General features: G+C 45.9%; 2 protein-coding genes across 2 annotated transcripts; one reads left to right on the top strand and one right to left on the bottom strand.

Moving 5' to 3' along the window:
* Window positions 1-22,888: 22,888 nt before the first annotated feature.
* Window positions 22,889-41,923, top strand: LOC135057737 (putative nuclease HARBI1). Its single transcript, XM_063963510.1, has 4 exons — window positions 22,889-23,112; window positions 38,609-38,704; window positions 38,816-39,006; window positions 41,444-41,923. Exons 2-4 carry the CDS (start codon window positions 38,683-38,685, stop codon window positions 41,582-41,584), a joined length of 354 nt encoding a protein of 117 aa, XP_063819580.1. The 5' UTR covers window positions 22,889-23,112; window positions 38,609-38,682; the 3' UTR covers window positions 41,585-41,923.
* An 18,685-nt stretch (window positions 41,924-60,608) lies between these two features.
* RPRML (reprimo like) lies at window positions 60,609-62,770 on the bottom strand. Its single transcript, XM_063963509.1, has one exon. It carries the CDS (start codon window positions 62,547-62,549, stop codon window positions 62,214-62,216), a length of 336 nt encoding a protein of 111 aa, XP_063819579.1. The 5' UTR covers window positions 62,550-62,770; the 3' UTR covers window positions 60,609-62,213.
* Window positions 62,771-72,089: the final 9,319 nt, after the last annotated feature.

The following is a 72,089-nucleotide window of genomic DNA, read 5'->3' as shown; positions in this document are numbered from 1 at the left end:
ACTATTTCCACTATCCAAGGATCCAGGTCCGAGTGCACCCAGACCTGACTGAAGAGTTGGAGACGTGCCCCCACTGGTGCGGACACCCGCAGAGGAGCCCCAGTGTCATGTGGCGGATTTGGTAGAAACCGGAGAGGACTTCTGCTCTTGGGAACTTGCCACAGCCTGTGACCTTTTTCCCCGACCTCTCCCCCTTGCAGCAAGGAAGGAAGACCCACGTCCTTTTTTGAATTTATTGGGCCGAAAGGACTGCATCTGATAGTGAGGCGATTTCTTCTGCTGTGCAGGAACATAAGGTAAAAATGAAGACTTACCCGCGGTAGCCGTAGACACCAGGTCAGTGAGGCCGTCACCAAACAAGATCCTACCGTTAAATGGTAGAGACTCCATCGCCTTCTTAGAGTCAGCGTCAGCATTCCATTGATGAATCCACAATGCTCTCCTTGCTGAGACTGCCATGGCATTGGCCCTTGATCCCAAAAGGCCAATATCCCTCACAGCTTCTTTTAAATATGCTGCAGCGTCCCTGATATGACCCAGAGTCAAAAGCACACTATCCCTGTCTAGGGTATCTACCTCAGATGACAAGTTATCTGCCCACTTTTCAATAGCGCTACTCACCCATGCCGCAGCAACGGCAGGCCTGAGTAGCGACCCTGTAGTGACATAAATGGATTTTAGTGTATTTTCCTGCTTACGATCCGCAGGATCCTTTAGGGCTGCCGTGTCAGGGGACGGAAGCTCCACCTTTTTGGGTAGACGCGATAAAGATTTGTCTACCGTGGGGATTGACTCCCACCTTTCCCTGTCCCCAGAGGGGAACGGATATGCCACTGGAATTCTTTTGGGAACCTGTATCTTCTTGTCAGGATTTTCCCAAGCCTTTTCAAAACACTCGTTCAGTTCATGAGAGGGAGGAAACGTTACCTCAGGTTTCTTTCCTTTAAACATACAGACCCTTGTATCAGGAACAGCAGGGTCCTCTGTTATATGCATCACTTCTTTTATCGCCACAATCATGTACTGAATGCTCTTAGCCAGTTTTGGATTTAATCTGGCATCACTATAGTCGACACTGGATTCAGAGTCCGTGTCGGTATCTGTATCATCTATCTGGGTAAATGCATGTTTCTGTGACCCCGAGGGGGTTTGGGCTTGTGACAAAGCCTCCTCCATGGATTTCCTCCATGTCTGGTTCTTAGACTCAGATTTATCAAATCTCTTAGTCAACCGAGTCACATTTGCATTTAAAACACTCAACATGTTTACCCAATCATCCGTCGGCGGTGCCGACACAGCCACTCTCACAGTATTTTCTGTCCCCACACCAGCCTCCTCCTGGGAAGAGCACTCAGCCTCAGATATATCGACACACACAACCACACTGGGGCTATAGGAGACAGACCCACAACAAAGCCTGTAAGAGAGACACAGAGAGAGTTCTGCCAGCTCACAACCCAGCGCCTATCCCGGTACTGAAGCAAGTAAAAAGACTGCCCAGACCTGTTAGCGCTTTATATATATATCAATTAGCACCAAATCACTTGTGCCCCCCCCAGTTTAGCATCCTGTTACTTGTACAGCAGTCTTGAGGTCAGGGCCAGCGTCTCTGCAGCTTCTGTGAAGAGAAAATGGCGCTGGTCAGAGCTGTGTGGGCTAAGCCCCACCCACTACATGGCGCACTTCAGTCCCACTTAAATTTATATTTATACTGGCGGGGGTCCCTTAACTTAACTTAACATAGAGGGAGGAGCCAGTTCACACCCATTCAAAGTCTTATAGTGTGCCCATGTCTCCTGCGGATCCCGTCTATACCCCATGGTTCTTGAAGCATCCCCAGCATCCTCTAGGACGTATGAGAAATATATATATATATATATATATATATAAAATCTAAGGAGGCTGACAAGACCCTCAGGATTCTGAGGGCCTCTGTCTTACAAGAGGTACACATGAAAACTATCTTTAGGGAGTATATGACTCAACGGCAGAGACAACATTTCGTACCAGAGGAATCTGGCTGGTGTCCAAAATGTAATGCATCCTCAGCAACACTAATCCATAACCTTTGGACCTGCGGAAAAATCTAAAATTTTTGGCATAAGCTGATTTATTATATACTTTATACCTTTGCTTTGCAGGTGTCTCTAGATCCCATTCCCCTACTATTCGCAAATTTTGACAACTGGACTCTAGGTACATCTCACTCTCGTTTGATTCCCTTTTTGATGAATCTTGTGACTGTGGCAAAAAAAGTAATTATGAATTCTTGGATTTCTAGTCACGCCCCATCACTGAGGGAAGTTGATGCTCTCCTTATGGGATATATGTATTTCGATCGCTATGAGGCAACTCAAGATGCCTCGAATAGGGGTTCAGGTTTCCATAATAAATGGGATATATATCCTCAAAATCAGAGGCAATACAAAACCAAATTTACGCCTCCCTAGATATATACAGATAATCCTGAAATTTGGTATAGCTAAAAATACGTTTTATGTGAAGTCCTGTAATAGTGTGGCTGCCCCCCACCTCTTTCTTCCCCCACCTTTTTATATTAAATACGAGAACTGGCTATTTGACAAGGTGGATGGAATATGTCAACGTGGATAAGAGTCTATCCTGTTCCATTTACTAGATATTAGTAGATGCAGGAGATGATTTCCAATTTTTTTATTGTTTTCTGTGGGAGGCAATGTGTTGGGTTTTTATTAGTTGCACCACGCATGTGTCCTGATGGTGTTCGTACGAAGCTGCAGGACAGGTTTAGATGCACGCACCAAGAAGTGTATTAGAAATGTGTTGGGGGGGGGGTTGGCTAATCAGATGTAGATGTATAGTAGTATGGGCATGTTGTTGAAAGTGGTTGCATGTACAGTGCATCCGGAAAGTATTCACAGCGCTTCACTGTTTTCACATTTTGTTATGTTACAGCCTTATTCCAGAATGGAATAAATAAATTTTTTCCTCAAAATCACTTGTACATAAGTATTCACAGCCTTTGCCATGAAGCTTAAAATTGAGCTCAGGTGCATTCTGTTTCCACTGATCATCCTTGAGATGTTCCTACAGCTTAATTGGAGTCCACCTGTGGTAAATTCAGTTGATAGGATGTGATTTGGAAAGGCACACACCTCCCTATATAAAGTCCCACACTTGACAGTGCATGTCTGAGCACAAACCAAGCATGAAGTCAAAGGAATTGTCTGTAGACCTCCGAGACAGGATTGTCTCGAGGCACAAATCTAGGGAAGGGTACAGAAAAATATCTGCTGCTTTGAAGGTTCCAATGAGCACAGTGGCCTCCATCATCCGTAAATGGAAGAAGTTCGGAACCACCAGGACTCTTCCTAGAGCTGGCCGGCCATCTAAACTGAGCGGTTGGGGGAGAAGGGAACTTCAAGGTGTTTGATAAAAGCTCCTGTGGCAGCAGAAACGCGTTGGTGAGCTGATCGGGGAGACTGCGGCAGACCAGGTTATTAAGAGACTGGACACTGCAGGTCTAGGGATGAACATGGCACCAAAGAGAACTGGGAGGTACCCGTGTAATATAACTATGCTTGTTTGAGTGGGCATTAAATGACACCCCTATAAATCTGGTACGCTTCTCTGCCTGATTAATGGTGGATTTATGTGTGTTATTATCCTGATTTAAGATTACACTTTTTGGAATAAAAAATTGTGCTTCACTATATACCTTCTCTCTTTGAATTTTGGGTTGACACGGAGCTATTACCCGCCCAAGGAGAGAGACAGGTTCTACGAACAAGAAAGGATATGGACGGAGAATATATTCCTGAGTGGAGTTTGTGAGGATTTGAGACTCCAAAAAACTGTTATTTTGGATAAAGAAATAGTGACGTATTGAACTCTATATTGTATAATTTTCACCTATATCTAAGAGGGTGCGCACAGCTACTAAGTTGTGTCAAAGTCGAAAAATATTGCAGAACACACATCACGTACAAACTGCACACACATGCCCACTGCATGTGCACTTGTTCTGCCGTGCGTGCACATATCCGCAATTTGCGTATGGTCCTGCGCATCGGTGCGTGGTATGGGTATTTACGGCAGAGTTTGTGTACGCATGGAGAGCCACCAAAACACATTACATATTTAATCCAAATAGTGCACAATGTACACATGGTCTCCTTGCACCACATCAGAAAGTTATAGCTGTTTAAATGGTTGCAGAACAAAGGGATTCACCTTTAAAGGATAAGAGGGGACAGACTAAGGTTATAAGGTGGTATTTGGTATCCAGCTGTAGGGTATTTTAAGGGTAACATTCCGGTGTTGGTCTGCGGAAGATCGCATGTTCCTGCGGATAGTTATGTGCAGAAGCAGAATATAGATATAAACTGTATTTACTGTATATTATGTATGCAGCGGGAATCCAGAGGAGACCACCCACAAGGGCAGTTGAGAAAGACATCGCCTACCTTTTCAAATCAACCTATGACCTCTCCTGTACTGTAAAAGTGCATTCCTGTGTCCAATGGACAAAGGGATTACAGTATCCATTGTATTGCTTTTGGAAGAATTGTATAAATAAAGCCTGCCGCAGCCTGGCCTGACACAAGACTCACAAAGTTATCTATCAGATGACCGGGGACCGGCCGGGTAGCGCAAGCGATTCCAATCACGTATGTACATTGACTGTAGCCATTATTCTGTTATATTATATTATATTGTATTGTGTTGATTGTATTGTAACCGCCTTTCAGCAATATTACGCTGTGGTGTCGGAACCCAGTGATTTAACTACAAATCTGGTGTTGTGTCCCACGGCCGTAACTACGGGCGGGAGCTAGGGGGGCATGTGACCTGGGCGCAGGATAGGAGGGGGCGCAGAGAGGATCAGTTTAATCCCCCTAACATCCCCTCCCTATGCGCTGCGGTTCCTTAGAGCCGACGGAGCACAAGCTCCAGACTCTACTAGCTGCCGCTGAGAAAATTAGGAATAGTTTGTGCGCAATGACTTTAGCAGCTGGTAATGTCTCAAAGACTCCTAGAGGTTTCCTTCACCCCTCACCAACACAGTGCACAACAGAAAGAATATGGAGACTGAGACTTAACTAGCGCTTCTTATTCCTGATGGTGCTTGTTTTCCACAGGCTTCCGTCACTCACATATGAGTGTAGCCCTGTAAATAAATAAAGGCTCAGCAGGAGATACAAGAGGGTAACTGTTATCTGAGGACTACATTAAATATATATATATATATATATATATTTCTTTATCATCCACTAGGGGTCACTGGAGTACTCTTGGGATATGGTCGGGCTTCCGTAGGAACAGCACTGAATATTTAAATTTAGAACACTCCACCCCTCCATATCCCCGAGTACCTCCCAGTGTTTTTTCTGTGCTAGACGTAGCAACAGCTCTGTGACTGAAGTCAAGATTACTTTGAAGAATTTTTTTTTTTTTTTTTATTTTATTTTTATTTTTTCTATTTTACATCCCTTTCCCCCTTCCAAAAGGCAGGGTCAGGGATAGTACAGCTGCTGAAAGCAGCAGGGGCGTGTCGGGCCTCTCTGAAAGAGCTCCCTCACAGCCACACACACAGCCTCCTGCACAGGCTGGCCGGCGCTTGTTCAGAAGCCCCGTCGGAGCCTCCTCACAAACTGCAGGATACAGGTATGTGAACGGGGCGGTCAGCTCCCGCTGCCGCCCCGAGGTGTGGGGACATTGTAGCGCTTAGCGCCCGCTGCTGCTCGCTCCACTTGGCCGCCCGTCCCGCCGCTGCTCTCCCCACTCAGCGCCCTCCCCACACGGCCACAGTCTTCAGCACAAGACCTCCGTGCAGGCCGCCGGCCGCTGCAGCTCTCTCGCTCACGGGGCCGGCCGCCGCTACTGCTCCGGGTCCCACCGCTGGGTGACGCGCGGCTCACCCGGGCTCAGCACAGCGCTCGGCGATACCCGCTGGGGCCCCACACGCTGCGCTGCCGCTGCTCTGATTCGAAAAGAGCAGGCAGCCATTACACAGGAGCAGGGGGGACAAGCAATAAGTTAAGGGGGCAATAAGCGGCATACGAAATACTGCAGCAGCAGATGATAGACTGCAGGGATTTTTTGCAGGGTTATAATCAGTGAATGTTGTAACCAGCATTAGGATTATATGTATAAGCATAGCATGGCAGCCATGTTTAACCATGCTTCCTGTGTTTTCCTGCTGTGATTCCAGAACGTTCCAGTACTACATCTCTACTCCACCGGAGGCGCAGGGGTGTTAGTGGGAATTTGGGATCACATTTCACAGTACTGGCCACGTGTACTGCACTTGGCCAGATTTATATACAGAGACACCTTACTGCTATTTTACTGAGTCGTGCAGGTGTCTGTTTTTTGTGTATTGTATTGTCTGTCGCCATAATGAGTAAGGCACCAGCAAAAACTAAAAAGCATAATTGCAAAGTCTGTGGCAGTGTGTTACCGGATGGATCTACCACATGTACAATATGTTTTGTGGATTCGGTTCAGAATACTATTTCTGCTCCAGTTTTACAACCAATGTCCTCACCGGACCCTCCGTGGGGTATGTTAGTAAATGTACTGGATAGATTACAATCAGAATTGACCGCCGCTCGTCAGGAGCGGGAAACGGTAAGGTCTGAGTCTAGGGTGAGACCGTCAGAACTACCGGAGGCGTCTCAGCCTTGCGTAAGGTCCAAATCCATTTTGGGTAAATGGGATAAATTTCATATGTCTTATGATTTTCCCGTTTCTGCTATGTTGCATTCTGACGATTCCATGCCAGACCTCACGGAACAAGATGAGGGTGAGGAGGGCGAAGTGGAGTCAGATCAGGATTTTAACAGTTCCGGCATTGATGATCTCATCAGAGCGGTACGTCAGTCTCTGAGGTTTCCTGAAACTGAGGAGCCTCTCACAAATAATCAGGTCGTATTTACGAAACGGCGGAAGACGCCAATAAGTTTTCCTGTGTCGGATTCTCTAAATCAGATGTTAGTAGAAACACGACAGAATCCAGATAAACGGTTTTCTATACCTCGCAGATTTAAGTCTAGTTATCCGTTTCCAGACTCGGTAACGTGTACATGGGAGAATCCACCAATAGTTGATTCGTCAGTGTCCAAGCTTACCAAGAAATTAACCATACCAGTGCCAGCAGCTACTACGCTTAAAGATCCTTCAGATCGCAAGATAGAAACTATGTTAAAATCCATGTATGTAGCAGCAGGTGTGATGCTAAGACCTGGATTGGTTGGCATTTGGGTCACTAAGGCGCTCATAATATGGCTTACAGAACTCAAATCTGCTTTACATGACGAAAACCTGATAATTCTTGTAAATCAAATGATTGAGGCTGTAGAGTATCTCTGTACAGCGTCTACTGACGTCTGTCAGCTCACTTCTCGTATTTCATCGTCGCTAGTTACGGCACGAAGAGCACTCTGGCTGCGTGCTTATCATGCGGAGGCAGAGGTCAAACGAAGTATAGAGGCGTTGCCTTACGATGGCAAGAAGTTGTTTGGTCCTGAATTGGACGCATGGATTGCGGAGGCGACGGGAGGTAAGTCTGTTTTCTTACCATTGCCTCCACCGGTTTCAAGAAGAAGGTACGCTGGACCTTCGTTCAAATCCTTTAGACCTCAGCCCTTTCGAGGACGTGGTAGAGGATCAGCCACGCCTGCTAGACGTGGTCGTGGACGTGGTTTCCAACAAACCAACACAACTCGCCAGGACGCTAAGGTTACCGACAAGCCAGTGGCATGACAGGCTTCCAGCCCATCTCGGTTCTCCAATTGTGGGAGCACGCCTTCAGACGTTCCATGTGGCGTGGTTCCACACATCCGCGGATGGGTGGATCCGCAATTTAGTGTTAAAAGGTTACAAAATAGAGTTCGACTGTCTTCCGCCTCTGCGGTTTTTCAAGACAGGATTGCCTCTGTCGGACGACAAGAGGACGGTTCTGCAAATTGCCATTCAGTCCCTACTGGATTCGGCAGTTTTGATTCCGGTCCCTGTACACCAACAGGGCCAGGGTTATTATTCAAGTATGTTTGTGGTACCGTAGCCGGATGGCTCAGTCAGACCAATATTGAACTTAAAGGGGCTCAATCAGTACGTAACTTACTACAGATTCAAGATGGAGTCTCTGCGTTCGGTGATTGCGGGCTTAGAGGCAAAGGAATTTATGATTGCGCTAGACCTCAAGGATGCGTACTTACACATTCCAATTTGGCAGCCTCATCAGAAATTCTTACGGTTTGCAATACGCCAGAACCATTACCAGTTTCAGGCTCTACCGTTTGGCCTGTCATCAGCGCCGCGGGTATTCACCAAAGTGATGTCTGTGATGATAGCTCACCTCAGATCCCTGGGAGTGACAATAGTTCCGTATTTAGACGATCTGCTCATCAAAGCTCCGTCTCAACAGATACTTCTCCAACATGCGCTGCTAACATACAATGTACTGGTTCACCACGGTTGGATTGTCAACTTCAAGAAATCACATCTAATTCCGTCTCAAAGCCTTCAGTTCCTAGGTATGATTCTCGATACGGTCAATCAAAGAATTTACCTACCACAGCAGAAAGTACAAATGCTACGCCATCTAGTACAATTAGTGCTCAAGCCACGCACAGTGTCGGTACACTTGTGCATTCGCCTCTTAGGCACAATGGTGGCAGCTTTCGAGGCGCTTCAGTTCGGAAGATTTCACTCTCGTCCATTTCAACTGAATGTGCTTGCCCAGTGGTCGGGCTCGCATCTGCAGATTCACCACAGGGTGAGGTTGTCGCCAACAGCAAGAGTATCTCTGCTCTGGTGGCTCAAGGAACACAATTTAACCGCAGGAAGACGGTTCGGAGGTTGGAATTGGATAATTCTAACTACGGACGCCAGTCTCAGAGGCTGGGGAGCGGTAATTCAAAATTGTCAGCTCCAGGGTCTCTGGGCGGATCACGAGAAATTGCTGTCTATAAATGTTCTAGAACTCCGCGCAATTTACAATGCGCTACGACAAGCAGTGCACATGCTTCGCTCTCAGCCTGTCCAAGTGCAGTCGGACAATGCGACGGCAGTCGCATACATCAACAAACAAGGAGGAACGAGAAGCCGCATGGCAATGCGGGAAGTAGCTCGAATCCTCAATTGGGCGGAATGCCACCAGGTGATATTGTCGGCCGTGTTCATTCCGGGAGTGGACAACTGGGAGGCGGATTATCTCAGTCGTCGGGATTTTCATCCAGGCGAATGGGCATTAAATCCAGAAGTGTTTCACATGTTGGTTCAGCGATGGGGTTATCCTCAGGTGGACCTGATGGCGTCTCGACACAATCACCAAACGTTCCAGTATGTGTCCAGAACAAGAGATCCAAAGGCAGTGGTGGTGGATGCTCTCACTGTCGCGTGGCCGTACAGTCTTGTGTATCTGTTTCCACCGTTTCCGCTGCTCCCTCTGGTGCTAAAACAGATCAAAAGAGAGTCGGTCACAGTCATACTAGTGGCGCCTCATTGGCCTCGGAGAGCTTGGTTCTCGGATCTCCGAGGATTACTCGCAGACGATCCTTGGCCGCTCCCGCTACATCCAGACCTGTTACAACAGGGTCCGTTCCTTTACCCCGATTTAGCGCGGCTGCGTTTGACGGGGTGGCTGTTGAGACCGCCCTCTTAAGAAGAGAGGGCATTCCAGATTCAGTTATACCAACCATGTTACGAGCTAGGAAGCCGGTTACGGCAGATCATTATTACAGAATATGGCGTGCCTATATAGGTTGGTGTGAAGCTCGGAAATTTCCGACATCAGCTTTCAAGTTATGCCGCCTGTTGTTGTTTCTACAAACAGGGTTAGATGGAGGATTGCGTTTATCTACACTAAAGGTGCAGGTATCTGCTTTGTCAATTTACTTTCAAAGACGATTGGCTCTATTGCCGTCTATACGCACTTTTCTCCAAGGTGTACTCAGGGTACAGCCTCCATTCATTCCACCTACAGCGCCATGGGACTTGAATCTGGTTTTGGAGTTCTTACAGTCTTCATATTTTGAACCCTTACAGCAAGTGGATATAAAGTTTCTCACTTGGAAAACAATTTTTCTCCTAGCCTTAGCTTCGGCAAGGCGTGTTTCGGATTTGGGTGCCTTGTCATGCAAGGCACCGTATTTGGTATTTCATGATGACAGAGCGGAACTTCGGACGAATCCCGCTTTCTTACCAAAGGTAGTGTCATCTTTTCACATCAATCAACCAATAGTAGTTCCTGTGTTGACAGCACATTCTGGAATGCTGGATGTGGTACGCGCTTTACGCGTTTATGTATCCCGAACGTCTTCAGTTCGTAAGACGGATACGTTGTTTGTTCTCTATGATGCTGCCAAGATAGGTTGGCCAGCGTCTAAACAAACCTTATCCAGATGGATAAAACTGACCATACGTCAGGCTTACCTTCATGCTAGGTTACAACCGCCTACGTCAGTAACCGCTCATTCCACACGTTCTGTGGGAACTTCATGGGCAGCGGGTCGTGGGGCTTCTACGACGCAGCTTTGCCGTGCGGCTACATGGTCTTCAGTGCACACGTTTGTGCGCTTTTACAAGTTTGATACGTTTGCGGCATCAGCATCTAGCTTTGGCCGCCTAGTGTTACAAGTGCCAAACAGCTCTCCCGCCCACGGGGGAAGCTTTGGTACGTCCCAAGAGTACTCCAGTGACCCCTAGTGGATGATAAAGAAAATAGGATTTTGGTACTTACCAGGTAAATCCTTTTCTTTGAATCCATAGGGGGCACTGGACGCCCACCCAGAGCAGTTTTACCTAGTTGTGGTTAGTTCTGAGGATCTTATGGTAACACACTTTCACCGACTGGTTCAAGTTACAAGTGCTGGTTAGGGTGTCAACTGTTTAGTTGTCAGTAACGTTATGTGTTAACTTCGTTATTGTCAGTTATGTTATATGTAATACTCCATTGTCAACATCTCTATAGTTCCTGTTCGGCTCAGTAAAAAACACTGAGAGGTACTCGGGGATATGGAGGGGTGGAGTGTTCTAAATTTAAATATTCAGTGCTGTTCCTACGGAAGCCCGACCATATCCCAAGAGTACTCCAGTGCCCCCTATGGATTCAAAGAAAAGGATTTACCTGGTAAGTACCAAAATCCTATTATATATGTACCAATCTATAAGAGGAATTTAATGCATGTATAAATATATAAAATATATTTCATCTGTGTAAATGTCTGTGTAAATATATGAACTATAATCTAGCTGTCTAATGTAATAATTGTACCATGTATAGAGTTACTGATGGGGAATATGTACAGTAAATAGTAAATATGGTTCTGGGTAACGGGGCCCATTGTCATGAGCAGGGCTAAAGAGACTTTTCCATAAGCCCTCGTGCTGACTATGGGGTGCCCGGATGGAGAGCTCAGTTGAGGGGAGCGCGAGGGAGAAGCGGGAGAACTGGTGGTCGCTGAGGAGGAGACGGAGGGAGAGGAACGACGCTGGGGCGGTGAACTGTGCATGGAAGGACTGACGCACCTGAATTGAGCCTGCGTTCTGAGCGAAGGACTCCGGTGTGCGTTGTGGTGGCTCCGGTGGAGTGGGGAGCGAGGGCCGAGTGGCAATAACCGTGGTGAGCAGCAGTGGGACTTGGAGCGGCTGTTCCCGCTAGGCGGAGCGGAGGAGGTGGCTTGTGACGGACGGAGACGTGGGCGGCGTCATCGACGAGGTCTCAGGAGTAGACTTCCTCCCTGCTGGGCGGATCAAAGGCGGCACCATCCAAGATACCATCCCAAAGCAGGCGGTCTGAATCGGTGAGTGACAGCGGAGGGCAGAACCGGAGCCCCAAATATAGTACTCATGATCCCGCAGCAGCCAGTCACCTGTAGTGTTCTCTTCAGCCATTCAGCCCAGACTCAGCCTTGTCAGTGACAAGTAGTACAGTACTCATATGTGCCTCAGCCCGCCTCAGCCTTATCAGAGATAAGCAATATAGTACACCTATAAGACCCTCAGTGTACTCAACTCAGTGTTGATGTCAGAGACTTTTAACGCACCTTGTTCTGAGGCAGTCAGCACAGTGTATGCACACATTTCTCAGCCCTGCCTTACATTGCCAGTGACAGCTAGCTCAGCGCTACCCACATAGTGTTATCAAAGGTTACCCAACACTGCAATAGTTCGGTCAGAACTAGTCGGACTAGTCACTCAGTATGTCAGTAGTTTCGCCAGTTTCATAGCACCATTGTAATTCCTCTGTGATCTTCGAAAGCAGCTCATTCTCTGGAATTTATTACCTGATTCGCAGCTTAAGTAATAATTGACTACAGGGAAGCAGTTACATATAATTCGCATCAACTACTAAAACACTGATTATATGAGTTCCAGTGCCAAGTACCCTGTAATTCTACACTACCCCATTGATTATATTGTATGCTCTGAACTGTCTACTAATTGAATATCCCTTTCAGTTGAAGGATTGGACTACAATATGGGTGAAAGGATCCTACATGCTTGTCTCTAACTAAAGTAATTGGGGGAGAAAGATCCTAGAGTCGTTCTTTATCACTTCCAAGGGATATAGATATCTATTGAGAAATTCCCAGTCACAAGTTGTGTTGGCCAGTGTGGAATAAAGAGTAGAAGATTTTCGAGTAATCACACTGACTATTATAATGAAGGTGGTAAAAACAAAATAATCACATTGCACGGTGATAACGAGGATTATTCTAGAAGTACCTAGGTATCTAACTATAGGGACGCCTGTAACTGTACTATCAACCTGCCGATACCTAATCCTTGGGCTCTCAATAGGCCCTTGATACTTCCCGAACAGTATCCTAGTATAACCCTGACAAAGACTATCCTGGAAAAGGTACAAAATGGGGTTCACTTATATGTAACTCTAGTATTAAGGTACAATAATCACAAGTCCAGTTATCATTGAGTGAAGAATACCTCAGGAGTACAAAAGGTAAAACTGGGCCCCAACAGTGCACCAACGATAACCAACTGGTATACCCAACACATAAGCTTGATACTGCAGTGTGACTGATAAGATTATAGTAAGTGTATTGATAATCTATCTGATAACCCTAGTTAAACTAAGTTGTTGTATGGTATAACAGGTAATAATTCATGTATATGAATATATGTTGTTAAATTATATCTTTGTTTTGCGAGTAATGATTCCAATTGCCCATAAAAATTGGTAAGGTAACCTGAAACTAAAGTTAGGAAGTGTTTATTCTGTGAAGAAAAGAACATGAGAAGGTATTAAAGTTCTATTAATAAATACTTACCGTTTAAGGGGACTGGTTGTCTCATTCATCTGAAGATCCGAACCTGAAACACACACGAAGATACAACAGGTAAATTAAACATATTAACCAACCCACACGAGACAGTAAATATATCTCTACTTGCCTCAGCTTTCCCAAGCAAGCCTGGGTTGGAACTATCACTGCTTGGGTGGAGGCACTCCGTCATATGTATTAAGTACCCCCGTGAGGTGAAATAGGGGTTACATTTGGAGGCACTGCTGAGATCCTAAAATAGCCAAGATTCAGTGGTTGATACCGAAACTATACATCATGGAAGAAGTTACCAACACCGATATCTATAGGTGGTGTAAAGAAAAGGGCGTGGAACCCTTATGCAGCTTTGGGCTAGTTGGAAAACTTTCATTAGCCAGTGATGATGCAGTCATTCGGGCTGTTGTGCAACTTTATGGTATTAGTCAACCATTTACTGTTGATCGATGGAAAGGACAAGAGGGAGAAACTTTCGCTATCTTACTTAGTAATAGACTTCCTTTGGATAACACATTACTACCCCGTATGGTGGTGGTTGAAGATGTCCCTGGGCGAAAAGTTCAACTAGTGTGGCCTGAAAGTATGGAAGAAGCAGCCACCCCAGGAGAAGAGATGGGAAATGATACCACTGCTGCAGGAGACTGTTTTCATATCAATAGTGGGGAGGATCTGACAGAGAATGTGGAAGAATCTCCTGGGAAAGGGGTGGAAACAATGATGAATAAAATGGTTAGTCAGATGGAGAGATTGCATTATGAAGGGGCATATAGAAGACTCAGGATTTTCTCGGGTATTTCCCCTGTGCCTGCTGGTGAAGAAACCTACGATACTTGGAGAGAGGCAGCCATTCAACACTCTGAAGAGTGGCAATGTCCCGAGCATATCAAACGACAGCGTATAGTGGAAAGTCTCAGGGGACCCGCTATGAGGGTGATTCAAGCCACGAGGAGGAGTAAATCTACAGCTACTCTGAAGGATTATCTAGAGGCTTTGGATTTTTCTTATGGCACCATGGAGGATGTAGGGGATTTGATGTCAAGATTACATCGCACCTATCAGGAACCGGGGGAGACTCTAACTCAATATATTTATAGAGTGGATAGATTGATTTATCAAATTGTAGAGAAAGGGGGGATAGATAAGGAGGCGGTAGATGAAAACAGAATGCGACAGGTTCTGAAAGGAGCTCTCACTCTTAATCCAGTTGCACAGAGACTACAAAGTACCCGGCGGTCAGGACCAGCACCAAGTCTCACGGAACTTGTGAAGGAGGTCAAGTTAGAGGAAGTACAAATCGAGAATCGAGACAAGACTATTAAGAGAGTCAAAGCTATTATACCTGCTATACCTGCCCCCACCTCCACTGTTATGGATGATCGATTGATTAAGTTGTTGGAAGATCAAAATAAAAAAAATAGACCAATTGATTGCTTTACAGAGTACAGCGTCATCAAGGCCCTACTGGTCGTCGGACTCAAACAGAGGAAGGACAAGGGGAAGTGGTAGTCGTGGGACTATACTTTGTTATAATTGTGGACAACCAGGGCATAGATCCTTTGAATGCTCAGTGAGTGGTATGGAGAGGAATGGAAGAATGCCGTTTTACCACCGGTCCAGAAATGAGCAGATGGAAAACCCCAACGGGAGTACTGTGAACCCCTCACAGGCTCCCCAACAATAAATGTTCATGCTATGGGGAGTGCCCAGTGGTCCGATGCTATTCCAGACAGTCTCATGGGACATGCACCATTAGTGAAAGCCTTGATAAATGGACAGGAATGTATGGTGTTGTTGGACAGTGGGTCACAAGTGTCCATTGTATTTGAAACATGGTACCGGGAGAATCTGTCAACTGTTCCCATTCAAGCTCTTAGCGGTCTTACAGTATGGGGCCTCAGTGAACAGAAGTACCCGTATTTGGGGTACATAGTTACACAACTTACTTTGGAACCTGGACTAATTACCCCTAATGAGTCTATTCCATTGGTTGCCCTAATTTGCCCTGATTCCCCTGGGGATAATGCCCACTTGTCCGCTATAGTGGGTACTAATACCAATATGTTTAGAAATCTAAAGCGATGGTGTGATAAACAAGACAGAGGAAATAATGAAGGGATGAGACCATCGGTAGAACCAGAAATAGTTCACTGTAAATTCTTGGAAAGTCATCCTGATCGAATGGTTACCCATTCGTCTACTGGGTCTCCGTGCAATTACAACCAATTGAATCTGGAAGAGTGTTTTCATGGGAGTGATATTGATCAGACACGAAAAGACCTGCTAATGGAACAGCTCATGTTAAGGGAAGATGTTTTTTCCAAAAGTGATTGGGACCTAGGGACTGCCACGGGTGTTGAACATCATATCAAATTGACAAATAATACTCCATTCCGAGAGAGATCCAGGAGATTGGCTCTGGCTGATTTCGAAGATGTCAGGAGTCACCTTAGGAATTTGTTGGAAAATAATGTCATCGCTGATTCCGAGAGTCAGTATGCTTCACCTATTGTGGTTGCTCGGAAAAAGACCAGAGAAATTCGTCTATGTATAGACTATCGTACTCTGAACAATAGAACCGTGCCTGATCAGTACACCGTACCTAAAGTAGACGAAGCATTGGATTGCCTTCAAGGGAGCCAGTGGTTCTCCGTTCTTGATCTACGATGCGGGTACTATCAGATCCCCATGAGTAAGGAGGATAGGGCCAAAACCGCTTTCATCTGCCCTATTGGGTTCTATGAGTTCTTAAAGATGCCCCAAGGAATCAAGGGAGCACCGGCTACTTTCCAACGAACCATGGAACAAACTGTAGGTGACATGTGTTACCGGGAAGTATTAGTGTACCTAGACGATATCATCGTGTTTGGGAAAGATCTAGATGAACACAATGCCCGGTTACTGAAAGTGTTAGACCGTCTACGAGCCCGAGGGTTAAAGTTGTCAGCCGAAAAATGTAAATTGTGTAGATCTTCAGTTAAATATTTGGGTGGTGAGTCGGAACGGGATAGCCACCGACCCAGAGAAAGTGGCCACGGTGAAGAAATGGCCCCGACCCACCAACCTTAAAGAATTGAGGTCTTTTCTGGGTTTCTGCGGCTACTACAGGAAATTTGTAGAGCACTATTCCAAAATCGCTAAACCCTTGACAGATTTATCAAGAGGATATCCACCAGTCAATAAAGACCGAAGGAAGAAATCGGATGTAGACATGTCTTACCATAATCCCAGAGAATTGTTTGGAAACAGGTGGACTGAACAGTGTGAGGAAGCCTTTGTTACTCTGAAAGATCGCCTCACTAAATCGCCTGTGTTGGCATATGCTATACCTGATTTGCCTTACGAAGTACACATAGATGCCTCATTAGACGGGCTTGGAGGGATGTTGTACCAAAAACAAGCACAACTGTTGAGACCCATTGCCTATGTTAGTAGAGGAATTTCCAGTAGTGAAAGAAATTATCCAGTCCACAAGTTGGAATTTCTCGCATTAAAATGGGTGGTTAGCGAAAAACTGCACGACTATCTTTATGGAGCTCAATTCATTGTACAGACGGATAACAATCCACTTACTTATGTACAGACCTCCGCTAAACTTGATGCCACTGGACACCGATGGCTTGCAGCCCTTACCAACTATGACTTCACTATCAAATATAGGCCAGGTATTAATAACCAGGATGCAGATGCTCTATCTAGGATGCCTCACCCGGAAGCTCCAGGAGGTGACTCTGATTGGATTGAAGTACCTGCTGGGGTAGTGAAAGGACTGTGCCAACATATTAGTATCACCAAAAATCAAGAAGTGGCTGCTGTATATGATATAGGAGCTTCTGAAATAGCTATTCCACCTTCTTATTGTAGGTTAGGACGGGTTGAACTGCAGGGGTTAGGAATAATAACCTCCGACCAACTTGCTCAAGAACAACGAAATGACCCCAATATTCTTCCTATAGTTCGGATTATCGAAGATCATACTTATCAGTTACATCGCTCTCAATTACCAAGGAAGGCACAAGTATTGATGCGACAGTACAGGAAGTTAACTATTCTGAATGGGGTATTATTTCGGAAAGTAATTAAGAAGGACGGAGGTACTAAAATGCAGATAGTATTACCAACAAAGTATAAACAGATGGTGCTAGAAGCATTGCATGATCAACATGGTCACCTTGGATATGAGAAAACACAGGGGTTGGTGTCCGATCGTTTTTTCTGGGCTTATATGAATCAGGATATAGAACGATTCTGTAGAACATGCGGGAATTGTATTCTCCGAAAAACGTTACCTATATCTACCGTTCCATTAGTTAATATCACCAGCACTGGACCTATGGAGTTAGTATGCATCGATTTTCTCACCTTAGATGGCCCTGGCAGATCGGACTGTCATATTCTTGTAGTAACTGATCATTTCACCAGGTATGCCCAAGCCTACTTAACTGTGAACCAGACTGCGATAACTGTAGCAAGAACTTTGTGGGAGAAATTCTTCATACATTATGGATTACCAGCAAGGATTCATTCCGATCAAGGTCGGGAATTTGAGAGTAAAGTAATTCACGAACTGTGTCATTGCTGCGGTATAACTAAATCACGCACTACCCCTTATCATCCCCAAGGAGACCCTCAGCCTGAGCGATTTAACAGAACTTTATTAAACATGTTGGGTACATTGGACTCTAAAAGAAAATCCAACTGGCGGAAGTATATTGCTCCTTTAGTGCATGCATATAATTGCACACGGAACGATGCTACGGGATACACACCGTATTACCTCATGTTCGGTCGAGAGGCAAGATTACCCATAGATATTTGTTTAGGAACTAACACTAATTCTGGTTCAAAAATATCTCACAGCCAATATGTTAAGCAACTTCGTCAACAATTGCGAGAAGCCTATCAACTAGCTGAGGATGCTGCCAGAAAACTGGGTGACAGAAACAAAGAGTACGTCGATAGGCACATTAAAGAACACCTCTTAGAGCCTGGAGATCGAGTGCTGATTAAAGCTCTGGGGGTACCTCGAAAGCAAAAGTTACAGTATAAATGGAAACCCACTCCTTACATAGTATTGAGACAGCTCCCTAACATTCCGGTATACCAACTTGTACCGGCCAATGGAAAGGGAAGGATGGTAACCTACCATAGACAACATTTACTCCCTATTGCCCAGGACATTAGGTGGGAGAATACTGTATCTTGTCCTATGGAAAATAATAAAACTAAAAACTTTGGTACACCTGAAAGTAAACTTCAGAGCCAAAGAACGGAAGCTGATTAGATTGAGGATGACTCTAATGCGGGATATTACTATTGGGATAGTGAACCGTGGGAATCAGGAATCAAAGTATTGGAGTCATATCCTGGGAGACAAGCAAAAATACCCTCTTACTACAATGGGGAAGAACAGGAGAATGTTGGAAGCACTGATGGTAATGGAAATGAAGTCAACGGTGAAATAACTGAAGTTCCTGAACCAATCCATATGGGTGATATGGGAGAGGGAGTTATTTTTGAACAAACCCCTTTGTCACCTAGGCCTCAACGAGTCAGGAGGGCCCCTAGAATACTCACCTACGACCAGTTAGGAACCCCTAATGAAATTCCTTTGGTATTGCACCCTAGCATGGTGATGTCATGGCCATATTTTGGATGGAATGTACCCTATAATAATTCAATGGAACCATGGAAAGTACCTGTAGGTGGTGAGATACAATTAACAACAAAATTGTGTAAATGTGCTCACCAGGGGGAGAGTGTAGCCCTGTAAATAAATAAAGGCTCAGCAGGAGATGCAAGAGGGTAACTGTTATCTGAGGACTACATTAAATATATATATATATATATATATGTACCAATCTATAAGAGGAATTTAATGCATGTGTAAATATATAAAATATATTTCATCTGTGTAAATGTCTGTGTAAATATATGAACTATAATCTAGCTGTCTAATGTAATAATTGTACCATGTATAGCGTTACTGATGGGGAATATGTACAGTAAATAGTAAATATGGTTCTGGGTAACGGGGCCCATTGTCATGAGCAGGGCTAAAGAGACTTTTCCAGAAGCCCTCGTGCTGACTATCGGGTGCCCAGATGGAGAGCTCAGTTGAGGGGAGCGCGAGGGAGAAGCGGGAGAACTGGTGGTCGCTGAGGAGGAGACGGAGGGAGAGGAACGACGCTGGGGCGGTGAACTGTGCATGGAAGGACTGACGCACCTGAATTGAGCCTGCGTTCTGAGCGAAGGACTCCGGTGTGCGTTGTGGTGGCTCCGGTGGAGTGGGGAGCGAGGGCCGAGTGGCAATAACCGTGGTGAGCAGCAGTGGGACTTGGAGCGGCTGTTCCCGCTAGGCGGAGCGGAGGAGGCGGCTTGTGACGGACGGAGATGTGGGCGGCGTCATCGACGAGGTCTCAGGAGTAGACTTCCTCCCTGCTGGGCGGATCAAAGGCGGCACCGTCCAAGATACCATCCCAAAGCAGGCGGTCTGAATCGGTGAGTGACAGCGGAGGGCAGAACCGGAGCCCCAAATATAGTACTCATGATCCCGCAGCAGCCAGTCACCTGTAGTGTTCTCTTCAGCCATTCAGCCCAGACTCAGCCTTGTCAGTGACAATTAGTACAGTACTCATATGTGCCTCAGCCCGCCTCAGCCTTATCAGAGATAAGCAGTATAGTACACCTATAAGACCCTCAGTGTACTCAACTCAGTGTTGATGTCAGAGACTTTTAACGCACCTTGTTCTGAGGCAGTCAGCACAGTGTATGCACACATTTCTCAGCCCTGCCTTACATTGCCAGTGACAGCTAGCTCAGCGCTACCCACATAGTGTTATCAAAGGTTACCCAACACTGCAATAGTTCGGTCAGAACTAGTCGGACTAGTCACTCAGTATGTCAGTAGTTTCGCCAGTTTCATAGCACCATTGTAATTCCTCGGTGATCTTCGAAAGCAGCTCATTCTCTGGAATTTATTACCTGATTCGCAGCTTAAGTAATAATTGACTACAGGGAAGCAGTTACATATAATTCGCATCAACTACTAAAACACTGATTATATGAGTTCCAGTGCCAAGTACCCTGTAATTCTACACGACCCCATTGATTATATTGTATGCTCTGAACTGTCTACTAATTGAATATCCCTTTCAGTTGAAGGATTGGACTACAATATGGGTGAAAGGATCCTACGTGCTTGTCTCTAACTAAAGTAATTGGGGGAGAAAGATCCTAGAGTCGTTCTTTATCACTTCCAAGGGATATAGATATCTATAGAGAAATTCCCAGTCACAAGTTGTGTTGGCCAGTGTGGAATAAAGAGTAGAAGATTTTCGAGTAATCACACTGACTATTATAATGAAGGTGGTAAAAACAAAATAATCACATTGCACGGTGATAACGAGGATTATTCTAGAAGTACCTAGGTATCTAACTATAGGGACGCCTGTAACTGTACTATCAACCTGCCGATACCTAATCCTTGGGCTCTCAATAGGCCCTTGATACTTCCCGAACAGTATCCTAGTATAACCCTGACAAAGACTATCCTGGAAAAGGTACAAAATGGGGTTCACTTATATGTAACTCTAGTATTAAGGTACAATAATCACAAGTCCAGTTATCATTGAGTGAAGAATACCTCAGGAGTACAAAAGGTAAAACTGGGCCCCAACAGTGCACCAACGATAACCAACTGGTATACCCAACACATAAGCTTGATACTGCAGTGTGACTGATAAGATTATAGTAAGTGTATTGATAATCTATCTGATAACCCTAGTTAAACTAAGTTGTTGTATGGTATAACAGGTAATAATTCATGTATATGAATATATGTTGTTAAATTATATCTTTGTTTTGCGAGTAATGATTCCAATTGCCCATAAAAATTGGTAAGGTAACCTGAAACTAAAGTTAGGAAGTGTTTATTCTGTGAAGAAAAGAACATGAGAAGGTATTAAAGTTCTATTAATAAATACTTACCGTTTAAGGGGACCGGTTGTCTCATTCATCTGAAGATCCGAACCTGAAACACACACGAAGATACAACAGGTAAATTAAACATATTAACCAACCCACACGAGACAGTAAATATATCTCTACTTGCCTCAGCTTTCCCAAGCAAGCCTGGGTTGGAACTATCACTGCTTGGGTGGAGGCACTCCGTCATATGTATTAAGTACCCCCGTGAGGTGAAATAGGGGTTACATGAGTATCATAGAAATATAAATATAAAGTGCATATAGTGAAATACCATTTTAATAGCATACATATATGACACATCTTTAAAATACAAAAAGGTCAGATATTGCACAAATCCCTTCAAGCAGCAAAAGAAAGACGGGCTAATTACCAGATCACTCAGAACTGTGGTTAAACAGTTCTAAAAGCGCATGGAAGATGGTATAGGGATTTCCGGATAGTCCCACCACACACACGTTAGGTCTTACTGGATACTGGTCCTTAAGTCCGTCCTTAGGCTTGTCAGGAGGTAACCTACGCGTTTCCACCCCGGGCTGGGGTCTTTGTCAAGGTTCAAAAGTCTGAATGCTGACCTCTCCATTCAGACTGCTATTTAAATATACACAGCACCAATAGGAATCCTAATCGCCCAGCTGGACCCTATACAAAACAAGAACTACCAGTCCCATGGTCCTCTGCTGTAGGCGTCCCTATCATCATGGAGACTCCAATCCTAATCTAAAAATCTTCTAGTAGAGGAGAAGCAGCTGAGAGGTACCTGGGAGTACCCACAGGACTGATGACTTCAGGAAGATGGTGAGTGTAGTCTCCAGGGGTGACAAACTCAGCCTTCCAGCGGGTCTGAGATGTGGGAGACAGGAGGTGACACACAGCAGGGCAGTAGCTGCAGATCCACAGTGCCGTTGACAAGCCTAAGGACGGACTTAAGGACTAGTATCCAGTAAGACCTAACGTCAGGCTTACCTACTTTGCTGCCTCCTCCTCCGGGAGGAGGCAGCGTTGTAGGTGAATGGGGGGCGTGGCTGGCAGCAGGACGGGTGGTTCGGGGGCGTGGCCGGCAGCAGGATGGGCGGTCCGGGGGCGTTGCATCAGGGTCGCGTCATCGTGACTCCACCCCCCGCTGTTCTGTGCCGAGAAACGAGGCGCTGCATAGCGGGGGGCGGAGCTACGATGACGCGATTCAGCGCGAATCGCGTCATCGGACCCCCTCGGCCCGCCTACTTGTTCACTGCTGAGGGCGGCGAGGGGGAAAGCGGGAGGCTTGCCCATCTTTCCGGGGGGCCGGGAGGGTCACCCGATTTTCGTGAGCCTCCAGACCAAACCGGGAGGGTAGGCAAGTATGCCTAACGTGTGTGTGGTGGGACTCTCCGGAAATCCCTATACCATCTTCCATGCGCTTTTAGAACTGTTTAACCACAGTTCTGAGTGATCTGGTAATTAGCCTGTCTTTCTTTTGCTGCTTGAAGGGATTTGTGCAATATCTGACCTTTTTCTACTAGCTGCCGCGGCCGCATTGCTGTGATTAAACTGAAAATAAACTACAGCTCCCAGCAGCCCTTGCTGCTGGAGCTGTAGTTTACTTTCAGTTTCTTCTTGTCACGTGTAGTGCCTGCAGGGCACAGGGAACAAGATGACTCCCCAGCCTCCCCCCCGCTGCCATTACTCATCGCAGCAGTGCACTACTATAGTGCACTGCTGAGCTGGAAAAGAAGAGGCAGCCGTAGGTCCGAAAAGGGGGCGGGGCTACACGGCACTGTCCTGTACACAGTGCCAGGCCAGCCAGCAGCATCATTGGGAGAGCTCACTATCCAGGACAAGGAGCAGAAGAGCCTAAGTAGTGAGTGTAAGGGAAGGGGCACTGTGTGTGTGTGACTACCAGTACCATATACAGTATGTGTGTCTCTATGAGTGTGTGCATGTGTGTGACTGTATGTGAAAAGGTGTATGACTGACTACATATCTGTATGTGTGCTTGTGTCTCACTATATGTAAGTATGTATATATGTTTGACTCTATATATGCATACCTCCCAAGTTTATGTTTTTGCAAAGAGGGACACACGCGCGGCGAAGCCACGCGCGCTCCCGAAAAAAAGGCGTGACCTAAGAAAAAGGGGTGTGGCTTCGTGGGGGACCCGCGATCGCGAGCCACGCCCCCGTTTTCATCACTGAGGGGGCATGCCCAGCGCTCTGTGAGCCGCTGGCATGCCCCCTCTCCCTCTGACTCCCCTGAATAGACGCTGTGCGCATGCGCACAGCGTCTATTCAACGCTGCTCTGCTAAGCAGGGCAGCGACAGACAGAGACTCCCAACTGCCCCCCCACCGCGGGACACTGCGGCCCGCGGGTGGGACAGCGGGACAGTCCCCAAAAAACGGGACTGTCCCGCGAAAATCGGGACAGTTGGGAGGTATGTATATGTATGTATACAGGTGTGTGACTATGTGTATATATATATGAGCGAGTGAGTGAATGTATGCATGCATGTATATATTCAGGTGTGTGACAGTATGCATGTGTATAGGTGTGTGATTTTATGTATGTTTCAAGGTATGAGTATTTATTTCCCTTTTTTTATTTATCCCTAGGCCAAATAAATTTCTAGCCATCCCCTCGATAAAAATCTTTACAGCAGCTACCAGCCCTTATGGAGTTCACACACACAGACACACACACACTCAAAGTGTTCACAGAAGGATGTGTCCTGCTCAGGTACCTTCCCCAGGGAGGTCACCCCGCCACGATATGATTGGAGGCTGTCAATCACAGAAAACGTGTAATGGTGCAATCAACGTTTCGGGGACCACCTCCCCTTCATCAGGATGATTGCATCATTACACGCTTTATGTGATTGACAGCCTCTGAGTGCCACCTCGTTTTTCCAAGCACAATATATATATATATATATATATATATATACACTCACTCACTCACTCACACTCTTACAATGAAGGGGAGGGGGGGCGCCAACTTTCTGTCTTGCCCCAGGTGTCAAAGATCCTAGTTTCGGCCCTGCGTGTCCTCATTGCCCTGCTAAGGTTTAAAGTGTATTATTATTGCATTGCATTGCTGTAGAAGGTTTAAAGTGTATCTCTGGGTGTGTACGCGCTGTGAGTACTTTGTACCGTCAGCACGGCGTGTGTACGCAAAGTCCGTACACTGTACGGGACTCTGTATGCTAATGCTAATAGCGTAAAAGGTGCGTAGAGTGTGAATTAAGTATAGCGACCGCAGCGGCTAAAGGTTTAAAGTGTATTTAAGGTATGTTTAAGGTATAGCTTTCATTCCTGTAAAGATAATCAGCTTTATCAGTTGTATATTGTATAGCTTATGTGTACTGGTGGCTAGGCTTGGATTTAGCCATAGACTCAATTTATGGGTCATGAGAGAAGGTTTATATTGTAATATGTTTGAACTTCCACAGTTCAGGGAGATATGGCTTTTCTCTCAGGTGATTCTTCTCTCTAATCCTTCCCCCCCTATACCACACCCCAGGCCTAGGCTATCCAGTTTTAGCTTTGGGGTCGGCAGGAGCCGTATGCACCATTTATCAGTGGGCAGCCCCCAAGCTTTTATTTTATGATTATTTTTTTTTCTGTACAGAATAAGCAGCGCTAGGCTGTCTGGGGACACCAGCGCTGCTGCTCCTTCAACTTCCTGCCAGCGCCGGTAACTGGTCTGGTGATTCCGGTGGGCACTTCAGAACTACAGCTAGCAGGCTCCTTGGGGACCCACAGGCTGCAGTCGAAGAACGGGAAGACAGGTAAGGCTTGCAGGGACCTGCATCTACATTGCAGTCTTTACTCTGGTCGCAGAGGTGGACCTGAGGCACTGATGTGGGCGCCGGTCCTTCCACAACACCACTAGTCCACCAGGGCAATGTTATACTTGTGCTGGGGCTTTTTGTGAGTCCAGTGGCCACTGGAGGATAACATTAGCTAAGGGGAGGTCAGCTCTCCCCCCGGAAGTCCCTCCGCCTGCTCAGAGTGGTTCTCCACTGCGGCTTCCCGCCTCTGAGCTGCTCCTCGCTCCACCTCCTCCCACTCAGAGACGCTCAGCGGTCATTTTCAGATACGAGGATTATACTGCAGGTCTCCTGGAATGCTGGGTCCAGTCTTCCTGTATACCTCTTCCAAGTGCCAGGTTATACAGCGCTAAATCCTACCAGCCACTATGGTCTGAGTAGTTGATCTTAGTGCCCATTGCAATTGTGTATATATACACAATTGCACATTATATGTGACTTGTGCTAGCTCTGCAGTCTGAATTCCTCTGTCAATTATAACTATCCCTTCTCTTCTATAACCCTGGATACCAGTGTATAGGGGTTCACAGTACCTCACATTTACACAGTATTTGTGAAGGGTGTCACATTGCTATACTTGCTACACACTTATTATTGTGCTATAGTGTGCTATACTTTTACTGTTGCTTTATTCTCCAAAGGCAAAGATAACAAGGAGGTTACTGCTCCAGTGCTGGTCTCATGCGGTCCTGTTCAAATAGCAGACGGCATGACAGCTCCCGCCATGCCTCCCTTATGGGATCCCCACAGCAGTAACAACCTGCTTTATCTGTCCCCTCTCTGCCTCCTCCCTGGGTAGATGTACTGTCTCAGTTCAGAATCTGGCTCAAACTTCTGTCACCTTTCAGCCGATGTTACAGAGTAACATCCAAAGCACATAGGTGTACGGTTCCATCCTCACAGTCTACACAGCTTTCAGATTCTGACATATCCTCTGGGGAGGCAGAGGAGGCAGACGTCTTTCTCCCTGAGTCACCCTCAGGAGAGGAGGAATGTCATTCAACACTGGATGTTTCTGCGTTACTGCAGGCGGTCAAATCTATCCTGGAAATAGAGGAGGAGGAGCCAGCTCCTAAGCCTAAAACCCCACTATTCAAATGCCAAGAAGTTGTTTAAGCTAAATTTCCTCAATCAGAGCAGCTCACAAACCTCATGTGTGCAGCTTAGAGTACCCTTAGTAAAAAGCTTCAGTCACCAAAATGACTAGGTTCTTTAAACCCTCTCCTGTCTGGGGAATTTGTTAAGTGGGAGGTGCCCCCTACAGTGGATTCTCATGTGGCATGCCTGGTTCGAAGCTCTATCTTGCCTATTCCGTCTGCACCTTCACTGAAGGAAATTATGGATAGGAAAATTTAAACTTGTCTTAAATCTGTCTGTTCTCTTAGATGAGCTATTACACGTCTAGCTAAGGCCTCAGCCTGCATAGCTAAGGCTATTGGAAGCTGGGCGGAGGCCCTTGAAGACAGCCTCCCCTCTGCTGTTATCAAGGAACAGCTGACCCACATCTCCCATATCAGGGAGGCAGCCTTCTACCTAGGTGAAGCGGCTTTAGATACGGGTATCCTAGCTTCTAAGGCATCAGCTACTACCGTGGACGCCTGCAGGGTCATCTGGCTATGCTCTTGGAAAGTAGACGACTCCAAGAAGGCCCACGAATCCCTGCCTTATACTGGGGAGAATCTGGTTCAAAAATGGACAAGATGGTGGCTACTCTAGCAGCCTCCAGGACTGCTTTCCTGTCCTCAGCACCTACCCCAAAGCCTCGGACATAGGGCCTATTTCAGATCTGTTCGCTAGCTATTTTTTTGCAGCGCTGCGAACAGATAGATGCCGCCTATAGGGGAGTGTATTTTAGCTTTGCAAGTGTGCGAACGCGTGTGCAGCCGCCCTATACAAAAACAGCTTGTGCAGTTTCTGAGTAGCTCTGACCTTACTCAGCCGCTGCGATCCCTTCAGCCTATTCGAGCCCGGAATTGACGTCAGACACCCGCCCTGCAAACGCTTTGACACGCCTGCGTTTTTCCAACCACTCCCAGAAAACGGTCAGTTGCCACCCACAAACGCCTTCTTCCTATCAGTCTCCTTGCGAACTGCTGTGCGAATGGTTTCTTCGCTAGAACCAGTGCACAACAACGATCCGCTTTGTAACCGTACTGTGCGCCTGCACATTGCGGTGCATACGCATGCACAGTAGTTACCTGATCGCTGCTCAGTGAAAAATGCTAACGAGCGAACAGATCTGAATTAGGCCCATAGAAACATAGAATTTGACGGCAGATAAGAACCACTTGGCCCATCTAGTCTGCCCACTTTTTTTATACTTTAGGTAATCTCAACCCTTTTTAATAATAATAATAATAATAATAATTTTATTTATATAGCGCTCTTTCTCCAAACAGGACTCAAGGCGCTTTACATCAAAACAAGCATAATACAGAAGATTAATACAGCAATACACAGGCATAAAAATGAAAACCTAAAATGCATAGAGTAATCATAATGCAGGGTTGGTGTAGGCATTTTGGGTAATAACTTCCATGGGCTGTGTATTCCAACCTCACAGGGTACCAGGTGCGGCAGCCATCTTCGGCGCACAGCGTAGGATTACCCTTTTTGAATCTTAATTCTTTGTAAGGATATTCATATGCCTATTCCAAGCATGTTTTAATTGCCCTACAGTCTTAGCCTCTACCACCTCTGATGGGAGGCTATTCCACTTGTCCACTACCCTTTCTGTGAAGTAATTTTTCCTTAAATTTTCCCTGAACCTGCCTCCCTCCAGTTTCAGTGTATGATCTCGAGTTCTAATACTCCTCTTCCTCTGAAGAATGTTTCCCTCCTGAACTGTGTTAAAACCCTTGGTATATTTGAAAGTTTCTATCATGTCCGCCCTTTCCATTCTCTCCACCAAACTATACATGTTAAGATCTTTTAGCATTTCCAGGTAAGTTTTGTGATGTAGGCCATGCACCATTTTAGTTGCCCTTCTTTGTACACTCTCTGATGTATTTATGTCCTTCTGGAGATATAGGCCCTCATTCCGAGTTGTTTGCTTGCTAGCTGCTTTTAGCAGCATTGCACACGCTAGGCCGCCGCCCTCTGGGAGTGTATCTTAGTTTAGCAGAATAGCGAACGAAAGAGTAGCAGAATTGCTACTAAATATTTTCTTGCAGTTTCTGAGTAGCTCCAGACCTACTCCTAGATTGCGATCAGCTCGGTCCGTTTAGTTCCTGGTTTGACGTCACAAACACGCCCTGCGTTCGGTCAGCCACTCCCCCGTTTCTCTTGACACTCCCGCGTTTTCCCTGACACGCCTGCGTTTTTTAGCACACTCCCGGAAAACGCTAAGTTACCACCCAGAAACGCCCCTTTCCTGTCAATGACTCACCGATCAGCAGTGCGACTGAAAAGCGCCGCAGGATCAACAGCAAAACTGCTAAGTTTTTAGTTAAATAACTAAGCGCATGCGCGCTGCGTTCAATGCAAATAACAAATGCAAATAACAAATCGCAGCATAGCGAAAATCGTCAGCGAGCGAACAACTCAGAATGACCACCATGGTCTCCAGAACTGAACCTGGTTTCCAGATAAGGCCGTACCAATGACCTATACAGTGGCATTATTACTTCTTTTTCTCTTACGTCCTAGAGGATGCTGGGGTTCCATTTAGTACCATGGGGTATAGACGGGTCCAAAAGAAGCTTTGGGCACTTTAAGAAATCAATAGTGTGCACTGGCTCCTCCCTCTATGCACCTCCTACCAGACTCAGTTTAGAAAATGTGCCCGGAGGAGCCGGTCACGCTTAGGGAAGCTCCTGAAGAGTTTTCTGCATTTATTTTCTGTTTGTTGTTTTCAGGCAGGGCTGGTTGGCACCAGACTGCCTGCTTCATGGGACTTAGGGGGGGGAATGGCCCAACCTCCTATAGCGTTAATGGTCCCGTTCCCCACTGACAGGACATAGTTCCTGGGGGACCTATTCGCAAGCCCCACCACGGCGACCGTACAGTCCCGCAGCACGCCGCCACCCCTAACAGAGCCAGAAGTAAGAAGAGTGGTGAGAAGATGGCAGGCGTCCCGGTTAACAGGTCGCCGCCGGTAATGGCGGCATAAGGATAGGAGCGCAGCGCTGACGGTTCCGGTATAAATGGTCGCCCATGTTATGGTCGGCAGTCATTAGGTCAACCACTATTGGTCGACATTGGCATGGTCGACATGGACAAATGGTCGACACATGAAAATGGCCGACACATGAAAAGGTCGACATGAGGGTTTCGTTTACTTTATTTGGTGTTGTTTTCTGCGTAAAGTGACGGGGAACCCCAATTAGTGCACCGCGTCCCCTCGCATGGCTCGCTTCACTTGCTATGCTTCGGCCAAGGTTCCTTGCTGCGCTCGGCACAGATTACCGTTCCCAATCGTAGTCCACATGGATCGGAAAGTATGGAAAAGTACCCCAAAAGAAAAAAAATATGAAAAACTCATGTCGACCTTTTATGGTCGACCTAATGACTGTCGACCATCCAAATGGATACCAGCGCTGACAGGCTGCGTCTCCAGGCTTCAGAGACATAACATGTTCCGCTGTGAGGGGCGCGCTGAAGCCACAACTATACCCACACTGGCACTAAGTTTACAGGGGTTCTAACCCACTGTAAACCAAACATATAACCTCAGCCAGTATTAAAAAAATGGGAAGACCGCGCGCCATTATGGGGCGGGGCTTCACTTTGAGCGGATCCAGCAGCTCACCAGCGCCATTTCCCTCGGCAACTCTCACTGAACAGCCTGACAGAGACACGCAGCTCCACCACAAGGACTCCAAATTACCTCAGTGGTACCAGGGGTCATAGCAGGGGGGGGAGCAGTATAGGAATACTAGTACACTATTAAGGGTATTTAGGGGTACATTTACTAAGCAGTGATAAGAGCGGAGAAGTGAGCCAGTGGAGACGTTGCCCATGGCAACCAATCAGCACTGAAGTAACATCTATAATTTGCATACTATAAAATGATACAGAGCTGCTGATTGGTTGATGGGGAAATTTCTCCACTGGCTCACTTCTCCACTCTTATCACTGCTTAGTAAATGTACCCCATAGTCTGTGACCCAGCTAAGCTCAGCTTCATCAAGAAGGGCGCTGTGTGGCTGGGTACACATTCTCTGATTAGTGGATCCGAACCAGCATGGTTGGATTCCCGAAAAGGGAATGATCTCAGATATTTCTAATAAATTGTCCCATACTGAGAAAGAGACGCAACAGTTAAGTCTATGGATGACCTGATGAATAGAGATTCAAGTCCCATGCCAGCGTCTCATACCCCTGCCATTTGTCCACAAAAGCGTACATTGGCCCACATATTGCAGGCTGACACTGATGATGATGATGATGATGATGATGATGTGTCAGACCCAGAGGAGGGTGAGGTGGACTTAGGTGGGGGTGGGGGGGTGGATGCAGCCCTGTCACAAGGAATAGAGGTCCTGATAGAAGCTATTAGGGAAGTCCTGCACATCAAGGTACAACACAGTGACAGGAGAGGATGAGGAATCTTATTTTAATGTGAAAAAGAAATCCTCTGTTACTTTCCCTGCATCTCAGGAATTAAATTCCCTTTTTGAAGAAACTGGCGTTAATCCTGACAAGACGTTTCAGATCCTTAAATGGTTAATTACATCCTTCCCTTTTCCTCAGGATGATAGGAAAAAATGGGAGAACCCACTGATTGTTGATGCATCAGTATCTAGATTATTAAGATAGTCTTGCCTGTCCCGGGGGCAGCCTCCTTAAAAGACGCGGCTGACCGCAAGATTGAGACCACTCTCAAATCTATGTACAGAGCTGCGGGGGCAGCCCAGAGACCTACTATAGCTTGTACTTGGATCACAAGAGCCATTGCAAAATGGTCAGGTGAACTACTGGAGGGTTTAAATTACTTACCCAAGGGGGAGATTCTTTTACTCTTAAACTATGTACATGACTCTGCAGGTTTTAAGGTTGAGGCCATAAAAGAAATAGGCTTGCTAATTGCACGCACCACGGCCATGGCAGTGTCAGCACACAGGGGCTTATAGCTACGTCAGTGGACTGCGGATGCAGATTCCAGAAAAGGTGTGGAAAGCTTACCATTCACAGGTGGGGCCCTGTTTGGAGATGAACTGGATACGTGGATATCCAAGGCTACGGCGGGTAAGTCTACATACCTTCCCTCCGCAGCTCTCCCACCTAGGAAGACGTACTCGGCTTCTACTCTGCAGTCCTTTTGGACTGCAAAATTTAAAAATAAGACCAAAGGTTCTTCTACAACCTTCAAAGGTTATAGAAGTAAACCCTAGAAACCAGCAACTGCAGGTTCACAGGAACAGCACTCAGGTTCTGCTTCCACTAAGCCTTAAGCATGACGGTGGATCGCACTGCCTAGAAGACAGGCAGGTGGGAGCCCGTTTAAGAGATTTCAGTCACATCTGGACGACATCATGCCAGGATCCCCGGGTCATAGAATTTATCACCCAGGGTTACAGACTAGAGTTTCAGGAACTCCCACCTCACAGATTCTTCAAATCAGGCTTGCCAGCTTCTCCAGAGGCAGGCATAATTTTACAGGATGCAATCCAAAGACTAGTACAGACGCAGGTCATTGTTCCAGTTCCATCTCAGCTGCAGAACAAAGGTTATTATTCCAACCTGTTTGTGGTACCACAGCTGGATGGTTCAGTGAGACCCATTTTAAACCTCAAGTCATTTAACCCATTTTTATGGGTGTTCAAATTCAAGATGGAGTCTCTGAGAGCAGTGATCTCAGGTCTGGAGGATGGGGAATTCTTGGTGTCTCCGGATATCAAGGTTGCGTACCTTCATATTCCAATCTAGCCACCTCATCAGGCTTATCTAAGGTTTGCATTACAGGACTGTGACTGTCACTATCAGTTCCAGGCCCTGCCATTTGGCCTCTCCACAGCACCGAGGGTGTTCACCAAGGTAATGGCAGAGATTATGTTTTTCCTCCGCAAACAGGGAGTGAACATAATTCCATACCTGGACGACCTGCTGATCAAGGCACCATCCAGGGAGTGATTGTTGGACAACATTGCCCTCTCAACTCGACTACTCCAGGATCACAGGTGGATTCTGAACCTACCAAAATCTCACCTGGAATCAACACGGAGGCTTCCGTTCCTGGGGATGACACTGGATACGGAGGTACAGAAGGTATTCTTTCCATTGGAAAAGGCATTGGTAATCCAGTCGATGGTGCGGGATGTATTGGAACCAACCCGGATATCGGTGCATCTCTGCATTCGCCTTCTGGAGAAGATGGTAGCTGCCTACGAGGCGCTACAGTATGGAAGGTTTCACGCAAGGCCCTTCCAGCTGCATCTGTTGGACAAATGGTCTGGATCACATCTCCACATGCACCAGAGGATACGTCTGTCGCCAAGAGCCAGGTTTTCTCTTCTATGGTGATTTCTCCCCTGTCCGAGGGCTGATGGTTCGGGATTCAAAATTGGATTCTGCTAACCACAGACGCAAGCCTCAGGGGTTGGGGAGCAGTCATCCGGGGGGAACAGTTCCACGGAAAATGGTCAAGTCAGGAAGCCATTCTTCCGATCAACATTGTGGAACTAGGGGCCATATACAGCGCCCTTCTACAGGCATCACATCTTCAAGATCAAGCCATTCAAGTTCAGTCGGACAATGTGACGGCATTAACGTACATAAACCGACAACGCAGAAAGAAGAGCAGAGCAGCAATGTCAGAGGTGACAAGAATTCTCCTCTGGGCAGAAAGACACGTGGTGGCGTTGTCGGCAATCTTCATTCTGGGAGTAGACAACTGAGAAGCAGACTTCCTCAGCAGACACGACCACCACCCAGGAGAGTGGGGCCTTCACCCAGAGATGTTCGGGTGCTTGACACGTCGGTGGGGCGTTCCACAAATCGACATGATGGCCTCTCGTCTAAACAAGAAGCTCCACCCTTGTCCTCCTCTTTATTTATCTATTTGTTTCCAAACGTCTACTGCCTCACACTTTCTATAAACGCTATGTTATTAAGCGATATCGTTATGAGGTTGTTCTTGATTCCAGATTTTGTAAAGTATGCCGAACGTTGCACCGTTGCAGATAAGATAGACGAATCTGTTGACTCTTTTTTACTGTTTATTGATGTATATTACTACAGTTGATAAGATATGAGACTGTTGTTACGTTCTATTTTTGATATGTATGTTGACATATTTGGAACTTGTTTTCTATTATAAAATGAAAAATAAAGAATTTACAAAAAAAACAAGAAGCTCCAGCGGTACTGTTCCAGGTCCAGGGACTCACAGGCTTTGGCGGTGGACGTTCTGGATCTACCAGATGGTGTATGTGTTTCTGCCAATGCCATTGATCCCAAAGATTCTCAAAAGAATAAAAAGGGAAAGGGTTCAAGCAATTCTTATTGTTCTGGACTGGCCAAGACGGGCTTGGTACGTGGATCTGCTGGAGATGCTCCTGGAGCATCCGTGGCCTCTACCTCTTCAAAAGGATCTCCTGCAACAGGGGCCGTTCGTCTACCGAAGACTTACCACGGCTACGTTTGACGGCATAGAAGTTGAATTTCAAATTCTACCCCAGAAAGGAATCCCGGATAAGGTTATTCCGACTTTGATCCAAGCCAGAAAAGGGGTAACGCCTAAGCATTACCACCGTATTTGGAAGAACTACGTCTCTTGGTGTGAGAACAGGAAATTTTCTGCGGGGGAATTTCAACTGGGACTTTTTCTGCAGTCAGGTGTGGATGTGGGCCTACGCCTGGGCTCCATAAAGGTCCAGATTTCGGCCTTGTCCATTTTCTTCCAAAAACAATTGGCTTCCCTCCCGGAGGTTCAGACGTTCTTGAAGGGTGTTCTGCACATTCAACCACCCTTTGTACCTCCCATGGCACCTTGGGATCTCAATTTGGTGTTGCAGTTCCTCCAATCGGAATGGTTTGAGCCGATACAGGAGGTAGACTTAAAGTATCTTACGTGGAAGACCGTCACACGGTTGGCCTTGGCTTTGGCTTCAGGGTGTGTCGGAACTGGGGGCATTGTCTCACAAGAGCCCCTACTTGATTTTCCATGAGGACAGAGCTGAACTCAGGACTCGTCAGCAATTTCTTCCTAAGGTGGTGTCCACGTTTTACATCAACAAACCTATAGTTGTTCCGGTTGTGACGGACACCTTGGCTACTTCCAAGTCTTTGGATGTTGTAAGGTATATGTGAAATCGGACTCGTTGTTCTTTATGATCCCAATAAGATTGTGTGTCCTGCTTCAAAACAGTCTATTGCACGCTGGATCAGGCTCGCTATCAAGCATGATTATTCCACGGCAGGTTTGTCGATTCCAAAATCTGTACAGGCCCACTCTACTAGGTCGGTGGGTATCAATTCCTTTGCAGAGCCAGCCCTAACCAATATGATGCCCTAGGCAAGATTTTGGCAGGTGCCCCCAAGCACCGCTGCTAGTTCCACTTCTGACCCCGCACCCCTTTCCCAGCACCATCACCCCTCACACATAGCAGTCCCGATTTTGATCAGATTGGAACAGTGTGCACATTTGGTGCACAGCTCAAAAGGGAGCGTGTTCTTGTTGAGAAGGGGCATGGACACACAATAGTACCCCCACTCAAATTACGCCACACAGTAGTGCATCTTTGTTCACATTTTATCATGTGATAGTGTCCCTTATTCCTATTACATCACACAGCAGTACCACTTTAACTTATGGGCCTAATTCAAGGTTGATTGCAAAATAAAATTTTCCCCTAATGGGCAAAACTATGTGCACTGCATGTGGGACAGATACAGTATAACATGTACAGAGAGATTTAGATTTGGGTTGGTTATATTGTTTCTGTGCAGGGTAAATACTGGCTGCTTTATTTTTACACTGCAATTTAGATTTCAGGTTGAACACACCCCACCCAAATCTAACGCTCTCTGCACATGTTATATCTGTTCCACCTGCAGTGCACATGGTTTTGCCCATTAGAGGAAAATTTGGTTTTGCAATCAACCTTGAATTAGGCCCCATATACGTTATTCCTCACAGTAGTGCTCCTTATTCACATTACATCACAATGAATTGCTCCTTATTCACATTACACCACACCATGTTGCTCTTTATTCACATTAGACCACACAGTAGTGCCCTTTCTATATGTTATGCTGCAAAGTAGTGCACTTTATGCACATAATAATGTCCCTTACACACTTATGAAACACATTATTAATATCCTTATAAACATAATGCACCTTACACATTATGCCAACCTTTATTAATGCCCTTATACACATAATGCCCCTTACACATATGCTGAACACTACTGCACAACCAACCCACCCACACACAGCACTCACATGGCCGCTAACACTGTGACCTCTGCCTCTGCTTGGATTCAGATGTGTCCTCGAATATCTTGCCTCAATACACCATGCAGCAGGAGATTCCTGGCGTGAGTCAGCTGGCAGCTTTGCTAACGTTGGGCGCCTTTTTTGACGAAAATGCTTCTTATTTGCATTACTATGTGGCTAGGATGCAAACACAGCCACAGTCACACACAGAATATAGGCATGCAGCATACCATTTAATCAGCAGAAGCTGCTTGTGCTCCTAGGCATACCAAATGCCCTAGGCATTTGCCTAGTGTGCCTATGCCTAGGGACAGCTCTGTTCCTTTGTGTCCTATTCTATCTTCTGAGAGTGCTACCATTTTGGCAGCCAACATGGTCCAGTTCCAGGATGGGCCATCTGAACTTCTGTTCCTGCTTCCTCGCCTACAAGTCTACAGTCCACAGTTTCAGCAGATTACGCGAGTACCTTAACACCAATAGAGGCTTTAAGCATGCAGCCCCGGGATCTTCTGTCAACTCCGGCTGAGCACTCCTATTAGTCGGATCCAGAAAAGGCATCTACTCTCTTGAGTCCTATTTTGACTTCCAAGACTTTGATTGAAATTCAATCTTCTAACCAGTCATTTCATATTCCAGCATCTTATTTTGACGGAGATTTATTTCAGCTTGGTGATATAATACGCCAATACCTCACTGCCATAGATTCGGGAATCTTTTACGAGTATCACGCCAGCTCATGCAGTTAAGTATTTTCTCCTTTTCTTTAATGGTAGCCTTAGGGCCAACCCTCTTATTGAATCTAAATATCCAGTATTGAATGATCTTCCTGCTTTTATTAAAATGGTTCGACAGGACTTTGCAAGACCATCGAAGACATCTTTACAATTAGCCAAAGATCCGCTCCAGCATTGTTGCCTGTTCAAGACCAGAGCATGAAAGACTTCCAAGTTGTCAAGACCTCAGACTTGAGGTTCGCAAATACTTCATTGTCTTCTAGCAGAGATTCCAATTGCACTAGTCTTCCACTCAGTATTCAAGACATTCACCCAATGCTCAGTTTTTTGACCCATCACTTTCAAAACAAGATAATGCTTTTTGTGAACCAATGCATTAGAGATTACAGGAAACCTAACAATTTGAGAATACCGAAACAGTTCAAAGAAAACAGTCTATTGATGTAAGAATGAGCTACGCTTCATTTGTCTCCACTCCTGACTCTTCACATTGGGGCCGATTCAGACCTGATCACTGCTGTGCACAGGCACGACAGGCCGCAGCGACGGGATGGTGTAAAAAAAAAGCGATCGCACGGGTGATCGCAAGTTGAATGACAGGAAGAGGCCGTTTGTGGGTGGCAACTGATCGTTTTAGAGGAGTGTCTGGAAAAACACAGGAGGGACCAGGCGTTTGGAGGGAGTGTTTCTGACATCAGCTCTGGCCCCGATCATCGCACTGGAAGAGTAAGTCCTGGGCTGTGCAGAGACTGCACAAACTCCTGTTTGTGCAGCTCTCCTGCACATGCGATCGCACCCCTGCACAGGGATTTCCCCTTCCCCCTGTAGGCAGCGACTACCTGATCGCAGGGATGAAAAAATGCATCCTAGCGATCAAGTCTGGTTTAGCCCCATAGTCCCAAGTCCATAGAAGTGCAGGTTGATAAGGATAACGTTGTTTCAAAAGAGAAGATTCCAATGCTTACTGTAGACTTGGACTCATATTCCAATCGCAAATTTGTTGACGACTCAAGGTACATTATGGATGGAACTATGTCTTTCCTCAAGAAGAAATTCCGCTCTCTCTGGTGAAATCCGGATGTTCTCAGAAGAAAAAGAAGCATCAACGACGGTTTTAAGTTATTCTCCAGTTCTTCCATATGAAATTCTTCAAGTTTTCATAAGATTCAAGATGAGTGTCTGGAGTCCGCCCATGAAGAGGGTCATGAGCCTGAACTATTTCATACATGTGCTAAGTGCATACTTGCCTACCTGACCCTCTCCATTGGGTATATTTACTAAGCTTCCAATTTTGACCGATTTGGTGTATTTTCTTCAAAGTGTCATCTCGGGAATTTACTAAACTTGGTGGCCCAAGTTCAGAAATACTGTACGAATGAATACACCATCGGTCAAACACGGCTGTTTAGGTATAGAACTCGGTCATTTACTATTCATTCGTATTTGTAATTTCCACCGTGAAAGTGCATTTGCGGTCGTAAAAATATACAATTCGTAAAAAATCACAAAAAAAAAGTAGACCTGCTTTTGAGAAGCGTGTTTACATGTGTTCCGACTTCATCATTAATCACACCTGCATTTTTGGCCCTTTAAAAGGTGGGCCAGCACATTTCTCAAATCAATCACTCTGAAATGGCTGCTGCCGTGTGTAGCAGTGAATTTGGTTTTGCTGTGGGATTCCTGAGACTGCTGCATGAGGCTACAAGAAACCAGGGCCAGGAAACTGAATGTGGTCAGCAGGTTGTACAGGTGCCGCGGAGGCTGCGCAGGCCTCATTTTTTAGGGGGCGTTTAAACTTAAATGCATTGGCCGATGACCAGGTCATACAGATGTTCCGGCTAAATAGGAGTAACATTTTCCGTCTGTATGACCTAGTCAAACTGGACCTAGACCCTGAGACAGCACGCTCTCGCTCTGTCTCAGGCCTGCACAAACTCCTGGCTGTGTTGCACTTTATGGCTACTGGCAGCTTTCAGGCTGTGACAGGCGATGTAATAGGAATCTCACAGCCCACCTTTTCAAAATATTTAAATCAGGTGAGGCAAACCATACATACTCCTCTTTGCCCCATTTTTGTATTGTGTAATGTGAATTTATACAGTATATTTGAACAAAGTGCTTAAGACACTCACCTTATATTTTTGAATGTACACTCAGGTTTTGGATGCATTGGAACCCCACATAGATGCCTCTATCTGCTTCCCTACCCAGGAGTCTCAGTGGCATGCAGTCAGGGTAGCTTTCTATGAGCTTGCTGGCATGCCCAATGTGCTGGGTGCCATAGATTGCATATACGTTGAGCTGAGACCACCTAGGGGCAGGCAATATATTTATATAAATAGACATCTTGGCCAATCAACTAATGTCCAGGTGGTATGTGATGCAAATCTCAAAATTATGAGTGTTGTTGCAGGTTACCCTGGCGGCTGCCATGACTCATTCATCCTCAGTCAGTCATCCCTCTTTGATAAATTTGAGGCTGGAGAAATGCCGGATGGATGGCTGCTGGGTATGTACCAAGTATTTGTGTTAAATTTTGTGTTTACCTCAACCTGCACATTGTGTTTGCACTGTGTTTGTGCATCAATATTTTTCAATGTTGGCAATCTCTGTTTTTCAGGTGATGGGGGTTATGGCTGCTACTCTTGGCTTCTCACTCCATTGTCCGTCCCTGATTCCCCTGCTGAACACAATTACAATCATGCACATAAGTCTACGCGGGATGTGATAGAACGATGTTTTGGTGTACTGAAATCAAGGTTTCGGTGTCTGGATAAGTCTGCCGGGCTTTTGTTGTATAGTCCCTTAAAGGTGACTAGGATTGTGTTCTGCTGCTGTTTTCTTCATAACATGTGTTTGTAGCAACATCAGCCACATGATGATGATGAAGAAAACAGTCAGCAAGCAGAGGAGTTAGAAACATCTGGCGACACTGTGAGTACAGATATAGGGAGGCAGATAAGGCAAGACCTGATTTTGGCACATTTTAGCGGCAAGTAAATTTGCCTGTGTGCTTTGTATATGAACAATTAAGGCACACCAATGTTTTTTCTGTAGTAATGTGGCTCTTGCTCCCTGTCGAGCTAGTCAGCTGACTGTTGTTATTTTGCTTTATATGTGTTTATGTCTAACTGTTGGGTATCAGTTACTTAGCTATTTGTATATAGATTTTTGTTAGTAATTATGTGTTTATAATGTTAAAAGTTTGTTTTTCCAATTCGAAGGTAATGTTTGCCACAATACTACATAATAAATGAGTATGCCCTAACAACCATTTTTGTTTAGCCTATTGTTTGTGTTTGTTGTGTGTAGACTTTCTTCTGAAGCTGTGTTTGAAATATGTAACCTCATTACCACAGCATAATGGACATTGAGTAATGTGTGCCAATTAGCCAAACATACATTGCCTAACACCAACCTTACAAAATTGTTTACAAATAATTATGGCTGTGATGTGGTAAACCTTCATGTTAGTAATGATGCTAGAATAGTCCCAACACATGTGAGTAATTATCCTGTTACACTGACAGTTTTTTTCACATAACACATTGCACATCAATCATTTCTTACATTTATTACTGTACAACATGTGTTTTCATTTCAAATAAGTGCTATTTTGTAGGGCTAGGATTGTGAACAATGTGTCTCCAGCTGCAGGGTTGGTTATTTCTTAGGCTGTTCTTTGGTGGCTGACGTGGGTTTGGTTTGGACAGTGGAGCGGGTTCGGCTTGATCTTCGAACTGGTGATGAAATTGGGGTCTGTGTAGGTGTGTTGGTCCCTGAGCTGGAACCTTGTTCGTGTTGTGCCAACAAATTAATATTTTGACTGAGGTTAGCCAGGGTTGCGATAAGTTGTGTTGTGGCTGTTGTGTTGTTGTCTATGATGTGGGACATGGTTTCTGATATAATTTGATTATTTTGAATTAACTGAATGAGGGCTTGTTGATGGCGGTGTTGCTCATCCATTATGCGCTGAAAGGTAACAATAAGTTGGCTGTTATCTGCTCTCATCTGTTCCATACTGTTTGTGATTCTGCATAGCTGGACATTGAGCCTGCTTGTGTTTCTACACAATCTCGGTAGATGATGGGGCAGACTGGCTAGGTATTGGGGGGTTCACTACGGCTGGCCGGCGGTCGGGCTCCCGGCGACCAGCATACCGGCGCCGGGAGGCCGACCGCCGGCTTACCGACAGTGTGGCGAGCGCAAATGAGCCCCTTGTGGGCTCGCTGCGCTCGCCGCGCTACGCGCGCCACACTATTTTATTCTCCCTCTATGGGGGTTGTGGACCCCCACGAGGGAAAATAAGTGTCGGTATGCCGGCTGTTGGGCTCCCGGCGCCGGTATACTGAGCGCCGGGAGCCCGACCGCCGGCATACAGAAGACCACCCGTATTGGGTGTGTGTACGTAGGCAATCAATATTCTGTGCCTGTTGTTGGTTCCATGTTACCCAAAATGATGGGTCAGGTTGTTGCGGGGGGGTTGTTTGTCTCAATTGTGGGTGTGGTGACATTTGGGGTGGCGGGGTACTTTCCTGAGGCGTGGTAGGTTGGTTAACGTCTATTGCTTGCAGATGGAGGGTGTATGTTTCCTGTTGTTCAGATTCCTGTTGGACTTCCGGGGGCATGATGTCTGGTTCTGTATGGGGTTTAAAGGGACAACATTTGAGAATCTTTTTAAATTATGTTGGTTTTATTATTTAGTTTAACTTTCTAGACTTGTTTGTCAAACATTTTTCAAAAGAAAATTAGGATGTTCACCAAGACTCGTATACACATTCAAAAAGGCCAATTATGTAGGTTTCTATGAAGAAAAAATTTACATCAAAACAAAAGTGGACACATGTTTGACACACTTACGAAACAAACACACAGAGGTACAAAGTTTACCCCATGAAAAAAGTGATTTGTCATCCGCCATATCGTACTTGCATTAAAATATCAAACAGTAAATGACAATATGAATTCTATCACCATTGTGAAAGGGTGTGAATCTACCTGAAGCACAATTTTTTCCTATTCAAATAAATAATGACAACACAATACTACTGTAAGGCGCAAGAGAACACTCTAAATTTGCGCAACTTTTATAGTGGAGATTGGGTCATTTTTATTTTGAAAGCCATGTGCTTGCTGCTGTGGATAAGTACTAGGATTTTTTTATTTTTTTTTGCTGATGTGTATTTTGTGTGCAAAAACAGTGTGTAAGTATGTTATTTGTAATTTTTGTTTTGTGTTTACTCACCAGACAGCTGAGGGGAATGTGGTCCTGGTGTTTGAGTACTCTCCAAAATGTGTTCTGGCGGCTGAGGCAACACAGTTGAAATACAACGTGGGGGTGGGCTTAATGCTGGTGTTGATGCAACATCAGGACGACGTCTCTTGGTAGGCCTGCTCGTTTGGCTGCCAGACCCCTGTGAAGGACGTCTTTGTGGACTGTGATGCGATGTTGAAGTTCCTATGGATTAATGCAAACATTAGATTGTTTGTAAATTTTGTGTTGGGCACATTAACTGGTGTCAATTTTGCGTTACCTGTATCGCCAGCATCCACAACTCTTGACAGTGTTGCTTGTGTTCTGGAAGTGGTGGCTTGCTTTCGTACTGTAAAAATGATAAGTTGGTGTTTATGACCTTTAATTACAGTGTGTACTTTTGTAAGCAGCAACATTTAGTGATGTGTCCATATGATTACCATTATGAGTACACTTTCTATCAATAAATTATTTAAAAATGGGTTGCTTCATTGTTTGTGAAAAGGCTAATGAGGTTCCATTTCCAAAAACATAGCCAAGTAGTCTAATTTTCCATGGCCAACAGCTGAATATACACCCATGTATTACCATATATTTTTGAGTATTACATTAATCTGAAAATATGTCTTTTAAATTTTAAATACCAAAATAAATGCAAAGTGAATATAAAGTAAACATACAATACTTAGCCATCTACACTAACATATTGCCCACAAAGACAAGTAAATACAACATACATTAAACAAATTAAAAAAAAAAAAAATTACATTCTAAACAACACGTGACTCACACATAACTAATGTCCCTTTACAAATAAAGCCATCTATGCAAGAATTTACAACTTACAAAATGGACCAAGCAAAATAATTATATACACAAAACCATTACTACCTAACACCTCACTACACAAACAGAAAATCATTAAAAAAACAAACACAAATAGCTAATCAATTTATAACATAAAAATATATTAACAATACAATATCATTTAAAAAATACTAATTAGGCATAAACACATATGCAGATATAACAAATAAAAAAAAACCTCACCATCATGCCTAGGACGATCCGAATCCCGCACATTAGTCGCACCAACAACTTCATGCGGAATAAGGGTCCGCACAGGTTCCTCCCACTTCCGATAAGACGCTATAAAGGGATGGCCACCCCCTATTTGCCTGGCTGACTTAGCCTCCTTTGCCATCTTTGCCTTGACACGGCGCTTGATGTCGTAGAATCTCTTCCGACACGTGTCCTCGGTCCTCTTCACCCTCACTGTTTACTGCCGCTACTACCTTCCCCCACAGAACAGTTTTCCTGCACGAAGGCACCTTGGCCGCATCACGCCCAAACAGCTGGCGATGATGGCGCATCAACTCATGCACCAAAGCCATATTTTCCGCATAGCTAAATTTAACATTTCTGCCCGTCTTGGTAGTGGTGCGTGGCTGCGGAGCAACACCACCATCACTGTCACTATCACTCGAGGCCGCAGCAGCAACCTCACCCTCCTCCACCTCACTAACCTCCTCCCCCTCACTCACCTCCTCCACCTCACTCACCTTCTCCACCTCACTCACCTCCTCCCTCTCACTCATCTCTACCCTCTCACTCACCTCTGACTGGGACATAATAATGACAAACAACAAATAACACTAATAAAAAAAAACACAAAACACACTCCTCCACTACCACTACACACAACACACCAACCACACACACACACACACTCACTCACACACACACACACTCACTCACTCACAAACAATGACAATAGACTGAAACTAAAATGCACAAACACTAAAAATGACACAAACTTTAAAGAGACTACACAACAATTATCACAAGACTACTTACACACACAATACAGCACTCAACAATCGCAAGAAACCTCCAAAACCGACCAACAAATCACCAACTCCAAAACACCAACTTCCTCTCACCTCTCCACTAGCTAAACCCACGAGGTGCGGCAGGTTGGGGGCTTTTTTATACTAATGAGCACAGACACTCCTCCATGACAAACACAACCAATCATGGACGAGTGACGAAAACGAAAGTTAGAAAATAACGCGGCCGGGAAGGGACAAAAACACTGCCGTGAAAAAATAATTTACGAATCCGTAAGAAAACCACCAAAATACGACCGCAAATACAAGATTCGGCCGCGTTCACATATAAAAATATACGAATGACATCGACATCGAAAAATACGAAAACACAAAATACGAAAGCTTAGTAAATGAGTCGTAAAAAAAAAAAAAGTTGCAAATTAACACTACCGATGTCAGTCGTGTTTAAACTTCAACCAAATTCTGAACATTACAAATCTTAGTAAATATACCCCCATGAGGGAGAAAATGCTCTGTTCCTGGACTTTCCTGGTAATGTATGATTGCCATCACCTGTGGTGAGCTAGTTAATTGATAAGAAAGGTGTTTCACCACAGGTGATGGCAATCATACATTACCAGGAAAATCCAGGAATAGAGCATTTTCTCCCTCATGGAGAGGGTCAGGTAGGCAAGGATGGCTAAGTGTTCTTTGTGCCTTACTTCCTTTTCTGCAGGGGTTTCAGGATTTCGCCATGCAGACTACAGCTTCCAAGCTACAGCATGTATTTGGTTACAAACTGCAGTCTGTGTACTTACTCCTGATTAAGCCACCTGTGTAAGAATTCCTCTGTGTGAGTAATCAGCATGATCCAACATCTCAGGCTAAATGTAATAGGGTGTGATTTTGGAAACCATACAATTTTACCTCAAATTTCCGAAAATCGCAAATGTAATAGCTTGCAATTTTGTTAAAAATCGCAAGTTTTGAACATATACCAAAAATCGCAGGTGAAAAATCGCATCCAGATGTTTTCCCATTGAAAATTGCAAATGTAATAGGATGCCATTTTTTTCACTTTGCACACAAAACCTTATCAAACATCGCCAGAATAATAGACCAGGTTTAGACTGGCGATCTTTAGAGAAGCATGCACAGATCAGTGAGATCCGTGCATGCTTCTGTCTGTAAAAGTAAAGAAAGTGTTAAAATAAAAATAAAAAACGATGTGCAGGTCCCCCAAATAGCATAACTAGCCTGGGGCTCTTTGAGCCGGTCCTGGTTGCAAACATACATGGAAAAAATTGACTGGGTTTCCCCGTATTTAAACAACCAGCACCGAACTAGTGGACTGGTACTGGTTCCAAAAATATGGGGGACAACAGAAGTAGAGGTCCCCCGTATTTTTGAAACCAGCACCGAGCTCCACTAGCCAGGGAGGTGATGCCGCAGCTGGAGGACACTTTTATATAGGTCCCTGAGGCCAAAACATCACTCCCCCCAACTATTCACCCCTGACCGGGGTTCCTTTGAAGCCTGAGGAAGTTCCCCCCATCACTTTTGTGGGTGACCTCAGTTAACCTCGCGGTTAGCTGCAGACTGCAATTTTCCCACCATTGACTATAATGGAGGACCTGATTGACAGGCCAGGAGCGCACAGCCAATCAGGAGAACACTATGATGTGGCGCTCCCTGATTGGCTGCCGGATCCTCTAGTGACAGCAGTCATGGGGGGTCCCGGAATTCGGGGAAAGTGGTTACATGTGTAAACATGGAACACCTTTAGTGGCGTGGACCGCGTTTTTTGCAATTTGTTTTTTTTAACCCATGGATGCCTACATGGAAAGAAAAGGACCAATCTTCACTGGATTATCGGTGAGTATATTGGGATGCTTTTTTACAGGTACCCCAATGGATTCTACTGGACAAGGGGAACAATGGGCCCTGTGGGACACTAGGTAAGTATGTGTGAGTGTGTAAGTGTGCATGTATGTGTAAATAAACTTGTACTTTCACGGTGTGTGTGTTGTGTTTTTATTTGGGTATTTCTTTTGATGTGGAACTACAAGTACCAGCGGGCCCATTAGCATCCACTACACAGGGATGGGGGGGACAGCATCGGGTTTCACCCCTGGCCCTTGGGTGCCTGGAGGGGGGACCCCTTGATTTAAGGGGTCCCCACTCCACAGGAAACCCCAGCCAGGGATGACCAGTTGGGGGGAGTGATGCTTTGGCTGCAGGGACCTATATTAAAGTTTCCTCCGGCTTCGGCATCACATCCCTGGCTAGTGGAGCCCGGTGCTGGTTTCAAAAATACGGAGGACCCCTACTTCTTCTGTCCCCTTTATTTTTTGGAACCAGGACCGGTCCAAGAGTACGGTGCTGGTTGTTAAAATACGGGGAACCCCCAATCAATTTTTTCCCTGTATTTTTGCAACCAGGACCGGCTGAAAGAGCCTGAGGCTGGTTATGCTCTTGGGTGGGACCTACACATAGTTTTTCTTTAAATATATTTTATACAGACAGAAGCATACCTTCCAACTGTCCCGATTTTTGCGGGACAGTCCCGTTTTTTGGGGACTGTCCCGCTGTCCCACCCGCGGGCAGCTGTGTCCCGCGGTGGGGGCAGTTGGGAGGCTCTGTCTCTCGCTGCCCTGCTTGCATGCGCACAGCGTCTATTCACTGAAGTCTGAGAGAGAGGGGGCATGCCAGTGGCTCACAGAGCACTGGGCATGCCCCCTCAGTGACGAAAACGGGTGGCTCGCGATCGCGGGTCCTCCTTGGAGCCACACCCCCTTTCCTTAGGCCATGCCCCTTTTTCAGGAGCGTGCGCGGCTTCGCCGCGCGTGTGGCCCTCTTTATAAAGATGAAATGTTGGGAGGTATGCAGAAGCATGCACGGATCTCACTGATCTGTGAATGCTTCTTAGTAATAAAAATATGACCTAAAATCCTCATGTTTTTATTACTAAAAATCACGTTTCCTTTACTAAAAACTGCAAATAATTGTATGCGAATTCCGTTTTAACCTTAACATTAGCACCCTATTACATTTGCAGTTTTTAGTAAAAAATCACAAATTACAAACGTGCGATTTGGTATGATTTTTTAGACACCTAAAAAACTCACCCTATTACATCTAGCATCTAGTTTCTTTGTTCTTTGTGTCCCAGCATCTGCCGCCGTCTCAGTGTTGTCCTCCACAATGTCTGTTTCCTAGTGTTTGGGCCTAGTCCAGAGTTCCCTCCAAAACTTGACCTGGGTGCAGCCATGTTACCTGGTGAGCTGACCGGATTGTTTACCAATAGGAGTGCTGGTAATCCTCAGCTGACTCTTTCCTCCAATGGCAGCCTACTTAAAGATATAAAGCAGGTCCCCCGGAACAGGATGTGGCCAGAACAACGTCTTCTTTCAGTGACTGCATGTTCCTGTTAGCTGTTCTCAGTCTCTGTGCTGCGTCCTTATTTGGATCCCCAGTGCTACTCTATGGGGGTCATTCTGACCTGAACGCTTGCTGCAGTTCTTCACAGCGCAGCATTCAGGTCAGAACTGCGCATGCGCCAGCTCCGCAGTGCGCAGGCGCATGGCTGACAGCCGATGGCTGTCATTGCCTAGCGATAGCCTCTGCTGATTGGCAGGAGGGCAGCAAGGCGGCGTTTGGCCGCCGTTTTGTGGGTGTGGTCCGGCCAATGCAGGCGTAGCCAGACAGTGCTGGGGGCAGGCCGCAGCGGCTGCTTGAGGTCACACGCAGCCGCTGCGAGCCGGGCAGCGACGAGTAGCTCCCGGCCAGCACGCAAAAGCTGCGCTGGCTGGGAGCTACTCCTGAAGTACAAAAGCATCGCCGCTGTGCGATGCTTTTGTACTTCAGCGACGGGGCAGGGACTGACATGCAGGGCAGGCTAGCACTGTGCTGGGCGTCCCCCCACATGTCTGTGTTCCTGATCGTAGCTGTGCTACATTTAGCACAGCTACGATCAACTCAGAATGACCCCCTCTATTCCCAGTGTTTCTCAGCGCTCTCCAGTGCTCTAAGTATTTACCAGTGTATCTCAAGTCCTTCCACGTGTTTCCAGTGTTGTGTGCTATCAGCTATCTCTAGTGTTGCTCACCATCAGTTAAACATCGATCCTTCTGTATGTTTCCAGTATTGTGTGCCATCGACTATCACCAGTGATCACCAACATCAAATAAACGTAAATTGTTTTCAAGCGCTTTCAGTACCAAATGCTATCGGTGATCTTCAAAGATCTCCAGCATCAACTAATTTCTGTTATCATCTGTTGTACTTCTTCCTCAGACTACCGGATACCTAACCAAGTGGCCGCAACCTGCTTGCTGGGTGCCGCAAAGCACAGGTCCCCTGGGGAGGGGGGTCACTGGTGAAAACCATCAGTGGGTTAGACTCCGCGCCTCTTGTCAGGTCTCGTCAACATCCCGGGTTAGCCAGTGCATGAAGAAGTCCTACATATGTCCTCCTCATCTGCTGCTGCCTTCACAACCAGTATCTCCTCCTCTCAGCTCTCCAGCCGAGACCACCAGGGATCAGGTCGTGACAGTCCTGTAAGTTCGAGCTGTCTACAGAGCCATCACTCTGGCTTGGAACATTCTGCAGGGCAGGCCTGTCCAAGTCCAGTCCGACAACACCACTGCAGTGGCCTATCTTAATCATCAGTGGGACACTTGCAGTTAGTTGGTGTGACAGGACGGTTCCGTACGAAAGCACTCACCGCTTTCGCGTCCCGCCCCCTGTGCACAGAATGGAAGGTTAGGTCACATGGGACCTGACCACATAGGGGATTCCCACTTACCATCAGTAACCGCCAGTTACTGACTCTACCCACTGCGCTGTGGGCGGGTTTATGCTGCCACCACCAAACTCCTAACCTGCCGTGGCGTTTGGAACCACGGTTCTGCTCTGTATGTGCCAACACACTGCCTTACCACACCTGTGTGGTATTGACGAATCCCCACTAGTCCTCTACCGGTAGCTGGCGGAAGGCGGAACTTGGAGACGTTGGGGTACTTCCCTGGACAGCCGGAGGACGGGGCTATGTTTGGCATAACCCTGTAGGTCACAAAATAACGCGGTCTTCTTGAGGCAGATGATGTTTATTTGCTCAATAATAGCCTTAAAAAAGACTCTTCCCTATTGCTAGGGGCAACAGCATACAGCAAGATGTTCCAGCAGAATAAAGATGGTACAAATACAATCTGGAGGCACGCAGGCCTCCTTTTTATGTCAATTTTCCACACAGTACAACAGGGTGTCATGTCCTACCTGAGCCCTTTCTATCCAATCAGGATATTTTACAAAATACCAATAAATAAATAAATTACATTTCAAAAGGAGATAAGTGCAATAAAACAATATCCTCCTTCCTGTCACCCAGACAACGTTTGGTATCAGATTAACATTCACTATTGATAAATTTATCACATAGCTTCAAAATACAAATGTTTCTGGTCATTCACATCTTCAGGCAAACCCAGTGTTTGGGATTACAACAGGAAAGGCTATACAACACATCAAACAGTCTTCCTTCCTGCATCTGCCATTCAGGGTTCGTATATCAATTAAATCATTACATGAAACAGGTTCCAAGCCCAGAACTACTTTACATATGGGATAAGGAGATCCCCCGTCAGTAACATCCCTCTCTAAGGAACTTACACATCAAAAGGTTTTGTCATTCACACCTCTCTGCTAGGACAGGGCCATTAGCGTGCCACTTCCTACTGACAGGAGATGATTATTCAGACATCTATAGTAAGTGCATTTTTCCTTTAAAATACAGGTGACCACATCTTAAATATAAATACATTTAAACATGCATTCCTGCAATTGTGCACAGAGCACTACATATGACATGTTAAGACACATCATTAAACATATTTTTAAACAGTCTGCGCCCAGCGCAGTAAGTACATTTAACAGTGACGCCAAGCGCCTATTGTCCGCAACATGGCGCCAGGCACTAGGGGTTAACCCCTTCAGTGCTGCAGCGCCCATTGTTCACGTGGGCTGGGGTCTCTCCGGCCACAGTTGGTGATGCAGGAAGTGGTGCACATTCTCTGTCGAGTCGGACATCATCTTCCAGCCATCTTGGCAGTGTTCATCCCAGGGATCCTCAACTGGGAAGTATACTTCCTCATAGGGATGGCCATCAATCATTGATAGTTGTCAAACATCAATGGCTAGCTAATGGTGGTCGATCGTTTTGCCTTCGGTGATAGAGAGCCAATGATTCTCTGCCATTGATTGCTGAGTGGAACTGAATACTTTTTTTTTCTTCCTCCGGGTACGAAGTTTAGCCCCTCTCCCCAGTGGCCCATTAAACCCCACCCCCATTATTGATTGGCCTGCGGACAGAACCTGTCAGCAGTGGCCATCGAGTGGTGCAAACCATTGGTGGTTGGTTTAAGTATGGTTTAAGTACCATTGATAGCTATCGCCGATAGTGCATCGATGGCAACCATCAATGGACAGCCCACTGATGGCCATTCCTGCTTCCTCAACTGTCACAATGTCCAGGCAGGAGAGTGTGCTCTACACTTAGACATCGTCCAAACTCTGATGGACAAATGGGGCCTACCGGACGTGGACCTCATGGTCTCCTGACACAACCACAAAGTTCCCATGTACGGGTCCAGGACAAGAGATCCTGAATCAGCCTTCGTGGACTCTCTGGCAGTGAATTGGGCCTTCAGTCTGGCGTACCTCTTCCCTCCGGTCTCACTACTTCCAGGGTTCTTTGCAGATTCATACAAGAAGGAGACACTGTCCTGTTGATAGCACCGGCCTGGCCCAGGTGCCTTTGGTTCACCAATCTACAGAGTCTCTCCACAGACACTCCCTTTCCACTTCCTCTGTGACCAGACCTGTTGTCTAAAGGTCCCTGTTTGCACCTGGACCTAGCTTGTCTGTCTTTGATGGCATGGCTCTTGAGTCATCCGTGCTAAAATCCAAAGGTCTCTCCTACTTTGTGATTCAAATGATGCTCAGAGCACGGAAGCCTGCCTCAGCATGTATATATTACTGAGTTTTGCGCGCTTACTTCCATTGGTGTGCTGCAATAAACTATGACCCTCTGGTTTTTTGGGGTTTCCAGGGTGCTTGCCTCGGCTGCCACCTGGCATCCCCGAAAGTGCATGGCTCAAAAGTGCATGGCTTTGCTCTCTCCATCTGATTCCAGTGAATGATTGCTCCACTACCTGATTTTCGAAGATTCCTTCAGGGAGTCCTTCGCATTCAACCTCCCTTTGTCCCTCCAGTGGCTCCATAAGATTTGTCTTTAGTTCTACAGGCTCTACAGAAGACCCCATTTGAAACTCTTTACTGAGTGGACCTCAAACGGCTGACGGTGAAAACACTGTTTCTTCAGACCATTGCCTGGACCTGAAGGGTATCGGATTTAAGGGAGCTCTCCTGTCACTCCCCCTTACACCCAAACAGGGCTGTTCTCTGGTCCTGAGCCAGCTACCTCCCCAAGGTGCCGGCCTTCCAGTCTCCGGACCTCTCACTGGGGGAAGCCTCATTGGATGTTGTCCATGCTCTTCGGATTTTCGTGTAATGTGCTAGCTCTTTCAGGAAAACAGATTCCCTCTTTGGGGGTAATTCTATTGCTGCAGTGCGTTTTCACACAGCGGGTGATTAGATCCGAACTGCGCATGCGTATACACCGCAACGCTGGTCAGTGATGGGATTGTGCGAAGGATCCATTCGCACAGGCGTTCACAAGGAGATTGACAGGAAAAGGCCGTTTGTGGGTGGCAACTGACCGTTTTAAGGGAGTGTCCAGAAAAACGCAGGCGGGATCAAGCGTTTTTCAGGGAGAGTGTCTGACGTCAAATCCGGTCCTGAAAAGCCTGATGTGATCGTAGCTGCTGTGTAAGTCCTGGGCTGCGCAGAGACTGCACAAAATCAGTTTCTGCAGCTCTATAACATGCAATCGCACACCTGCACAGCGAAAATACACTCCCCCTGTAAGCGGCGACTATCTGAACGCAGGACAGGAAAAATCGCTGCCTAACGATCAGATCTGAATGACCCCCTTTACCCTATATGGATTCCATAAGCAGGGCGGAGACAGCTAACAAGCAGACTCTGGCCAGATGGCTTCGCATGACTATCTCACAGGCTTTCACGCAGGCTTACCATCCTGTACCAATTACAGTCTCTGCCCATTCTACTCGCTCTGTGGGTCCTCTGTAGGCAGTCCATTGTGGCGCGTCTGCTAATCAACTGTACAAAGCAGTCTTCTGTCCACACCTTTCTTAGGTTATATGCCTCTGATACCTTTGCCTCTCAGGATGCTTCCTTTGGGTGTCCCCTCCCTTAAGAAACTGCTTTAGGACATCCCCAATGTCATCCCTGTGGATGTCCATGGACCCTGAATAATCAAATAAGAGTTATGGTACCATAGTTAACTCTTATTCTTTGAAGTCCATGAGATCCACAGGGCACCCACCCCGATGCACCTGGCTTCTATGGGTTTTTCCTCTTGGTCACTGGCAGGGGCGCTGGAATATTTTGAGGTTGGGGGGATGTGGTAAAAATTACATTTTGACGCTCCCCCCAAACCTCCCCACCCCACCACTGCGGGTGAGCGGCGACTCCTGCTGTAAAATCAATGTGCTGCCTGCTATGCCCCATGTCCTCCTAGCCGGCACTTCACTGATGCATTACTGGGAGGAAGTGGGGATGTCCCAGCAGGCTCAGCATGGCCACGCCTCCCTCCCAGTAATGCATCAGTGAAGAGCCAACTAGGAGGACATGGGGCATAGCAGGCAGCGGCAGCACATTGATTTTACAGGAGGAGTCACCCATGGGGATCCCCCTAACCCGCGCCTGCACCTCCATCTCGTTTGGGGGTGGGGGTATGCTGCACCCTTGCCCCCCCCCCACTTCCCCGTTCTGACGCCTATGGTCAATGGTTCCCTTCTCTGTTGTATGGGAGTGTGTTTCTTGTGTGTACCATTCTTCTGCTCCTGCCTTGGGCTTGTATGTAAAACTGCATACCTCCCAACTGTCCCAATTTTTGGGGGACAGTCCCGTTTTTTGGGGACTGTCCCGCTGTCCCACTTGCGGGCCGCAGTGTCCCGCGGTGGGGGGGAGCAGTTGGGAGGCTCTGTCTCTCGCTGCCCTGCTTAGCAGAGCAGAGGTGAATAGACGCTGTGCGCATGCGCACAGCGTCTATTCACTGGAGGGAGAGGGGGCATGCCAGCGGCTCACAGAGCGCTGGGCATGCCTCAGTGATGAAAACGGGGGGCGTGGCTCGCGATCGTGGGTCCTCTTGCGAAGCTACACCCCCTTTTCGTAGGCCATGCCCCCTTCTCCACACAGGACAAAGTTGGGAGGTATGAAACTGGATCGCCTAGACTGGGGGTATAGGGGAAAAGGACCAGAGCATTCTGGGGGATCAAAAGCTTAACTGTTTGGTGCCTATACTATCCATCCACCTATACCCTGATGTCATCCCTGTGGATCCCATGGAATTTGAAGAAAAAGAGTTAATTATGGTAAGTCTACCATAACTCTTATTATTTAACCTTTTCAGTACTTTTGGTTTGTCAGGTGGGCTACTGTGAACCTAACTAAAATACAATTTACAGTTATTTTTCTAAAGTTTTGGAATTTCACTCTTGTGCTGGGTACATACTGTATTCTGTTAGAAGCAAACAATTCAGGACACTGTTATTTGAAGTTAAATGTTAGGTTTTTATTATAGTGCAACTGTTACAATCTGCTTCTCCAACTGCTGCAGCACAAATCTCTATGCCAAAATGTTCTAGTTTCCTGTCTCCTGTACTTCTTTTTTCATCCAGGAGTTTTTCACTGAACAGTGAGAGAAAGCAGCTTTTCAAGATTTCAGAGCTTTTTCCCTACTGCAAGGTCAGACATTACCTGAAAAACTCTACAAGTACTGAAGCACTTTTTGCAACTATTTATTCTGGTATGATAGGTACAGACAGCGCTGAATTAAAAACACGGAGGTTGGGGTAGTCATGAAGCAAGGCATGGCGGGGCACTGTGGCATACAGTATGTAAACTAGGGTTTCTGCATTCTTAGGACGGTATACTATTAATAATTAATGCATCGGGGGCTATCCAATTAGCCCTGACAAGCTGGCGTGAGGCGTAGCTTATCGGGGATTTTGTTTCACCTGCCTGAGGCAGGCAAAATCAAATACCTTGAAGTAGCCCCGTTTTCATATGAAAATGGGACTGTTTGTCACTAAAACACACAGGTTTCACTAAACCTGTGTGTTTTTGGGAGGAAAGCTATTTTTCTACGGGCGATCTAATTGGATAGCCTGTAAAAAAAATATTGGTGAAACACCAGTAAAAAGTGTGAAAAACTGTCATTTTCCGTACCTGATGTTTTATCTCATCTAATTGGATACCCCCCTTTGTGTGAGGGGTGTCAAAGTCAAAAATATTACATACACGCAAATACAAACTCCAAACAGAGAGGTCTCTGTTCGTGCGCATACACGTAGCGTGCACAGGATATACGGTAGCATACGCATCCACACAGACAAGCCACAAAGATACATTCAACACATATTTCATACAACACATTAATTACACATAGACAAAACATGTCAAGCACCAGACATTATAATGTATTTATATAATATAGTGTAACATCAGATATATATGTATTATTAAAACGGAACAAGTTAAATATATCATGCTTAGTGTCAAAATGATCAGGAGAATGTGTGGAGTAATTTGATAGCTATGGGTAGATTGTAGCGCATTGCAACAATTAGTTGTGACCAAGTATATGAATACAAAGGACTTCCTGAAGACTTAAAACTAGCTTCACAGCATGTGCCAGCAACATAGGACAAAAGCCCCCACACTGACCTATGAGCCGTTGAGTTCTTGAGAGGTCTGGCCTCTGGACCAATGGAAGGAGACCGAAATCAACAGACTGTTAACTCCCACTGGTTTGATATAGGCAGTTTTTCTAAGATATAGGGGGACATTTACTAAGCAGTGATAAGAGCGGAGAAGTGAGCCAGTGGAGAAATTGCCCCATCAACCAGTCAGCAGCTCTGTATCATTTTATAGTATACATATTATAGATGTTACTTCAGTGCTGATTGGTTGCCATGGGCAACTTCTCCACTGGCTCACGTCTCCGCTCTTACCACTGCTTAGTAAATGTCCCCCATAGTTAGTTAGTTGCTTGCTGAGGGGGAGAGAGATGGAGACGACTGTGCACTGAGCAACAGGGTGAAGTATGCTGGCTGTAACTGATTCTTATGTAACTAACTGCTTCTTGTGTAATTGTAACTCTGTAACCATATATATATACATGTTACACCTAATGATATACTGTACATATGTTATATTGTATGCATACCCCTTTTAATATCAAATATATATCTGAGCGTTGGACCTCAGCTTACAATGTGTGCGACTGCTTGCTTTCTCTTAAGGGACATAGTGTCTGCAATGTTCAGCGCACTTTTATCGTATATGGTAATAAGATGCGCCTTGCGTCCACAGTTCATATATTAACGCTGGCATTTAAACGTTTGTTAGAAATAATTAGAAATTCACTGTGACATATGTGAACTGGAGTTTCTGTCTGGCATAATGTGACCTGAGGGCACTACAGTTTTTAATGCATCTGTTGCCCAGGCCCCCACAAACCATAATCCGACACACTCCCAACTGGCCCAGTTAGCAAACCAAAAATGTAAGTAATTGGGGAAAACCATGTTGCACTGCAGGTGGGGCAGATGTAACATGTACAGTGCAGTGTAGGAATGAAGCAGCCAGCATTTACCCTGCACAAAAACAATGTAACCCACCCAAATCTAAATCACTCCACTTGCAATACAACATGGTTTTGCCCAATTGCTTACTTTTTTTGGTTTGCTAACAAACCTGAATAACCCACCTTGTCAAAATTCCATGACAATTATGAGATGAATTAGCGCCTCTTCAATGTTGTGCGTACCAGAAACATATGCACACTGCTGTGTAGAGATGTTAGGAGAGTGGAGGGGCATGAGGTAGTCCAGCACTGGGCTCTTCTATAGTTTAGTTCATTTATTACTGGCTAAGAAGGAACATCACATAGTAGTTCTAAAATCCTGCCATTCTCTGAGTGATTGAATTTAGTAGGACAGCACAAGCCCGGATTTCCCAAAAGGCAATCTAGGTACCAGCCTAGGGCCAGGCGGGTCCCAAGGGGCCTGTGGCTGGGCCCCACAAAATCCGTCCAGTCCATGATCCATCACAAAGGTTTGCTTCTAGTTAAATGTGTTACCGAGGCTCAGTAACGGTATCACTAGTAGTGGCACTGAGCTCCGTTACTGTGACTCTGTAAAACGTTCCCAGAGGGGTGCTGCGCAACCACCTTGTGACATCATGATATAACATGATGAGTATCCATCTATAAATAATTTTTGTTAGGAACCATGTTGGCGTAAAATAACGGGCATCTTGGCTGCTATATTGCAAGTGACACCACTACTGGTGTAATGTGAAGGGATACACGGCCAATATAATGTGATGTGCTCCCCTGATAGTGTAATGTGAGGCGCACCTTTACTGGTATTATATGTAGGTTATCACTGCTACTGGTATAATATATAGTGTTTGTTTTTTTCCTGTCGGGAGACAGTGGGTTTTTTTCTGTTGGGAGCCAATGTGTTTTATTTATTCCTTTATATAACAAATCGTTTCCAACAAGTCAGCTAAACAAAGAGCTAATTTCTCCTGTAGACAAAAATGCAGCAACAAAATCTCTTGTGTATCCCTCAGCACAGAGACAACCACTCTGTTTAGCCAGGCTGGATGACAAGGACATAAATGTAGTCAGGTACTGTCATTCTTCTAGTGTTGGAATGGCATTATACTGTAGATACCCGTAATATTCCCGATGGGCCCTACCCTCTAACCTCCAGCAACACATTATTTCATGAGACTTGCTTTTCCCGATGGGCTCTTCATAAAATAGTCTGACACTGCTTCCTGTGTGACACCGCAGCGGCACAAAATCCCTAGATAAGTGACAGGCTGGATTTTCTTTAGTATACAGTACATGCAGCCCATAAAATGTCTGCCTCCACTCTGTAGGGAAGAGGAGTAAATGTATGTGCTTATATTTCAGCCTGCGTCCTGAACCTGTGTGATTTTGGAGGCCACTTCTCTATGTTACCTCCCGTAGCCTCTGACAACCTCGCCGGGTTCATGTGACAACATTGTTCACAGAAACATAGAATGTGACGGCAGATACGAACCACTTGGCCCATCTAGTCTGCACATGTACACGCTTACACACTAGGGTTACTTTTTGTCGGGCAGCCAATTAACCTACAAGTATATTTTTGTATTGTGGGAGGATACCCATGCAAGCTTGGGGAGAATTTACAAACTCCACACAGTTAGGGCCATGGTGGGAATCAAACCCATGACCTCAGTGCTGTGAATCAGTAATACTAACCATTACACCATCCGTACTGCCCCAATTTTCCTCACAAATGTATGTAATTTTCAGCAGAATTTATGAGTTCACTAAACCTTTACTATATCATCTTTTATTGTATGCATTGATCACATAGTGTTCTCCAAGTACTATAAACTTATGGTGTCTGCAATTTGACACGGTGGGCCCAATAAATAAAATAAAATTAATGGTTATGTTTGGGATAGAGTTGTTCTTTGTTATTTAAAATATGAAACCTGAACATGTGTTAGATTAAACAAGTGTGTGTGTATGCTGGGAAGTGAGGAGGACAAGTTACAATAAATGGGGTCAGGCTTCTGAACAAAAAATAAAACAGTTCAAGCACTTAGTTGTTCACTGTCAAATTGCACACCCCACTCACATATGTATCACAGGATCCAATAGAGCACACTGACACCATACAAATGGCAGGTAATTCCCACCTACACTTTACAATTACACAGCTATCGGTATTCATCAAGTAGTGATTTATAACACCAGTAGCCACCCCCGTGCAACACTTACTTCTTTCCCCAGTGATCCCCAAGCCTCGCTACCCATCTGCTGCTATGGTTGCCCTGCTCTGTCTGCATGCCTAGTGATTGGCTAAACATGTCTGTGAATTATCTGGGGTTCTCTTTCCTCTGCTGTGCAAGACCCCGACACGGACTGAGCGCTCCCCACAGGGTTCACCCACAAGTCGCTGGCAGAGAGACAGGGGAGCAGCAGCCGCCTCCGCATCCACCTCCAGTACACAACACCCTCCCAGCGTGAGGAGGCATGGACATCCAGAGCCAGCAGCATAGCAGCAGCTGCTGGTTCTGTCTTAACTGTAACAGTGCAGCCGCATCAGCATGACTACTGACTGGGTTCGGGGGAGCATCGGACCCTCAAGGCAACTTGGGTCCCATAGCAACTGCATCCCCTGCACCAATGGTAGTTTTACGCCACAGGTTAGATGATAAAAGGGTAAAAGACAACAAGCAAGGGGAGCAAAAGACAAAGAGGCAGATAGGGTTGACAAACCAAAGGGGGCCAAGAAGAAGGGGCCGCTAGCACTAGGAAGTAAGGCACTGCCAGGAGTTTCCTTAGGACGCTCCAGGTGGCTCTACAGGGTCAGAGCCCGTGCTCTGCGGAAGCACTTCTGGCTACATGGCAGGGACGTGCGGTGAGGTAAATGGCTGAGGAGGTACTGGCTAGTACCAGAGCCATAATTACACACAATATATGAGCTAAAGGGTACATGTGGGCATTATACACAGGTGCAGCAGTATATATTGCTGGAAATTTGTTGAGTTTTGATCAGAGATGTGCAGACAAGGTAGGCAGGTGAGACCCTGCCTCACCTGTCATAGACTTTTTACTACAGAGTTTGGACTATAAAAATGATTATGAAAATGAAAATAATTCTAATATATTTTTTGTATTTTTTCATACACTTTATGTAGTCAAAACTCTGATTTATACATTAGTATGCCAGAAAAGGCTCTGCCTCACCTCACCGCACGTCACTGCTACAGGGTGCCGTTCCAGTCACCCTCACCATACTTGCCTACTCTACCGGTGCTCCCGGCACCCTGGGAAAGCGGGCAAGCCCGCACCCCGCCACCCACTTACCCAGTAAAGTGGGCAGACTGGGTAACCAATGACGTGATTCGAGCTGAATTGTGTCATCGTAGCCATGCCCTGCTGTGCAGTGCCAGTAATTTCGGCATTGTATAGCGTGGGGCATGGCTACAATAATGCAATCGCTCAGTTATGCCAACAGCCTAATGTGCCATGTCACTCTACTCCCCGTACCCAATACCAAACCATTCCCCCTGCATATCCCGGTGCAGTGCCAACCTGGTTGCTCCCTCCCACACAGCAGTGAAGTGAGCAATCTATTAGATGGTGCTGGCGTGCAGGCCAATCTAGAACCGCCAATAGCGACACGCGCATCGCTGTCGCTATGGGGCATACACACGGAGAGAACCGTGCTAAATTTCTAAGCAATCTAGTCAAATTGCTTAGACATTAAGCATGGATCTCTCCGTGTGTACGCCCCTTTAGAATAAATGTACACACTAAAGGGCCGTATTCATGGGCCGATTTGGGGAGAGATGTGTGCTGAGTGGTTCGCTCAGCACACATCTCCCCCCCCCCCCCTTCCCGCTCAGCACAGCGCGATGTGTGCTGAGAGTGCGGGGGGAGCCGGGGGGGCGCTCATTTCACCCAGCGGGTGAAGTGAGCGACCTGCTAGATTGCCCAATCTAGCACCAGCGATAGCGATGCGTAGGGCTGCGCATCGCTATCGCTGTGAGGGGTACACACGGAGGGATCGCTGCTTAAAATCTAGTCAGATTGCTTAGATTTTAAGCAGCGATCGCTCCGTGAGTACCCCCCTTAAGGGGCAGATGGATCATCCACTATTTGGGCTGCACTCTTAACTGGTAATTACGTTAGAGCAGTCTTCACTTGTTTTTACTCACTCCTCATCAGGTTGCACCCTGTCTGGAAGTGAGTACCTTTTTTCACACCTGTATCAATTTGCAGTCATTGGGGCTGATTCTGACTTTGGAGCAATGCCCCAAACCCCCCAAACAACTATCTTGCACTGCAGGGGGGAGGGGGTGGGGCAGATTTAAAATGTGCAGAGAGATTTTGATTTGAAATGGGGGGGGGGGGGAGGGGGAGGTCCAAACAGAAATCTAAATTGCAGAATAAAAGTAAAGCTGCCCAGCGTTTGTGGCCCACATGCAAAAGCAGACAGTATTTACGCTGCATGCAAAGCAAAATAAATGTATTTGCACAACTTGCATTGCATCGTGGACGGTCCAGGTGGAAAGTTACTCACTTTTCCCGCTTTGCTCCCAACTCAAGATAAAAACTCTGTTGTCAGAAACGATACTAATTTAATAGCTGTCTGCACTTAAGGCGCGTAATCGATTTAGTCCTGGGTTTTCCGACAGAACCGTGTGGTTAAATTAATTTGCCCCCATAAATGCAAAACCATGCCAAGTAACCAAAATTCAATATACTGTCATTTTATCCAACAGGGTGGAAAAGTTTACTTGGATGATGACACCATCAACACATGCGTGAGCTCACAACCCAAGTATTAAATAGTAAAATATGCAGACAATTTCCATTCTGATCGTATTTCACTATTGTAATATGGCCAAATCTGTACAGTTCTGCTGATTTTGGCATTTTGTTGTGTTCAAACTTATAGATCTGATCAGACTGCAATGATGCAATCCAATGAGATGTGTGTGGTTAGCTAGTACAATCCTGATTTGACTGTTTAATCCACTAAGCAAATTCACATTGATATATTGTTATACCTGCAGTACATGCAGATGAGCTGTGTGCATGAAATAAACACCCTTCTTATTTTCTTACAGTGTAAAAAGCAAAATAGAATAATTGTATATTTTATCAGCCGCTTGGTTGGAGAAGGGGTATTAAAAGTAAAAAATAAAAAAAAAGTGAAAATAGTTTGCATAGAAAAGGTTTTATCACAAAACTATGTATGTATAGATTGATTGATTGATTGATTGATTGATTGATTGATTACATTAGGTCTGCTAGCGTACACTAATTGTTTTCTTTTAGGAAATAAAAGGGCGTGAATATGCATTTGGTATTGTTATTTGCATGTCAGACGTGAGTAAAGGTTTTATCAGCCAAATCCTTTTGATCTTTTGGCTGCTTTTCTGTAGAGACTTTAGCATTCAGATCGTTACAAGACAGGGGATCTTGGGTGAGTTTTGCAGCTTTAAATCTCCAAACATCTGTTGAGGTTTTTCACAAATGTACTTGTGGAGACAACTTGAATTACAGATTTTAACTGAGAAATAAATTTACTCGGCAAAAGGATGCTCATTTTTTTATTTATAATAGAAACTATTCATTTGAAGCACTGCTCTTCAATGGACCATACACAAAGTATGCAAACACGCATATAGCTGTATATACATACCTGTACAAAAATCACTTTTAACTAAACGCTGGGCAATCTACAGCTGTTGAGGTAAAAAATTGAACTTTGCTGGAGAAAATTCTGGAGACTGTGCATACAGCCCTTCAGGAAATAGTCCTCGGTAGATTAACCCGTTAACTCTTTTCTGGAATGCTCATCATAGAAAAAACATTGTACAAAACATATAACCTCAGGTAGGTGAACTGGCAGCAGGTACAAGATCTACATAGAAAACAGCTGAGCAGAGGGTACTGTATTTATCATTTGTGTGACTTACAGGTTTAAAATTGTAACTAGCCACCCATTCCCTGGCCTAAACTTAACTAGATATACCTAAAATATCCTATTAATGATTATGCCATAAAATAATTATGCTTCAGACATCTGTGAATACCACGCGTTTCTTTCAGAATGATGCTGTAGTATATTAACACATACTGTAGGTTTACTGAAGAATGCAAAACAGGCAAACTGATGGGCAAAAATTATTCTCACCTAATACGTAAAACATAGCATTAGTTTCTCGGGCACATTTACATTTTACTAAAATTTGCTTGATATACAGTAAAATGTCTTCCACAGTAAACTGCATGCTATGAGGGAGGGGGGGGGGGCACATCTGTACTACAAGCAGACTAATTATCTTTCTACTGTCATGTTCTAAACTTGGGTTTTCTGACCAATATAACTGATTCAGGTAATTTTATCACTGTTTGCAGAGATCTTCATGCCGTGTAATTATTTATTATATATTTAAGCCTCTTATTTCTAATGTGTCCCTTAAAGGGATTATTAACCCCTTTACAACTAAGAAAGAACACGTTATGATCATTTTTAATCAGTTCTATAGTGTTTTGTTTTATCAAACAAAAAAGTATAATAATTAAAAATAGTGTATTTTATTTGCAATCTTCATTGTGTTAAAATGCAAAAATGACATATTACTGCAAGAAAATTACCAGTGACTATGCATACAAAAACACATCCCCAATCATGCTTGGTATTCGATAAATATAGTACAAAAACACTTTGCATAACAGGATTGCAACCTTGGAAACATGCTTTAAATTTATCCACAAAATGAGTAAGAGCAAAGAAAAGGATGTGTGAGGAAACATGTTGCATTTTCGGATACATACTGTATCATATAATCATAAACAGATAAAAAGGTGCATGCTTTATCCTATAACTGTGTGAAGCTTCAGGACAGTTACTGTCTGATGAGAGGGGAGCTGTAGTGCAGGATGATATCTCTGCTACTGATGAGACAGGTATCCAGTAAAAAATCAAAGGCATAGCAAATCTTTTTTTCTTAAAATGTACATTCAGTTAGACTGGGGTTTTTGGCAGTCGTACCCTCTCATGCAGACCCCGATCAAATGAAACTCCATGCGACATTTTCATTGCATGCTTAACATCTTGCTGTAAGTCTAGGGCAATGGTCCAATGTTGTAGTTTAGTGTAATTGCCCAATCTTTGAGTACCGGACCTCTTCACTCAGTAGAGCCCCAGAATCACTGCCCCCACATCTTTGGAAGGCCTCCTGTCCTTCACTAAGAAGTTTATCATACTTTCTGATTTGATGAGCAAGTTGCAGCCCAGGAAAAATACACCAAATATGACAGTGAGAGAGAGAATGCATAGTACAGCTATTTGTACCACTCGGCTTATGAACATGCTTCTCTCGTCAGGGTTCAGCACAAGAGAACCTCCATCACTAGTGATGACAGACCGAGTTCCGTTGCAACATCCAATCAAGGATCCAATTCCTTGGGAGGAGTTGGTGTAAGCTTCTTGGTCTAAGACGGTCTGGTTAAAGAAAGTCCCATTCATATTTGGAGGACCTCTAGGTAGTTCTAAGTCAGGAAATAGAGGCACGGCTTCACAGATATCATATAGAAAATATACAGGTTGCAGGTTCCATCTCCAGTGGGTGATACTGAGCAGAGGATAAATATGATCTTCTATTCACATAGCTGACAGACTCAGCAATTGTAAATGTCCATTGCAGTAAACTATTGCTGGTACTTAACATTCACAATAACTCCTTTATCGCAACTAACTAAGCTCTGGGGGTGAATTGATGCTGGCTGATCTTATATGCTGCTGGGAGAAACCATTAGCTTGGCAGCCATAGGGGAGCGCTGATGGACTGAAGTTGACACTTTAGTCTTAAAACAAGCTCTTAATGCTTTACAGTCCAGCAGGCAGGATATGTCCAGTCTCCCTGAGACGTTGAGGCAATTCATACGACTGCTTTAACACTTGGTCTGCTGAAAAGCAATATATATCAGCATCTCTAGCACAAGTATGTCTAGGCTAGATGATCTATATACCTGTAATTAATGTGCCAACATCCTACACTGATATGTTACTTGAGCACAAATTACAAGTTTCATGTTTCAGTGTACATTTTTCAAATCTTTAATTACATTAAAACAGTAGTTTGCCTGTAACAGTCACATGATTTAAAAGGATCAAGAAACCTAAATGCAAATTCTCTAACAAAATAAAACAGGAAAACAAAACAGAAAAATAACAATTATTAGTTCAGAAGTACACACAGTATGTAAAAGTTCTCATATCATGACAGAATTTTAGATGTTTGGCATTTTTTTTTCACTTGATGTGCAGTTTAGGGCAAAATATGTTATTCGTTTATCAACCATTTTCTGCAAATTGTACTTAAACTAGCCTACAGTACAGTGCTCTTTAATAGGAATACCAAAGGAGTGCAATGCAGAGCTGAAGGCAACTCAGTTTTGCAGACTTTGGGGGAATTCAATTCCGTGTTAAGGATGCAAATTGCCATTGCACCAACATTTAAACACCGGCAATGGCACCTCCTCCCACACCCTTCGCCCGGCCGGCCAAATTCTAAATTCGCACAAAAGTGCTTGCTACCCTATGGTGCAGCGACCACTGTTGTGAAAGATCAGGCTGCCGTACAGCACAGATATAGACCCATTGATTCAGCTGGGCTAAGGGATTCACCGGCAATTAAATTCGTCCCTTAGTATATTGTGGATCTATCTTGTGATTGCCTGCTACAGCGCAAAGCCAAATACGAGTGATGCATACTCGTACTAAGTCGCATCTACATCTGCCGCTAAAGGTGCAATTCTGGGTGGTAAGAAACATTTTTAAGTCTGAACAAATACATAGTCTGCCTAATAATTTACTATAAACTAATGACATCACTGAGATATGAGGCACTAAAATATAATATATTGATAAGCCACAAGATCATAAATATTGGTTCTGCCTACAAAATGATTGCCTCCTGTGTTTAGATTATAGGTTTACTTTAATCTGAGAAGCAAAATTGCTTGTTGAGACAATCCCTTGACTACATGACACTTGCTTTAGGGTAAATTGACATATTTCAGATTTGTTTCTCAAGAAATCAATGACAAAGAAAGCTGTGTTTTACAGATGACATTTAATACACAGTAAAATCCCAATAATTGTGTCTTGTGTGTAAAGATTCAGTACGTAATGCTTGCTGTCTCAGTACTATTTTAAACTGACAAGTGTACTTAAATATTATAGAAGTTGACACTGGGGAAAAAAAACATCCCAGACGCAGAACAACTGTGCTTAAAGCGATTTGCACTGGCTAACCTGAGCACAAAGACTAATGGGAACCTTAGAATACAAAGGAGTGTTGGGCTTTGCCATGGAGAAATCACAGTTGTCAGTTCACAAGCTATTTTTGATAGTCAACTGTTGTTAGTCAGCTGACCACAAGAGGGTGGTCCTGTATAGGCCGAGGTTTGAGCTGACAGCACTGCAACAAGTAAGCATGGAAATCTGAAGTAGAACAGGGGTTCATATTCTGATGTCACGGTCACAAGCAAAGCAAGCAGTTAGATGTTGTTGCAGAGTTGAATGCAAGTTGCCATTAATTGCTCCAGCATTGCGTGCATGAATAAGTGCGTGTATTCACCCTTATAGTTGATTGGATTTTTGTTAGTGGACCATACCTATCTGCATGTTTGGTTTGATTACTATTATCATCACCACCACCAGTGTGCACTTTCACCGTCAATACGAAGTGCAAAAGATACATTTGAAAGCGTGAATATATTCACTTCAGTCCAAGCCTGCATAGTCTACAACTCTGTGGACACACCCTCTCTGATCTTTTGTGTGCATGAGAATGCCCCGCTATAGTTCAGTTATGCTCATTCAGTTACAAATCGAGATGTGACAGAAATGCTTACAATTCTGCACTGATTGTTTACTTAGGGGTCTATTTACTTAGCCTTGGATGGAGATAAAGGGGTATATTCAATTGAAGTCTGATCCATTCCGACATTCATTTGTCGGAATGGATCCGACCTGGGCTATTCAATGTCATCTCAATTCGACTGTTAAAAAGTCGAATTGAGATGTGGGTGTTGAGACAGGGGAGAGCCGCGGGCAGACGGGGGAGAGCAGCGCTACCGCAGCGGCTATATAGGTTTAGGCTGCGGGGAGAAAAGGTTAGGGTTAGGTTGCGGGAACCAAGGTTTAGGCTGCGGGGAGGGAGAGTTTGGGTTAGGGGGAGGGAGGGCATTAAGCTTAGCTGCCTCCTACACCTCTTTTGGCATTTCAAAGAGTCGGGATGACGGGGTCGGTATTATGACCGCCAGCATCCTGACTGCTGGGATCACGTAACCAACATGCACAGGATGAGTGATCACACCCCCAGTGTGCCAAGGCTAAGGTCCTGTACCACTGTTGAGGCCTCCATGTTGGTAAGTATGCTAAGGGACCAATGTAGAGTGAAACGGATACCCATAGCTTACCTTATCTTGTATTGCATGCTCCAGAACTAAGGTATCTATTTACCATAGCCAACGGAGAAGTACCAGCCAATCCGCTCCTAACTGTCATTTTTCAAACACAGTCTGTGGCATGGCAGTTAGGATCTGTCGAAAAGCACACTCCCCCTGCAACCTAAACCTAACTCTCCCTCCGCAGCCTAACCCTAACCTCCTCGGGATACTTACATTCGGGATCCCACCTGCCAGGATGTCAGCATTGGGATTCTGACAGTTGTCAGAATTCCGGTGCCGGCATTCTGACTGAGGGGATCCCGAGTGCCGGGATCCCAACTACATCCCAGTGCAACATCTCCCAATCCCACTACTAGTACCACATATCCTGATTATACGAATGTGACACAATGCTTCCAAATTGGAACTGTCCTCCCGAGAGCAGGAGTTCAAACTCAAGTCTATTACTTATCCCACTGATTTCCTCTATTTGCATTTAGATGGTAAGTACGGGCAGAAGTAATATAATAGCAGTACATAATAAGGATTTGCAGGAAGGTCAGTCATTGCCAAAGGTCATAGGCACAAGCACAGGTACAGAGGCTGGAGGACTAACAATACAATTGGGGTATCAGTAACTGGTGCAAAGTCTGAATAACATTCAAGGAAGTTGTGCACAATCAGACAATCTGATGGAGCCAGGATTGAGAATCTAATAGATAGCTTGCTACAACCAGAGAGGTGTTTAAGTAGGCAGCCAACTTCTGAATCGTTTGCCATAATGACATCATCCAAGAGTCTTCTTCTGGGCCATAGCCATCCAGTCCAGTCCACTAAACAGAATTTTTCAACTGAGAATTTTTAAGTCCAGTTTGCTACTAATGTCAATTGTCTGATTTCCATCCACAGCTAGGGGAACTAGTATAGAAGGCAAAATGACCAAAGAAGGTGAATTGGGCCCAAAAAACTAAAAAAAAAACGTTTTAATGACTTATTGTGTGTTCAATAAACTATGGAGTACATTATACAGAACATGCTTTCAATTTGGTATTTCTGGTACAAAAAAAAGTCATCTACTCCAGTCATCTTGGTTGAAATGTAGACCTCAAATACTGATCCAAAACTGTCTGTTGTATTGTGGGTGATAGGAAAACAACAAACATAATTTGCACGAGTGTTGGCCAACAACAACAGGCATCGCCAGTCAGCGTCAGGATAGTGCGAAAAATCCGATTGCACGGGCATTCGCAAGGTGATTGACAGGAAGAGGCCATTCGTGGGTGGTAACTGACTTTCTCTGACGTCCTAGTGGATGCTGGGAACTCCGTAAGGACCATGGGGAATAGCGGGCTCCGAAGGAGGCTGGGCACTCTAGAAAGATTTATGACTACCTGGTGTGCACTGGCTCCTCCCACTATGACCCTCCTCCAAGCCTCAGTTAGATTTTGTGCCCGGCCGAGGTTGGATGCACACTAGGGGCTCTCCTGAGCCTTTAGAAAGAAAGTATAGAAATTAGGTTTTTTATTTTCAGTGAGACCTGCTGGCAACAGGCTCACTGCAGCGAGGGACTAAGGGGAGAAGAAGCGAACCTGCCTGCTTGCAGCCAGCTTGGGCTTCTTAGGCTACTGGACACCAATAGCTCCAGAGGGATCGACCGCAGGCCCAGTCCTTGGTGTTCGGTCCCGGAGCCGCGCCGCCGTCCCCCTTACAGAGCCAGAAGCAAGAAGAGGTCCGGAAAATCGGCGGCAGAAGACATCAGTCTTCACCAAGGTAGCGCACAGCACTGCAGCTGTGCGCCATTGCTCCTCACACACACTTCACACTCCGGTCACTGAGGGTGCAGGGCGCTGGGGGGGGGGCGCCCTGAGAAGCAATAATAACACCTTGGCTGGCAAAAATACCACAATATATAGCCCCAGAGGCTATATATGTGGAAAATACCCCTGCCAGAATATAGGAAAAAGCGGGAGAATAGTCAGCGGAAAAGGGGCGGAGCTATTTCCTTCAGCACAGTGGCGCCATTTTCTCTCACAGCTCCGCTGGAAGGAAGCTCCCTGGCTCTCCCCTGCAGTCTACACTACAGAAAAGGGTAAAAAAGAGAGGGGGGGGCACTAAATTTAGGCGCAGTATACATTTATATAGAAAAAGCAGCTATAGGGGACATAACTCAGTTAGTCCCTGCATTATATAGCGCTCTGGTGTGTGCTGGCATACTCTCACTCTGTCCCCCCAAAGGGCTTTTGTGGGTCCTGTCCTCTGTAGAGCATTCCCTGTGTGTGTGCGGTGTGTCGGTACGGCGGTGTCGACATGTTTGATGAGGATAATGATGTGGAGACGGAGCAGATGCCTTTAGAAGGGATGTCACCCCCTGCGGGGCAGACACCTGAGTGGATGAGCTTATGGAAAGAAATGAGTGCACGTATAGAGTATAGACTCCTTGCATAAGAAATTTGACGACATGCCAAATGTGGGACAGCCGACTTCTCAGCTCGTGCCTGTCCAGGCGTCTCAAAGGTCATCGGGGCTCTGAAACGCCCGCTACCTCAGATCGCAGACGCAGATGTCGACACTGATACTGACACCAGTGTCGACGACGATGAGTCTAACCTGATGCCCACTAAGGCCATTCACTGCATGATTGAGGCAATGAAAGAGGTGTTACACATTTCTGATATAAATACAGGTACCACTAAAAAGGGTATTATGTTTGGGGAGAAAAAACTACCCGTAGTTTTTCCCCCATCAGATGAATTAAATGAAGTGTGTGAAGAAGCGTGGGCTTTCCCTGATAAAAAATTGGTAATTCCTAAGAAGGTACTAATGGCGTTCCCTTTCCCGCCAGAGGATAGGTCACGTTGGGAAACACCTCCTAGGGTGGATAAAGCGCTCACACGTTTGTCTAAAAAGGTGGCACTACCGTCTCCGGATACGGCCGCCCTCAAGGAACCTGCTGATAGAAAGCAGGAGGCGATCCTGAAGTCTGTATACACACACTCAGGCATTATACTTAGGCCAGCTATTGCGTCAGCATGGATGTGCAGTGCTGCCGCTGCGTGGTCAGATAAACTGTCAGAAAATATTGACACACTAGACAGAGACACGATTCTGCTAACCATAGACCATATCAAAGACTCAGTCTTATATATGAGAGATGCACAGAGGGAAATCTGCCGGCTGGCATCTAAAGTAAGTGCATTGTCCATTTCTGCTAGGAGAGGCTTATGGACTCGCCAGTGGACAGGAGATGCAGATTCTAAAAGGCACATGGAAGTTTTGCCTTACAAGGGTGAGGAATTATTTGGGGATGGTCTCTCGGACCTAGTTTCCACAGCAACGTCTGGGAAGTCAGCATTTTTACCCCATCTCCCCTCACAGCCTAAGAAGGCGCCGTTTTATCAGGTTCAGTCCTTTCGGACCCAGAAAAACAAGCGTGGAAAAGGCGGGTCTTTTCTGTCCAGAGGCAGAGGTAGGGGAAAAAGGCTGCAACAAACAGCAGGTTCCCAGGAGCAAAAGTCCTCCCCCGCTTCTTCTTCCAAGTCCACCGCATGACGGTGGGGCTCCACAGGCGGAGCCAGGTACGGTGGGGGGCCGCCTCAAGGATTTCAGCGATCAGTGGGCTCGCTCACAGGTAGATCCCTGGATCCTTCAAATAGTATCTCAGGGGTACAAACTGGAATTCGAGGCGTCTCCACCCCACCGGTTCCTAAAATCTGCCTTGCCGATTGCTCCCTCAGACAGGGAGGCGGTTCTAGCGGCAATTCACAAGCTGTATTCCCAGCAGGTGATAATCAAGGTACCCCTACTTCAACAAGGCCGGGGTTACTATTCCACACTATTTGTGGTGCCGAAACCGGACGGTTCGGTGAGACCCATTTTAAATTTGAAATCCTTGAACACATACATAAAAAAATTCAAGTTCAAGATGGAATCGCTCAGGGCGGTTATTGCAAGCCTGGACGAGGGGGATTACATGGTATCCCTGGACATCAAGGATGCTTACTTGCATGTCCCCATTTACCATCCTCACCAGGAGTACCTCAGATTTGTGGTACAGGATTGCCATTACCAATTCCAGACGCTGCCGTTTGGACTGTCCACGGCACCGAGGGTATTTACCAAGGTTATGGCGGAAATGATGATACTCAGTGGCGTAACTACTGCCCCCGCAGCCCTCGCGGTGGCTTGGGGGCGAGGGGCTGCGGGGGCGCCACTGATTTACAGCAGACTGACATGCGGACGAGCGTCCGTATGTCAGTCTGCAGTCTCCTTCCCTCCGCCGCTTTTTGGAGGGACACAGAGGGCACAGCGCGCCTCCCTGTGTCCCTCCTGCTGCATCATCTCCGGCGGCCGCGGGTCTAATAGGGGAAAGTGCCGTCCGTGAGCTCTAATTGGCTCACGAACCGGCACTTCCCCCTATTAGACCCGCGGCCGCCGGAGATGATGCAGCAGGAGGGACACAGGAGAGGTGAGCTGTGCCCTCCGTGTCCCTCCAAAAAGCGGGGGGGGGGGGGATATCTGGCACTGGGGGGAATATCTGGCACTGGGGCATATATGGCACTGGGGGGGGAATATCTGGCACTGGGGGCATATATGGCACTGGGGGGGGAATATCTGGCACTGGGGGGAATATCTGGCACTGGGGCATATATTTCACTGGGGGGAATATCTGGAACTGGGGCATATATGGCACTGGGGGGGGGAATATCTGGCATTGGGGGCATATATGGCACTGGGGGGGAATATCTGGCACTGGGGGCATATATGGCACGGGGGGAATATCTGGCACTGGGGGCATATATGGCACTGGGGGGGGAATATCTGGCACTGGGGGCATATGTGGCACTGGGGGCATATTTGGCACTGGGGGGGAATATATGGCACTGTGGGCATATGTGGCACTGGGGGGCATATGTTGCACTGGGGGGGAATATCTGGCACTGGGGGCATATATGGCACTGGGGGGGAATATCTGGCACTGGGGGCATATATGGCACGGGGGGAATATCTGGCACTGGGGGCATATATGGCACTGGGGGGGAATATCTGGCACTGGGGGCATATATGGCACTGGGGGGGGAATATATGGCACTGGGGGCATATCTGGCACTGGGGGCATATGTGGCACTGGGGGGGAATATCTGGCATTGGGGGCATATGTGGCACTGGGGGGGGATATGTGTACCTGGCACATGGGGGGGGCTATATTTGGCACTGGGGCATGTGAGTACCTGGCACCGTGGGGGAATATCTGGCACTGGGGACATATGTGGCACTGGGAGCACAGCCCTAGCAACAAGGACTACCTCCTAGCAATGAGCATGACACCCAGTGCATGAAACACCTGGCAACGAGCATGACACCCAGTGCATGAAACACCTGGCAACGAGCATGACACAGGCATTACGTCGTGTGGCATAATGTGTCGGGGGCATTACAGTGTGTGCATATTGTGTCATGTGCATTATTGTGTGCGGCATAATGTCTAAGGGCCATTGCAGTATGTGGCATAATGTATACTGGGCATTACTATAAGGAGGAAAAATGACAAATAATGTAAGGGGCATGAATCAGGATTATTTTTCTTTCCTGTGGTGGCCAACGTATGGGCGTGCAGGTTGCAAAACTGGGGTATAAGGTAGTCTTTTCCTGCAATGCCACGCCCCTTTATGCAAAACCACGCCCATTCCAGCAAAACCACGCCCCTTTTATTTATCCCTTTCTTGCTCCCAATTATGGAGCATGAAGGGGGGGGGGGGGGGGGGCGAAGAATTTTTTGGCTTGGGGGAGAAAAATTTCTAGTTACGCCACTGATGATACTCCTTCAAAAAAAGGGTGTTTTAATTATCCCGTACTTGGACGATCTCCTAATAAAGGCGAGGTCCAAGGAACAGTTGTTGGTGGGAGTAGCACTATCTCAGGAAGTGCTGCACCAGCACGGCTGGATTCTGAATATCCCAAAGTCACAGCTGGTTCCGACGACACGTCTACTGTTCCTGGGTATGATTCTGGATATAGTCCAGAAAAAAGTGTTTCTCCCGGAGGAGAAAGCCAGGGAGTTGTCATCTCTAGTCAGAGACCTCCTGAAACCAAAACAGGTATCGGTGCATCACTGCACGCGGGTCCTGGGAAAGATGGTAGCTTCTTACGAAGCAATTCCCTTCGGCAGGTTCCATGCCAGAATCTTTCAGTGGGACCTGTTGGACAAATGGTCCGGATCGCATCTTCAGATGCATCGCTTAATAACCCTGTCTCCAAGAACCAGGGTGTCTCTACTGTGGTGGCTGCAGAGTGCCCATCTTCTAGAGGGCCGCAGGTTCGGCATACAGGACTGGGTCCTGGTGACCACGGATGCCAGCCTTCGAGGCTGGGGGGCAGTCACACGGGGAAGAAACTTCCAAGGACTATGGTCGAGTCAGGAGACTTCCCTTCACATAAATATTCTGGAACTAAGGGCCATTTACAATGCCCTAAGTCAAGCAAAATCCCTGCTCCTACACCAGCCGGTGCTGATCCAGTCAGACAACATCACGGCAGTCGCCCATGTAAATCGACAGGGCGGCACAAGAAGCAGGATGGCAATGGCAGAAGCCACAAGAATTCTCCGATGGGC

Source organism: Pseudophryne corroboree, chromosome 3 (assembly GCF_028390025.1).
Source record: "Pseudophryne corroboree isolate aPseCor3 chromosome 3, aPseCor3.hap2, whole genome shotgun sequence".
NCBI classification, from domain to species: domain Eukaryota; kingdom Metazoa; phylum Chordata; class Amphibia; order Anura; family Myobatrachidae; genus Pseudophryne; species Pseudophryne corroboree.
Note: the sequence above shows the minus strand (reverse complement) of the source record. Positions and strands in the feature narration are given on the sequence as shown.

Coding starts and splice junctions, on each gene's coding strand:
- LOC135057737 (XM_063963510.1), top strand. CDS start 38,683: ATGCCGGATGGATGGCTGCTGG. Junction 38,705..38,815: donor GCCGGATGGATGGCTGCTGG/GTATGTACCAAG, acceptor TCTGTTTTTCAG/GTGATGGGGGTTATGGCTGC. Junction 39,007..41,443: donor TGTTGTATAGTCCCTTAAAG/GTGACTAGGATT, acceptor TTTACTCACCAG/ACAGCTGAGGGGAATGTGGT.
- RPRML (XM_063963509.1), bottom strand. CDS start 62,549: ATGAATGGGACTTTCTTTAACCAGACCGTCTTAGACCAAGAAGCTTAC.